The sequence below is a fragment of the Peromyscus californicus genome, unplaced genomic scaffold (genome assembly GCF_007827085.1).
Source record: "Peromyscus californicus insignis strain IS unplaced genomic scaffold, ASM782708v3 Scaffold_10__1_contigs__length_136768540, whole genome shotgun sequence".
In the NCBI taxonomy this organism is placed as follows: domain Eukaryota; kingdom Metazoa; phylum Chordata; class Mammalia; order Rodentia; family Cricetidae; genus Peromyscus; species Peromyscus californicus.
Window position 1 is genome coordinate 102,302,768 of NW_026294391.1, and position 66,104 is coordinate 102,368,871.

At 40.5% G+C, this 66,104-nt stretch overlaps 1 protein-coding gene, 1 long non-coding RNA gene and 1 pseudogene across 4 annotated transcripts; 1 reads left to right on the forward strand and 2 right to left on the reverse strand.

Moving 5' to 3' along the window:
- Positions 1-3,464: 3,464 nt before the first annotated feature.
- LOC128110656 (actin, cytoplasmic 1-like) lies at positions 3,465-20,044 on the reverse strand (annotated as a pseudogene).
- A 128-nt stretch (positions 20,045-20,172) lies between these two features.
- Cul4b (cullin 4B) lies at positions 20,173-53,742 on the reverse strand. 3 transcript variants are annotated; one of them, XM_052738284.1, is made up of 21 exons: positions 53,620-53,742; positions 52,359-52,898; positions 50,261-50,376; positions 40,288-40,391; positions 39,408-39,477; positions 37,919-37,992; positions 37,032-37,194; positions 36,780-36,869; positions 36,398-36,480; positions 35,628-35,695; positions 34,071-34,189; positions 33,294-33,486; positions 32,102-32,206; positions 31,019-31,129; positions 30,129-30,214; positions 28,788-28,895; positions 26,836-26,949; positions 25,890-25,995; positions 24,168-24,340; positions 23,016-23,168; positions 20,173-20,336 (listed from the first exon to the last, which is right to left on the reverse strand). In XM_052738284.1, the coding sequence occupies exons 1-21, from the start codon at positions 53,645-53,647 to the stop codon at positions 20,241-20,243; spliced, it is 2,700 nt and encodes an 899-aa protein (XP_052594244.1). In that variant the 5' UTR covers positions 53,648-53,742; the 3' UTR covers positions 20,173-20,240. The 3 variants fall into 3 exon arrangements, with proteins under 3 accessions (XP_052594244.1, XP_052594234.1, XP_052594249.1); XM_052738274.1 differs by having other exon boundaries at positions 30,123-30,214; XM_052738289.1 differs by lacking the exon at positions 53,620-53,742 and adding an exon at positions 53,116-53,262 and having other exon boundaries at positions 30,123-30,214.
- On the forward strand, positions 53,574-56,495 carry LOC128110673 (uncharacterized). The gene is made up of 2 exons (XR_008218278.1): positions 53,574-53,688; positions 55,689-56,495. It is a non-coding gene; the product is annotated as an uncharacterized LOC128110673 (long non-coding RNA).
- Positions 56,496-66,104: the final 9,609 nt, after the last annotated feature.

The following is a 66,104-nucleotide window of genomic DNA, read 5'->3' on the forward strand; positions in this document are numbered from 1 at the left end:
TATAAAATGTCTTTTTCTTAGCCAACAAACTAAGATTAAAAAGAAAAAAATGAAAAGTCTTAAATGTATGAGTAAAAAAGTCAACACAACAGTGTAGTGGCACGTGGTTGTACATAACATGTAAACAATGGTATATTATAATTATATACATACATATCATATGTGAGACCAAGTATCTAACAGTCAAAATGTCAACTTCATATAAGAGGAAATAATGTAGAAATAATTGCTTATTGAGCACACACATTAGGTATTTTATGTCCTCTATCTAACACAAACCTATAATATTGGCATCCTTAGAGTACTGTCCTCATTTTGCTAGTAAACTGAGGCTTATACTCAAAGATGGTTTGTTCAAGTTCCTACTAGTTCCATGTAGGAGAGACAGGCAAGACTCCGAAGGTCTCCCTCCCTCAGGAGCACTGAAGCGGTGTTTTCCTCTTCCCAGCTTCACAAAGCCCACCCCTGACACCCAGGCTCCCATCCACCTCTCCAGCTTTTCTCACTCAGTTCTGTGAACAGGCCGTTTTCCCTGCTTGTCTTTGACTGGCTTCTAGTCCTCCGGGAAGTCTCTGCTCTCCAAGCCTGGGTTGGGTGGATTTCCTTCAAGTGTCCATAGCTCCCCATCATTGTACCACACTGCCCATCTTCTCATCAGTGCCCTCTAAGCTGTGAGTTGGAGTGGAGCAGAGACCAGCTCAGGCTCGCTCCCGCTGTCCTCCCAGGTCCTGGCAATGTGACTGGCATAAATATTCATATCCTTTCTCCCAGCCCCAACCTTGTGCTTTAGCTCTGGGATATACTCCCAACCCACTTTGAGACATTTCTTTTTTAATGGTCTTTTTGAAAAGTTTACAAGAAGCCCCCATGGTCGGGCGTGTTCGCATATGCCTGGCGGACACGTCCGCCTAGCCAGTTCCAGGTCAGGATAGCCATTTCCAGGTCAGGGCATCTCGCGTGACCAGGATGCCCGGCGGACCTGGACACTTCCGCCTAGCCAGTTCCAGGTCAGGATAGCCATTTCCGGGTCAGGCCATCTCGCGTGACCAGGATGCCCGGCGGACCTGGACACTTCCGCCTAGCCAGTTCCAGGTCAGGATAGCCATTTCCGGGTCAGGGCATCTCGCGTGACCAGGACACCCGGCGGACCTGGACACTTCCGCCTAGCCAGTTCCAGGTCAGGATAGCCATTTCCGGGTCAGGCCATCTCGCGTGACCAGGACGCCCGGCGGACCTGGACACTTCCGCCTAGCCAGTTCCAGGTCAGGATAGCCATTTCCGGGTCAGGCCATCTCGCGTGACCAGGACGCCCGGCGGACCTGGACACTTCCGCCTAGCCAGTTCCAGGTCAGGATAGCCATTTCCGGGTCAGGCCATCTCGCGTGACCAGGATGCCCGGCGGACCTGGACACTTCCGCCTAGCCAGTTCCAGGTCAGGATAGCCATTTCCGGGTCAGGGCATCTCGCGTGACCAAGATCCGTGAAGTTCCATTGGCTACGGAGGTGCATAACGTGGCCATGTGATCTACGGCGCTTGCGTGTAGTAGTGACGCTGATCTGTCCACGCCCAGCCTTTAAAATCCGGAGCCAAAAACCAAAAAAAAAAAAAAAAAAAAAAAAAAAAAAAGCCGGGCGGTGGTGGCGCACGCCTTTAATCCCAGCACTCGGGAGGCAGAGCCAGGCGGATCTCTGTGAGTTCGAGGCCAGCCTGGTCTCCAAAGCGAGTTCCAGGAAAGGCGCAAAGCTACACAGAGAAACCCTGTCTCGAAAAACCAAAAAAAAAAAAAAAAAAAAAAAAAAAAAAAAAAAAATCCGGAGCCATGTTCCCGGTTCCTTCTTCTTCTCCACACACGTGCTTCCCGCAGGCCTGTTCACTCTCTGTCCCTTTACCTTTAATAAAACTCTTGTTAGCGGATTCTGTCGTGTTTCGTGACATTTCCTTGCAGGGTAAGAACACAGTGCAGCCAAAAAACTAACACTTTTTTGTTCTCTTGAGACAGGGTCTCACTATGTAGCTTTGGCTAGCCTGGAACTCTCTATGTAGACCAGGCTGGCCTCGAACTCTGTTCTGCCTCTGTTCTCAAGTTCTGCCATGCTTATGTCCCTGATGCTGGGATTAAAGGCATGTGCCACCCTACCCAGCCAGAAGTCTCTGCAATTATTTATTTATTTGTTTGTTTGTAAGGTGTGCACTTTTATTAAACTGGTCTCAAGTCAGTGTACAGGCAAGCCCTGGCTGCCTCAACACCTCAACCCACTCCCAGGGAGACCAAAGCCTTCATACATCAAGTTGGGGGGACAAGAAAAGGAGGACTACAGTGGCTAACCATTCAAAAATAAAAACAAAACAAAAAAAAAGTATTAAGGCAGAAGATTAAAAAAAAAATTTGCAGTACATAATTTACACAGAAGCAATGTTGTCACCTCCCCGGTGTGGACTCGGGGTGTGGACTCGGCCACCATCCTCCAGGGAATGGGGTGGCTTTTGGGAGAGTGAGGGACTTCCTGTATATAGCCATATATCTCATGGATACTTAGAATGACTATTAAAAAGGAAAAAACAAAACAAAACAAAAACAATGTACAATCAAAGTCTTCAGCCACATTGTACAACTTTGGGGGATGCTTGCTCCAACCGACTGCTGTCGCCTTCACGGTTCCAGTTTTTAAATCCTGAGTCAAAAGCGCCAAAAACAAAAAAAAAATTCTTTTAATTTTTATTTAAATTTTTTTTCATTTTATATACCAACCCCAGTTCCTCCTCTTGTGGGGCATACATGGGCGCAAAGAGGGTGCCCAGAGAAATTTAGACAAATAGAGCTTAAGCTTTAAGCTGTTTGCGAACAGAGTAGATACAAAGGATCATGTGGAGAGGAAGTTAGTTTAAACTGTTTATGCAGAGTAGATACAAAGGATGGCTGAGAGGAAGTTAGCTTGGGTTGTTTGTATGGAGATTAGATACAAATGGTGAGGAAGGAAGTTAGCTCAAGTTATTTAGATGATGTCAGGGCATAAACAACTTGTAAATAGCGTGACCTTTAAAATGATTGGTTGGTTCCTTCATCCCCCCCTCCTAGGGTTCTGAGGTTTTCTGGTATAAAAGAGGCTTACTGCTTATCAATAAATGAGTTCTTGCTTGACTTGACTCCCCGCTGCGTCTGATTGTCTGATTGTCTGGGGTAAGAGGAAGGCTGGGAAACAGGCCAGCGGCAAGCACTTACCTTTCCTTGGTTCCAGGCCACCTCTTCACAGATGACCTAATGTCCTGGTGGGGCAGGTCCCCACATCCTCTCTCCCCTTCTCCCACCCCCCCTCACCTCCCACCCCCATCCACTCCTCAGAGGGGGTAAGGCCTCCCTTGGGTAGTCAACAAAGCCTGGCACACTAAGTTGAGACAGAGCCTACCCCCTCTTCCCTTAACAACAACAACAACAAAACCCAAAAAAAAAAAAACAAAAAACAAAGCCATGCCAATGTTGTCTCATTTTTTTTTTTCTGTGCAAGTTAGGTTTTGTCCAAGAAAGGGTGTAAAACGCAGCGCTTAGTAACAGTCCACCCAGAAGCATTTGCAGAACATGATGGAGGGGCCAGACTCAGTATTCCTACTTGCTGACCCACATCCGCTGGAAGGTGCCAAGTGAGGCCAAGATGGAGCCACCGATCCACACAGAGTACTTGCGCTCAAGAGGAGCAATGATCTTGATCTTCCCGCTGCTGGGAGCCAGAGCAGTGATCTCCTTCTGCATTCGATTTGCAATGCCTGGATACATGGTGGTACCACCAGACAGCACTGTGTTGACATAGAGGTCTTTGTGGATGTCAATGTCACACTTCATGATGGAATTGAATGTAGTTTCTTGGATGCCACATGATTTCATACCTAGGAAGGAAGGCTGGAAAAGAGCCTCAGGGCAGCGGAACTGCTTGTTGCCAATAGTGATGCCCTGGCCATTGCAGCAGTGGCCATCTCTTGCTCGAAGTATAGGGCAACATAGCACAGCTTCTCTTTGATGTCATGTATGATTTCCCTCTTGGCTGTGGTGGTGAAGCTGTAGGAACGTTCACTTAGGATCTTCATGAGGTAGTCTGTCAGGTCCCGGCCAGCCAGGTCCAGACGCAGGCTGGCATGAGGGAGAGCGTAGCCCTCATAGATGGGCACAGTGTGGGTGACCCCATCTCTGGAGTCCATCACAATACCAGTGGTTCCAACAGAGGCATATAGGGACATCACGGCCTGAATGGCTACATACATGGCTGGGGTGTTGAAGGTCTCAAACATGATCTGGCTCATCTTTTCACAGTTGGCCTTGGAGTTTAAGGGGGCCTTGATGAACAGCACAGGGTGCTCCTCAGGGGCCACATGCAGCTGGTTGTAGAAGGTGTAGTGCCAGATCTTCTCCATATCGTCCCAGTTGGTGACAATGCTGTGTTCAATAGGATACTTCAGGGTCAGAATTGCCTCTCTTGCTCTGGGTCTCATTACCCACGTAGGAGTCCTTCTGGCCCATGCTCACCATCACGCCATGGTGCCTAGGGTGGCCCACGATGGAGGGGAAGATAGCCTGGGGGAGCATCAACACCTGCGAAGTCAGCCGGCTTTGCACTGCCGGAGCCGCTGTCAACAAAGAGTGCAGAGATATCGGCATCCATGGAGAACTGGTGGCGGGCGTGGAGAGGTGAAGAGCGAGCGGCAAGAGACCTGTGCTTGCGGGTGGATGCCAGCCCTCTGCAATTATTTATGATGCTACAGTCATCAGGGTCTCTGAAGACTGCTATTGTAATAGCTTGAATTTGAGAGGCAGGACAAATACTTTTTGAAGATCCACATCCAGAATACAGCAACAAACTCAGTGAATTCCTCCCACGATGTAGCCCTTGACCCTATTTACACAGTAGTTTACAAAAACAAGTCAGTTTTTTGTTTGTTTTCTGAAGCAGGGTTTCACGGAGCCCAGACTGGTCGCAAATACTGTGTAGCTGAAGATGACCTCATATTCCTGGTCCTCCTCCACCCCCCAAGTGCTACGATTACAGGTATATGCTATTATGCTATTCATGCTTGGTCTAAAACAAAAATTCTGATATATAACAATGGACAAGAACACACACGGGGGGGGGGTTAATCAATAAAAAATTGGGTGACTTAAATCAACTTACTTTGATATTTATACTATGTTGTAGAATATTGTTTTAAGGTATGTGACTTTTATGTTGTATTTGTTTAACTATGTGAAGCTGTGTTACTGTGCCTGTCTAAAATACCTGATGGTCTAATAAGGAACTGAACAGCCTAGGAGAAAGGACAGGTGGGGCTGGCAGACAGAGAGAATATATAGAAGAAGTCTGGAAAAAGAGGAAGAAGGAGCCAGAGAAGGAGGAGGACATCAGGGGCTAGCCACTCAGCTACAGAACAATGGAGAAATAAAGAAAGGTATACAGAAATAGAGAAGGTAAAAGCCCAGAGGCAAAAGACAGATGGGTTAATTTAAGAAAAGCTAGCAAGAAACAAGCCAAGTTAAGGCTATGGATTTATAATTAAGAATAAGCCTCTGTGTGTGATTTATTCGAGAGCTGGGTGGTGGGCCCCCCAAAAGAACAAAAACAACCAACAACAATATTACTTCCAACTTAAGAGTGCCTTGTTATGTTTTGGATTGATTAAGAAACATGAACTTCTTGTGACTAGAGAGTTGGCTCAGTAGTTAAAAGCACTGGTTGCTCTTCTGGAGGACCTGAGTTCAAGTCATAGCACCCACATGATGACTAACAACTGCGTATAACTCCAGTTCCAGGGAATTTGAAGCCCTCTTCTGGCCTCTGTGTACACCAGGCGTGCATGTGGTACACAGACGTACATGCCAGCCAAAACACCCACACCCACACCCACACCCACACACCCCTACCTCAAAAAAAAAAACATGAAACCAAATATGGTGGCTCATAACTGTAGTCTTATCACTCAAGAGGCTGAGGCAAGACTGCTGCAAGATAAGGGCATTCTAAGCTATAGAGAGCCTGTCTACACAACAACCAAAAAATAAGATAAAATTAAATTCAACTGTGAGAAAGGTTTTCTCTATATATTAGCAGGCACATAATGTCTTTATACATTATACATTTTACTAACACAGCCATTGTTGAACTAGCTGAACCATAGCCTGTAAGCCATTCTAATAAATCCCCTATATATATTAAATAAATATAAAATATTAGCATATATAATAAATAATATATTTATATTATTTTAAACATAATATAAATTGTAGTGGGTAGCTGTTCCAGCTTTGATCTTGAAACACTGCCCCTAAAGTGACAGCAGGTAACTGCCACACCTGCCTATGACCTGCCCCTGGGGCGTGGCTGAGAGGGAACCCCTTAGCCCCTTCTGGATACCTCGTGGTCCTGGAAGCTGGATGGGACACCAAGCCAGAGTTCTCTTCTGGATGGTACCTCATCTTTCCCTGATCCTGTAACCAACCCCTATTGGATGAATGTAAGTTATCCCAGAAATAAACCTCTCTTGATTACCAGATAAATTACGTGGAATTACCTCATTAATTACAGTAATAATAAATTATATTATAAATCATCTTTATATATTCTATATAGAGTGAATATGTATTATAATATATATATTCATTCTATTAGTTATGTTCCTCTAGAGAACCTTGACTAATACAGTCTCCTTTGATGCCATCTCCAAGACCTACAACTACTTGACCCCTGACCTCTGGAAAGAGACTATTCACTAAGTCTCCTTACCAGGAATTCACTGACCATCTTGTGAAAACCCACACCAGAGACTCAATTCAGAGGACTCAGGCTCCAGCTGTGGTTACCAAATGGGGTTTTTATACAAGAAAAATAAAGCGAATTAAATCTTGTTAAAAAAATAGATAACTAGAAGATACACAGGAACATAAATGAATCAAAATAAAATTCTAGAAAGAAAGCAAGTGACCAAGAAGGGAGGAGAAAGTGCCTCATCTTTCCCTAGGTATCTCCAGGTACGCAACAGACACACATACTATTACTTGGGTTTTTCCCTTGCAAATTGGCTGTTACAAGAATCCATCCAAATATGAACTATAAAGGGTAAGACAGACATGGGGGTACACTCCTGTATTCCTAGGCAGAGGGAGGAGGATCACAAGTTTCAGTCCAGCCTAATAGTGGACTAAGCAGGCTAAGCAGGACTGCATAGCAAGGCTCAGTCTATGAAGAGTAGAGAGAATACTATTTTTATTGCTCTATAGTTTTAGGTGTTGACAATGGCATCTCTAGGGCATCCTATTCACTCTGGAAGTTGCCAGAGTCCTGGGAATACTGGCAGGTGTTAAGGGGTCAAAATTAATATCAAACACTGCCCACTTAGATCTCTGCTTACTATGCTTGTTAAGAAGGCAAAACAGCCGGGCGGTGGTGGCGCACGCCTTTAATCCCAGCACTCGGGAGGCAGAGCCAGGCGGATCTCTGTGAGTTCGAGGCCAGCCTGGACTACCAAGTGAGTTCCAGGAAAGGCGCAAAGCTACACAGAGAAACCCTGTCTCAAAAAAAAAAACCAAAAAAAAAAAAAAAGGCAAAACAGACTATCATTAGGAATAATTTCATTGACTTTGTGTTGGGGTGGGGGGAGACAGCCATGTTTGGTTCTATCCTTGGTCTCTGGGCTATCCAGGCAGTTAGGTTTGGGCTCCCTCTGGTGGCCTCAAGTTGGACCAGTCATTGGTTGACCACTCCCACAAGTTCTGTGCCACCATTTCCCCAACACATCTTGCAGGGAGGACAATTTGCAGGTCAAAGGTTTTGTGGGTGGGTTGATGGGGTTCAGAGACTGAAGTGGCAATCATGGACCCTGTATGGGTCTGAACTAGGTCGTCTACATATACTTTATTGTAGAATATTATTTTAAGATGTGTTACATTTGTTTGTGCTGTGGGCATTTAATGATGCAAAGATGTGTTGCATTCTTTTATGTTGCATTTGTTTACCACTGTGAAGCTGTATTACTTTGCCTGTCTAAAACACCTGATGGTCTAATAAAGAGCTGATCAGTCAATAGCAAGGCAGAAGAAAGGACAGGCGGGGCTGGCAGGCAGAGAGAATAAATAGAAGAAGAAATCTGGGGGGAAAAGAAGAGAAAGTGCAAGAGAACAAGGAGAAGGACGCTAGGGGCCAGCCACACAGCCAGCCAGAATAAGAGTGAAAGTAAGATATACAGAAGAAAAGGAAAAAGCCCAGAGGCAAAAGGTAGATGGGATAAATTAAAGTTAAGGAAAGCTGGCAAGAAAGAAAAAAGCTAAGGCTGGGCATGCATAAGAATAAGCCTCCGTGTGTGATTTATTTGGGAGCTGGGTGTTGGGTCCCCCAAAAGAGCAAAACCAACCAACACCTTATGGTTGTATAGCTTGGTGTTCTTGTGGAACTCCCAACAGGGGAAGTGGGGGTATCTCTGACCGTTTTCCTCCTACCAGGTTGCCTCTTCCGGCCTTGATATGAGGGTTTGTGTCTAATCTTATTGTAACTTGTTATGCCGTGTTTGGTTGATATCCCTGGAGCTGCTCTTTTCTGAAAGGAAACGGAGGAGCAGTGGATGGAGGGGAAATTGCAGGGTCTGGATGTAATGTAAGTGAAAAGAATGAATGAATCAATGAATGGCCAAAACAGCTACTAAGCACTCAAGAAGGCAGAGGCAGGTGAATCTCTGAGTTTGAGGTTAGCCTGGTACAAATAGTGAGTTCCAGGACAGCCAGAGCCACAGTGAGACCATGTTTTTGTTTGTCTTAGGGATAGTAAAAACATATTGCTTCTTCCTTCCCAACTTTAGATTAGCAGGAGAATAAATTTGTAAAAGTTAATTCCTTGGTTTGGAAGAAAAAACCATTAAATTGTTCCCCACCCAGAAATAACCATCCCTTTTCTTTTTTTCTCATTTTGTGTCCTGAGAGTTTACGTGGCTTTGTGTCAGGGCACACAGGTTATCAGGCCTGTGTAAATACTGAAAGGTCAGTCAGAAATATGAGTCATAACCACTTTCAGCTAGCATCCTATTGACTATTGCGAGTCTCATTCCTTCTTTGGAAGTAGCTCAGGAAGTTTGGCAGGACTACATTTTTGTACCCTTTGTGGAGATTCCTCTTGCATTCTGAAATGCTGGTCGGTTTATCAGTCAGTTGACAGGTGTATCTAGTTTTCAACGAAATTCACTACTGTTAGAAATACTTCTGTTGTTGCTCTGACACAGGGTCTCACTCTGCAGCTTGGGTTGGCATCCACTCCTGAGTTTTTGCCTCATCTTCCAAGTACAGAGATTACAGCAACTTCGTGCTCGGAATGTCCCTCGCATGAGAACATTATCAATTAACTGAAACCTCCCTCCATACTGGGGATCAAACTCAGGAGTTCATACGTTCTACGTTAAGTACCAGTGAACTCCATACACCCCCGGCCCCCATACTCCTCTTGAACCACTAAACACTGTTCTGCCAACATTGCCACAATTTTGTGGGCACACTTATAATGTGATGTGAAACATTAGCAACTCCTTCAGGAAACTTGAGCTTTCTCCAAATTAATTCCCATGAGAGTTTTTCCTTCAGCCTGATTCCAATTCTCCTTTCTACACGTTTCAATCTTCAATTTTGTTCCCCTGGATCCCCATATACTCCCCTCTGAATCTCCAATACCTCCTCCATTCCTCTTGTCCACTCCTCCCCACTTCAACTCTCCAGTCACTTTAACTTTGGGCTCTGTGGCTTGCAAAGGACTTGGGCACCACTGAAACTACCTGAAGCTGTAAAGAAAAAAAAAATCAGAAATAGACAACACATGCTATCCACCTGACAGTATGTGGAGACATTCTGGCTGCTGCTAGAGCTCCTTGGTCACTCCTAAGAAATTTAGTCTAGATCCTTCCTAAGACTTACCAATAGTAATCCACAGACAGGGCCCCCAAACTCCCTGTAGGGGATAATACTCATCAGAAGGGCAAAACTTTTTTTTTTTGAAAACTGAGCAAGTAATTTTTTTTCTCACAAACGTAGGTAAAAAGCATTAGCCATATGAACTTCTGTGTGCTAGAAGCAATTTAAGATCCAGCTATTCTTCTCCTAACTACTGTGGCTTGTATTATAGCACCTAACACCTGCCTGAAAGTTTTAGATGAAGCCTGTTAGACCTCTGCATCTGCATGTGTTGTATTTTCTACCTGACTGGTAAATGAATCCTACTCAATTGTCTCAAAGGAAAACACACTATTTTCTCAGAAGTGCATGAAATAACCCAAATGCTTTCCAAGTTCACATGGCTTTGGCAATCCTCATTAAGTAAGAATACTGTTGGTTTGTTTATTCAGCCCGCGAACTGGAACACTGCAAGTTCAGCACACATGCCTTGCTTGCTAAATGGCTGTTGAGTTTGCTGCAGGGTTGTCAGCATCCAAAGTGATGCAGATCCCACAACTTCCCTTCTACCTGGGTTTACGGGTGTGAGTATAAGTTCTCTGAAGAAACAACATTAGTCCTGCAGATTACTTTGTGTGACTACAACACTAGGGCCATGGAGAGGTGTAATACTGCAGATTGAGAGCTAGTATCTGGGACCACCTTCAGTTCTCCTTTATTTGTACATGCACGTGGAAGACAGGTCAGGTCACCTCAGGTGTCTTTCCTCAGGTGTCACGAACCTTAATGAGACAGACTCTCACTGGACTGGAGTTTATCAAGTAGGTTAGGCTGATTGGCCACCACTTTACCTTCCCAGTGCTGGGAGTGCACCACCACTCCCAGCTTTCTAAAAGGGGTACTAGGGATCAAATTTGGGTTGTCACATTTGCAAGGCAAGCACTTTACTGAGCCATCTCCCCAGCCCTTTAGGTTCTTTAAATAGCCATTTACTACCAACCTCTACATCTGACTTAACAGCCTGGTGACTGCTAAGCAAAACTCTGGAATGTGCAATTAAGCACAGCGACCTCTCATTTCCACCAACCCTGAAGTTTAGAATGCTGTGGCATCTGAAACCTATTAAAGAGATGTCCCTGCTCAGTTGTAGTCCACCTACTAGATGCCCCCCACCAGAGGACCCAGTAAGCGGATTGATTTCTAACATTTCTTTTGTTCAGTGACTACAAAAGATCACACAACCTCTTCCACAGTGGAAGAAGTTCCTGGGATTAACGAATTCATATCCTTTGGCCATGGTTGTTTATATGCTGCTCAGAATAAACTATTTTCTTACCCCTAAAGAATAGTTATATATTGCTACCTCTAGATGTTTACGATTTAAACTATACATTCAACCTAAAACCAAATGTACAATGTAGAAGTTCAGTATCCATTTCTTTAGTACTTAAACAAAATCTATTTGGTACTACTAAAGGTGTTAATGGACAAAATAGACATTATAGAAAATGGAAAAATGAAAAAAAGTCCTCTTATCAGTAATTATTTTAAATGTAAAAGAATTAAACACTTTAATTTGGAAAGGGAGAAACTGGGGAACTGGATTTAAAAATATAATCTAACTATAGACTGTCCACAGACACAAACATCATGAAAAGAAAGGGTAGGTGCACAGACAACATATAAACTGTAAATCGATGAGAGCTAAGGTATCTCTACTAATTTCAGATAAAATATGTGAGTGAAAACTCTACACATTACATGACATAAGGAACGACATTATAAGGTGAGGGGTCGATCCATCAAAAGGATGGAATAATTATAAACATAGACACCTATCCCAAAATACACGAAGCAAGAATTGGTAGAACTGAAAGGAGAAATGGTGTGCAACTGCAGCTGAAGATTTCCAAAGACTCCAATGCCCTACAGATAGAAGACGAAGAGGGAAACAGTGAATGGAAATGATTCAAACCTATCTGCCTTCCCAGACATAACATAGAATACTCACTCCACTCAAAACAGCACAGACGCTCTCCTCAAGTCTCCACAGAACATTCTCTAGGCCAGATCATTTGTTAGGCCACACGAGTTTCACGTTTACAAAGAATGTAATGAAACACAGTACTTCTGTCACAAGGTGAAATTAGAAATCAAGGTGAGCAGGAGGGCTCAGAAGATGAATGGTTGCCTCCAAGACTGACAACCTGAAATGGATCCTCAAAATCCATTTGGTGGAGAAAACTGACTCCTGCAAGTTGTCTTCTGACCCCCCCACATGGGCCATCGCACATGCATGCCCACACATATACACATAACATCAAAAATAAATTAATAAAAATGTAATGTAAGGTGTTACCCATGCCTTCAATCCCAGCAACTGGGAAGCAGAGGCAGGCAGATCTCTGTGAGGTTTTGAGGCCAGCCTGGAAAAGATAATGAGTTCAGGTCAACCAAGGCTACACAGAGACACTTTCACCAAAAAAATGTAATTAAAGAATTTGAAATTAAATTTTAAAGAGTATGAACTAAAAATTTAAACTGCATTTGACAATAGGTGTCACTCATAAATTTAATTAAATAAATTTCCTTAAATATGAAAAAAAAGAATTTGAAATTAGAAATCAGCTAACAGGAAAACTAGAAAATTCATACTATATGGAAATTAAACAACATATTTTTTCCAAAAACCAATGAGCTAATCTAAAAATTATTTTAAAACAAAAACACAGCAAACTGATGGGATGCAGCAAAAAAGTATTGAGAGACATTTATTAACTGTAAATGCCTATACTACACAAGATTTCAAATCAACAAGGTAGTTTTATATAAGAACCAAAACAATGGGGGTGAGGTAGAGAGATGATTCCGTCAGTAAAGCGCTTACTGTCCAAGCGTGAGGACCTGAGTTTGAATTCCCTGAACTCATGTAAAAAGCTAGACATGGCAGAGAATGCATATAGTCCCAGAGCTGGACAGGCATAGCCAGAAGCTCTGAAGCTTGCCGGCCAGCCAGTGTTGCTGAATTGGTGAGCTCCAGGTGCAGTGAAAGCCTGTCTGAGAAACTAAGAGCACTAGAGAAAGATATCCAACACTAACTGCTGTTCTCCACTTGTACACACACACACACTTCTGCTGCTGGCACACACAAGAACACATACATGACACACACAAAAACAGAAGGAAAATAATTAAACTCAAAGACAAAGATATGAGAGGTAATATATGAAAAATGAATACAATAGAAAATGCAAAGGCTCTAGCCACTAAACCTGGCAAAATGAGTGTGAGCCCCAGAATCCACATGGTGGAGAACCAACATCCACAAGTTGTCCTCTGATCTCCACATACAATGTTGTACGTACATACACAATGTGCATACACACACACACACACACAATGAAAAAATAAAATAGTGTTAAAAGCTTTTTTTTTTCGAGACAGCATTTTAATAGAAACATATCAGCAAGCATCTGAAGCAAAACCACAAGTGACTCATTTATGTAACCTCACCACTCAGGAGAGAGATGGAGGCTAGACTGCCTCAAGTTTGAGGTTAGTCTGGGCTACAGAGTTCCAGGCTAGCCCTGTGAAACTATACTAACAAACAAACAATGCCCCCAATAGAAAAGAAAAAGAGAAATCCAATCAATAACCAAAAGCCTTCACCAAAAGAAAGGTCCAGAATCATACTGCTTCTCAATATAAAAATTCTATTAATATTTAAAGGAGGGTATTAGTATTTAACAGCCAACTCTTCTCTATGTCTTCCAAATATTAGAAGAATAAACAGTAGCTCCTATTATGAAGCCAGTATTACCTGGTATCAAAGATACAGTAAGCATACTACGGGCTGCTGAGATGGCTCAGCAGACAAAGGTACAAAACTGGTGGAGGTCAACCCCTGGGACCCACATATTGGAAGAAAGGAGACTCCTGCAAGTTGTCATCTAAGGTCCATATAAGCATCTTGGCACGTACACAACCCCCACCAAATATCATAAAATACTTTTAGAAAGAATACCACAGACAAGTATTTCTTATGAACACTTATGCAAAAATTCTCAAGACTATAGGCAAATCCACATCAAAAAAGGTGGTGTTTTACTAAGTAAGAGTAGAAGAATTGTTGCACATATGAAAAGGAATTCAATGTAGTACACATTAACACAATGAAAGAAAATACCACAATTATCTCAACTAGTACAGAAAGCTAGTTGATAAAGTTCCACATGGTTTAATGATTAAAAATCAAACTCCGGGCCGGGTGGTGGTGGCGCACGCCTTTAATCCCAGCACTTGGGAGGCAGAGCCAGGCGGATCGCTGTGAGTTCGAGGCCAGCCTGGGCTACCAAGCGAGTCCCAGGAAAGGCTCAAAGCTACACAGAGAAACCCTGTCTCGAAAAAAAAAAAAAATCAAACTCCGGGGTTTGGAGAAATGGTTTGGTGGTTAAAAGCACTGGCTGCTCTTGCAGAGGACCTTGGGTTCAATTCCCAGAACCCACATGGTGGCTCACAATTGTCTGTAATTCCAGTTCCAGGAGATCCAATGTCCTCCTCTAGCCTCTGCAGGTAACATGAATGTACATGTGGCACATGTACACATGCCAGCAAACACTCATACATATAAATATGAATAAATTATTTATAAAAATAAAACTCCAAAAACTAGGACTGAAAAGAAACTTCCTATTCTCATAATGGGTATTTATGAAATTCCTACAAAGCTATTGACTTGACACGACTCTATTCAAAGTTGTATTAGAAGCTCCAGTTACACACTAGGCTTACATACCAGGCAAGAGGAAGAAAGCACCCAAACTAGAAAGAAACTCTTTGTAGATGGTTAAGATGCTATGAATAAAAACCACCAAAATATATTAGCACCAACAAGTCAATGAAAAAAATGGAAGATACAAAACTATTATATAAAATATCAGTTATAGATGGTTATATAGACTGGCAATGCATGTGTAAGTTCAGAAAATAATCTCATTCATAAGAGCATTAGAGTAAAATATTTGGGTATGTTTAGGGAGTAACATAAAACTTTACATGGGAAGTACAAATCTAACTGAAATTTTAAAGACCTAAATATACATCTTATAGTCATTAGGAGACTTAAAAATACTAAGATGGCAATACTCTTCAAAGACATTCCTATCAAAACCTCCAAAAGCCTTTCTACAGAAATAGAAACATTCCTGCTAAAGTTCACATAGAATTGCAAGTGACCCAAGTAGATAAAATCATCTCACAAAGGAAGAGCAAAGATGGAATTCACACCTCCTGACTAAATCTATTACAGAGCTACAGTAATCAAAATAGTGTAGTACTAGCATAATGACTCAACACATAGACTCTGACGGGTGTAGTGGTGCACACCTTTAATCCCAGTACTTGAGAGGTAGAGGCAGGCCAGACAGGGTTACATAGTAAGACTCAAAAAACCTAAACAAACAAAAACCAAGCCAACCAAACCAAACAAAACCAAAACCTGAACACTAAAAAGAAAAAAAATAAGCCAGGTGGTGATGGCACACTCCTTTAATCCCAGAACTCAGGAAATAGAGGCAGGCAGATCTCTAAGTTCAAGTCTAGCCTGGCCTATAGAGCAAGTTCCAGGACAGCCAGAGACACACAGAGAAACTCTGTTTCAAAACAAAACAGAACAAAATCCTGAATGAACAAGAATCTGCCAATCATTTCTTCAATATACCAAAAGCAACAAAAGAAAAAAAAGTTAAAATTTATTACTCTAAAAGTAGTAGAGTAATAAATTTAACTTCACTACAATTAAATACTCTTGGACTGGTGAGACAGCTCAGCAGGTTAAAGGCACTAGGCAAGCCTGACAACCTGAGTTCAATCCCTGCTATCTACAAGGTAGAAGGAAAGAACAAACTCTTTTTTGTTGTTGTTGCTTTGGAGACAATTTCACTATGTAGTCCTGGCTGTCCTCGAACTTGCTCTGTAGACCAGGCTGTTCTCAAATTCAGAGATCCACCTTCCTCTGCCTTGCAAGTGCTGGGATTAAAGGTGTGCAGGTATGCACCACCACCATCTGGTGAGAATGAGCTCTTACAAGTGTCCTCTGACTTCCATATGTGCCATGGCACAATGTGCGTACACACACACACACACACACACACACACACACACACACACAAATGTAATAAAAATTAAATACTTTGTGCAAAGGATAGAGAAGACAACTTTTAACTGGATAAAATATTAGCAAACTACTCTATTTGATAAGAATCTAGTATCTGAATATATGAACAAGTCTTATAATTTAGTAACAAAAGAGAGACACCCTATTTGAAAATGGCCAGTGTGGAGACATTTAAGAGAAAAGCTACAAATGGCAAATAGATGATATGTCAAATTTTTAGTTATTAAATAAAATTTTCAAATGTCATGAACCCACTTCACATCATCTAGGATGGCCATAAGAAGACAATAGAAAACACCATACATTGATAAGGCTGCAGAGAAATTGGAACTCAGATGCTACTAGCAGCAGTGTAGTTTGAAGATTTCTTAAGTTCAGAACAGAATCACCATGTATCTCAGCAGTTTCATTCTGTGTATATTCTCAAAAGATTGTGAAATAAGGAATTAAACAAGTGTTTATACAATCCCTAAAAAGTGGAAACAACCCAGATGCTTAACTACTTTCAATAGAGTATAGTATATATAACATATATGTATATGTAGATACATATATATGTAATTCAGTTATAAAAGGGAATGAATGCTTGACATGAATGAACCTTGAAAAACATGCTAAATGAAAGAAATCCAACATAAGTCACAGTTCCAGTGATGTAAGATATCTAAAGGAGGCAAATCCAGATGAAGAGGGGTTAGTGGTTTCTCGGGGCTGGGTAGAGAAGAAATGGAAAATAATTGCTCAATAACGGGTGCTGAGCTTCCTTCTGAGGTGATGAAAATGTTCCGAAACTGCAGGGTGATGATAACTGCACAACACTGAACACACTAAATGTCTCAACTGGATATTTTAAAATGGTTAGCCTGGTAAATTTTATGTTTATTTTACAATAGAAAATTAAAAACAAAGTTGAGAGATGTTATTATAGGAATTCGAGGGTGAAAAGATGGTTTTGTAGCTTGCAAAACTATTAAGTTCTAATGTGTCTAATAGTATACATTCTTATATTCTATAGCGAATAAAAAAGTTGTATAAAATAATTTTTTTACTGTGCTAGACATTATTTCTAAATTTTAACTATAAGTGGATAATTTGTCCACTCAAAAGGAAAAATACACTTTATTCTAATAGCAGGAAGAAAAAAATAATTGAACAAAGTATGTGATTTGAACCAGATAATTCCAATGTAAAACGACAGTTGGGTTTTTTTTTTCCGTTTTTCAGACAACTTGCACTATGCAGCCCTAGCTGGCCTGGAACTGACAAAGAGATCAATCTGCCTCTGCCTTCCAAGTGCTGGGATTAGTGGTGTGAGCCACCTACACTTGACCTAAAGCAAGGTTTTTGTAGGCAACTGGCAAAAATTCTTTAGTGAAGCTTTAGGAAAGGACATTTTATAAAGTGTAATTACACAAGGTCCCATAAACCCTTGGGTCCTTCCTCTTAAACTGGTTTGGCAATTTTATGTGAATGAGAGAATGAAATATGCAACATTTTCTATGTGCAACATTAAACAGTGTGGTTTTGAAAAAGACAAAAAGCATACAAATAATGATGTGTGGAACAAGACAGGGTAGCACACAGCTATAATTCCATCACTTAGAGCCCAAGGCAGGAAGATCACAAATTCAAGGCCAGCCTAGGAAACACAGCAAGACTCTTGTCTCAAAAAAAACATCGAGTAACATCTATGATGGTATGCTGTCCAGAACAGAAACGATTAACAGAATATCAGGCACTCTAACAAAATAAGCACCATCTCTTCTTCCAACTTCAACCTAAACTACTTCTATATTGACATTATGAAACTGCTGACTTTGAAAGTTTGACCAAAAAAATGTTTATACTTGAGCTTGATTTTTCTAAAGTGGCAATAATTGTCTACTTTGAGAATGCCGGGAATTTTACTATCTTTTTACTATAGCCTCCTCCACAGTGTCTCAAAACTACCAACAAAATAACGAAGAGAATGTATAAAAATAAGCGAATGTGAACTGTCAAATGTGAATTAAGGAAGTCATCAGGAAGATTTTGTTTTCTAGCTTTATGATTTTCTCACAATATTTGGAGTTTAAAGATCTTCCCCAAGAAACCTTTTTAAAATAAAAGTTTTATTGGAGAAAAATAGAACCACCACATACACAGGGGAATAAAAGCATAAAAATTCAACCGATACAGAACAACTGAAACTCACAATTATGCAATGTAGTTTGCCATTACTTTTCAGTTTCTTAACCAGCTTCCCTTAATAGTCTGGCTAGTTTTTCAGCTGAAACAGCATCAAATTTTCAAAGAATTAAGAACCCCAGAAAAGGGACCCATTCTCAAGATAAAGAATGTGGGATCAAGAACCTCCTAGTAGGAACAAGTCTACCTAAATATTCCTTAGATTAACTAGTGAGTGGTGTAATAGTCTCCATATCCCAGAGACCAACAAGGATTAATCAGAACACTGATGTTGACGGTCCAGTAAACATAACAGTCACATTTCCTTGTCAGAAGAGCTCCTGTAAGGAAATCGGAGAGGAGCTGGACAAAAATATACGAAATAGCTGCTCGAAAAGAATTGGGAAGCTAATTCTAAATATTAATATATAGTCAAACAGTGTGCAAGTTGATGCATTAGAGAAATGGGCAACTTAAAAAAATACAGAGAGCTGGCCACAGGTCTTTGAGAATTCAAGAGAACCATCAATAGTAGACATAGAGCCCCAAATCTCCTAAGCTGAAGGTTAAGGTCTAAGCAGTGCCCCTAACTGGCTCCAGAAAGACAAGGAAATATGCTGCTGGATAAAGCACTGAAGAAGTTCTAATTCAAAAGCAAACACTAAAACTGTCTGCTTCTTTCCCATAATCAATTCCCTTCATAGAAAAAAGAAACCAGGAAGCAAAGCAAAACCTCACATTTTGAATTTGAAGAACAATACTTTTGTTATTCTGTGTGTGTGTGAACAATTTGGGGACATTTCCCTGAAAAGCAGGTGTCCAGTGGCTATGAGAACTCTTAAATTCAAGCAATTAAAAAAAAAAAAAAAGAATACAGAACTTGACATTTTCAAATAAGGAGTGTGTAAGTGAGACAAGGGAGAACCATATGTAGAGTTTCTCCAAGTCAGGAGGTGGATGAAAGTAAAAGCTTTGTTTACCAACAAAGAGAAGAGATGCTTCAAAAAAAATAAAAAACCACTTCAGTAGAAAACACTGGAATGCAAATTGCAAATCCTAGGAAGCCTCTAACAGTTGACAATTGGCCCAAGTTAAAGACAAAATGATGCAAACAACATTTAAAGACTGAAGCATGATGAAATGTCGCTGGTGATTTTTGCTGAAATTTATAAAACAGGTTGATTTTGGTCTGTGATTTTCATACTGTATTCATTTTTAATAAAAAGAACTGGATTTCCCCCTCTTACTATGTCCTTCTAGTATGAGATGATCAGCAATTTTTCTATTTTATCTATTTTAATAAGTACCTGTTAATCAGCACAGTAAATTTGGGGCTAAGTCTTATGTACACATCCCATACTCATAAATGGAAAACTTTAGGATGTGAATATATAAGGTATTATGGAAGTAACTGTCACCCTACTTGAAAAACTTGTTTCCAAATAAGGTTTCTTAACCAATCCCTTCAGTGTAACAGAATGCCAACAGCAAAAACAACCTATTTTTCTTTTCAAGGGAAACCATAAAATGGGTGAACAACCAAGTCCAGGGTGGTTTTTCTATATGATAAATACATCCAGAACTCTGTACAGTAAATAAAGTTTGCATGCAGTTTAAGTATCTTTAAGTGACTTTTAAGCAAATAAACCTTTTGCTTCATTGATGATGTATAAGAATCCCCCTCCCCTCTTTAATGGCCATAGGGTTCTCTTCCCCTGTTCCAAAAGGAATCATGAAGACCGAGTACTTTCTTAAAGAGTTTTCTGCATATCATACTAAATAACATGCAAAGAGTTCAACAACATTCTTCTTAAAGGTTAAGTATTACTCTTTAAAATGGGCATGTTAACCACTGAGAAAAGTCCACGCAACTATTTCCATTACACTGCTTCATTTGGTCATTGGAAGTATAAAAGAAGTCAAATAATATGAGATTCAACAAGTTAGTTTATCCATTGGCTACAGCATATGACAACAAATGTTCCAAGGCTAACATTCTATGCAATATAGTTGTACTGATTTGGGTTTTCTTTATCTCTTTCCATGTAGTCCCGGTCAATTAGGGATTCTATTCTCTTCTTTAAATCTGCAGGCTGTAAAAGAAAACATATTTTCAATGCAAAGCTCATAATCAACATAAGCCCATCTGCCAACAACCCATCAAAAAAGAGAACAAAAGGCCCTAGGAGTCAGGCAGATCTCTGTGAGTTTGAGGCCAGCCTGGTCTATACATAGCAAGTTTCAGGACAGCCAGAGCTACACAGTGAAACACTGTGTTTAAAAAAAAAAAAGAGGAGGGAGCGTGAACAAAAGCAGGTGTGGTGGCACCTGACTATTACCCTAGTTCAGGAGGCTGAGATAGGAGGACCACAAGTTTGAGGGTAGACTGGACCTTGTCAGTCAGATCCTGTCTTAATCCCCCATCAAGATATTTGTTTACACACTACATATATATTATACTACCATACTCCTATCATATCATTATATAATATTTCCTACTAATTTATTTTTACTACATTTTTTGATTTATTTTTATGTATATGGGTGTTTGGCTTGCATGTTTGTCTGTGTACCACATGTTACCAGTATCCATGGAAGCCAGAAGAGGGTGTCAGATCCCCTGGAACTGGAGTTAAAGATGCATTAGCCATCATGGATACTAGGAATCAAACCCAGGTCCTCTATAAGTGAAGTCATTGCTCCTCTCCTTCCCTTCCCTCCCTCCCTCCCTCCCTCCTTCCTTCCTTCTTTTTGGTTTTTGAGACTGGGTTTCTCCAGCACCCACATCAGGTGGTTTGCAACTGCCCGTAACTCAAGCTCCATGTGGAGCTGACACATCTGTACACAAGTAAACACCCACATAGAGATACATAATTAAAAATAAAATCTTTTAAAAAATTATAGCCTTGCATGGATAATTAATTATACTGATCTCTTGAATGATAAAAAGCTACTATATTGTGTATATGGCCCATAAAAGTAATAAAAGCATTCTTTGGTATGAACAGGTAACTGGTTCTAGAACCCTGACATACCAAAATCTGCCAATGTTCAGTATTTGCATATAAATTCCTGCTATCTTCTAGTACAGTTTAAAATGATCTTGGCCAGGTGTATTGATACATGCTTACAATCCCAGCAATGGAGAATTTGAGGTAAGAGGATGACTTTTGAGGCCAGCCTGAGCTACACAGTCAGACCCTGATATAAAAAAATCAAATATTTCCACATCACTTACAATACTCAAAATTCTTATGCTGTTATTTATAGTTCAAATACAAACAAAACCAAAAGCCAAACAAATGAATTAGCTGGTTTTGTTTGTTTTTTGAGACAGGGTCTCTCTTTGTAGTCCTTGGTGTCCTAGAACTTACTACATAGACCAGGCTGGCCTCGAACTCAAGAGATCCACCTGCCTTTGCCTCCCCAGTGCCAGGATTAAAGGCGTTCAAAACTACACCCAGCCAGGTAATGCATTTTTTGTTTGTTTGGTTTAGTTTTGGTTTGTCAAGAGAGGGTTTCTCTGTATAACAGCCCTGGCTGTCCTGGAACCAGCTGGCCTTGAACTCACAGAGATCCACCTGCTTCTGCCTCCCAAGGGCTGGGATTAAGGGCATGCCCCACCACTGCCTGGGCTAGCTAATGCATTCTCAAAAGATGTTTTCAACCTTTGGTTTATTGAAGTCACAGATATGGAATCGATGGCTATGAAGGGCTGATTTCAAAGTCAGCCGTGGAACACAGTAAGACCCTAACGCAAAAACAAAAGATAAAACAAAGAAGAAAAATAGACAGGGAAGTAAAATTCCATTTAATAACTCCAAATGGCTTTGGCTTAGTAATGATCAAAGTATAGTGAGTGATCTCCATTCTAGCATTAGTAAGCACTCTTGCTGGAGGTGAAATGATTAGTTGAGCATGTGTGCAAGTGTGGTAATGAGGAGGCAGTTTGAGGTTTGAAGAAGCAACCTACCTTATTAAAAGTAATAGCTACTACATACTTACATACCAAACTTATTACTAAGTGTTTTATACTTCCCATCTCATTTAAGCCTCAAAATAATAGTACGAGCTAAGTATAATTATCAATTCCAAACAAGCTCAGCAAGATTAAATGACTTATTAAAGTCCAAAGCTGCTAGGAATCCTAACAGCCGGAGTCTATGCAACCTCTACCAAATGTTTCTTATTACAAAAGTTTAGAAATCATTTTAAAATTTGGAAAATAGTCCAGTACACTACCTTCTTGTCTAAACACCTTTATTACTGGACATTTGTATTGGAACAAGCCAATGTATTGACCAAGTTCAGTTTACTAGAACATATTGTTAAGACATTTTCAAAAGACACTAAAAGTCCTTTAGCACTAAGACCCACCCAGCAGCCTCTGTAACAGATTTGAGAAGACATTTATATAATGTAACTAAACAAGATATAAGTCAATTTAATAACGAAATATGTCAATTGTCAAGGTATCTACAGAAAAGTAAGACTCAAAAGATAGAGTGAATTCAAAAATTTCAAAGCCATATTTACTCAGTAAACTTTCAAGTACAGGGAGGAGCTTTTGTAAATTGTTTCCCCAATTTATCACAGTTGTATACATATACCAACAATATTCTTTTGTGAATCACATGTATGACTATAGGAAATAAATCTTGTTCCAAATGGCTTTATGCCTTTAATCTATATTTGCAAGATTAGTGTCTAAAATCTAATGTATTCTCTTTCATTTATAACAAGTCCCAGTATGGAGACACAGAAACACCTACTTTTACTGGAAATTTTAGCTGATTGTAGACCTCTGAAACAAGAAGATTGTGGCTAAGTGTTTTTCTCATCTTCATAATTCGGACAATCGCAGCATCAATTTGGTATTGTCTATCTTGAAATACTCTTTCTGTAGTGCTTGCTTGTTCTTCAACCTAAAAAAAGTTTTCAAACAAAGTCAATTATTAAGACAAACTGTACATCATGGACATAACAGTGTTGCTGTTCTAAAGGCACTGACTCATCTAAATGGGACCTTATAAATACAGACACAAGAAGAGGAAAAAACTTCACAAATATAGCTCCTTTCTGTTCTAATCATACTGCCCTGTACCAATAAAGCAATGCCTATAGAGGTTGACAGAAAAATACCACCTTTGAGGACACAGGAGATAGACTCAGTTGGTCAAGTGTCTGCCCTGCAAGTATGAGGACCTGGTTTTTAAATTTAATTTTCATGAACTCATGTAAAAACAGATAAACAGATTCCAGGAACTCAAAACCTAGCCGGCCAAGCCTATTAGTGAGTTCCAGGCAAGTATGAGACCACGGCAAGAAACAAGGTGGATAGCTCCAAAGGAATGACACTCGAGATTGTCCTCTGGCCTTCCCTAAAATTTAAAACGCTCACACTCATTGATCCAAATTTACTTCCATGAATTCATCTTAAGGAAAAGATTAGAGATTATGATTTAGGTACAGATTTTTTTAAATGGCCACATACAAGAATATTATGTAGCTATTTAGCATTGTGTTGATTTTTAAAATATGTGTGGGGGTATGTACATTGAGTGAGTGTGGTTGGGGATGTAAGAGGACAACCTTGGGCATCAGGTGCCTTTCACAAACAAATCAAAACACAACCAAACAACTTTAAATCATCTCTAGACTGACTATAATAAATAATACATCACAAATAGTTTATAGTTTTTTTTCAAGACAGGGTTTCTCTGTGTACTTTTGGACCTGTCCTGGAACTTGCTTTATAGACCAGGCTGGCCTTGAACTCACAGAGATCTGCCTGGCTCTGCCTCCCGAGTGCTGCGATTAAAGGCGTGCGCCACCACTACCCAGCTACAATTTTTTAATCTGTAAATTTCTACTATAAACACACATAAACCTAATACAGTAGGACAAGAGAGCAAAAGGTTTACCGTTTCTTTCATTTGGATTTGATTGATCTTTATCCTGAATAGTTTGTGTTTGAAGTCGTCATTACAAATGAATTTGTCACCATCTTCAATATCTTTGCCCTTTGGATTTTTAGCCAGAACTCTAGCTTTGCCACAGGCTAGTGACTGCAGTGTTCTCCTTAATTCTCCATCCTCTGAAGAAGTAATGGTTAGTCATTTGTTAGTAGCATGCAGAACACTACATCCAACATCAATTTGATTTCTACACATTCTCTATTAAACTGTGTCTTTTTTCCCAAGGTCATCAACACCTGCTCTTGGTGCTATCCAATAACAGTTTTTTTTCTAGTTGTCTTCTAAAAGCATTGTCACCCCATGCAGACAACTACTAAAACTTCTGATGCAACATTTCACTTCTCTCAAGTCAATCACTAAAAGGACACTCCACATTGTAGATGGAAGTTTCTGTCCCACCTGGTCCTGCAGCTGTTCAGTCTCAAATAAACACACAAAGGCTTATACTAATTAGAAACCGTTTGGACTATTGCTCAGGCTTATAACTAACTAGCTCTTATGCTTAAATTAACCCATAATTCTTGCCTATGTTTAGATATGTGGTTTGGTATCTTTTCTCAGTTCAGCATTCTTATCTTACTTCCTCTCCATCTGGCTGGAGACCCCGTTTCTCCTTTTCTCTTCCCAGCCTTCAACTAGTCTGGTCACCCCACTTAACACCTCCTGCCTGGCTACTGGCCAATCATCATTTTTATTAAACCCATAGGAGTGACAAATCTTTACAGCATACAAGAGCATTATCCCACACCAACACTTGGCTGTTTTATTATCATTCCAGTATGTTTTATTCTCCATTAACCCTCACTTCATTGTTAATGATGATAATACTACTAACCTAATCCAATGAACACCCTAGAATTATCTTTTAAGTTTTCCTTCTCCTTCATTCCACTATGGCTGTAGTAACTCCATTGCTGTTGGAATCATTTTACCAGAAGCCCATTCGGACTTTATGTCAGAATTATCTCTATAGTTTCTAGACTAGAATGTTTTGCTGTTCCAGGTGGCTGGCCCTATCAATGCCAGGAGTTGTTCAAATAGGTTATTTCCTTTAAGTCATATGTTTTGAGTCACTATAGCAGAGGCTTCAGCTGTATCCATCAGTCTATCTATATATCTTACCTATTGGATTCTATAGCTCACCATTCTAAGCTACCAACTTTTTATACTTCCTACCCACACCACCCAAGCCTTTCTCACACTATTTCCTTTATTTCATATGCCTTCTCTCCAACCAAAATTTGAAGGCCCAACTCAAGTCCCACTCCTTCCACAATGATCTCTTGCTTAACATACTTCTTGTTAGAACTATATACTGGTACTTACTGGTTTTGAAATTGCTAAGAATACAGAGGAAGGGGCTGGAGAGACATCTCACCATTGAAGAGTACTTTCTGGTCTTTCAGAGGACCAGATAGATACCAGTTTCCAGCACCTACATGGTGATACACAACTCAAGTTCCAGGGGATACAATGCCCCCTTCTGGCCTCAACAGGTTCCTACCCATGCAGGCTCATAACATAAACATAAATAAATGAATGAATCTTTAAAAAAAAAAAGAGTACAGAGGAAAGGATTACTTCCTTGTATCACCCAGAGCTCTGAACACAGTGACTGCACAGAGTAGAGAACTACAATTGCTTGATATTGACAGATGCAATACAAACCTATCCCAGTAGCTTGCTTAATCTCTTCTAAACTGAATTCCTCCCCTTCATTAAACATTAGCAGCACCAGGGTTTGAAAAAGAGAGACCTGAAGTTCTTTTTTGCCCTGTTAAGAGAAAAAGCAGAGGTTAGCCTAGTTTAAAAAAAATGAAAAATTAATAAAAAAAATCTCTTCTAGGAAAAGCATTTTTAATTAGTTAGTTAAGAAGCACAGATTAACATTATCCAAAACTCTGCTTCAGGTGGCAATAAAATGTACAGTTTGAGGTTGGTTTAGATATGATTCCACAAAAAATGAGGTGAAGGATTAGTTAGCCTATTAATAGCTTTTTTAAAATAATCCTTATTAAAACAGAATAAAGTAATGGAAATAACTCAGTCCCTGTGTATCAATATAAATATTCATCATTAAGCAGCAAGAAATTACTACTCTGAGTGCATTTTTTCAGACAGGGTTTCATGTAGTCCAGACTAGACTTACTTGCTATTTAGCCAAGTATGTCCTTGAACTCTCAATCTTCCTGCCTCTATCTTCCAAGGATTACAACCCTGTGCCACTATGCCTCACTTTCAAATGTATTTTGACTTTGTTAAGATCAGTAATGAAGAGCTGTAGGAATTTTTTTAAAATTGCCTTATCTCTCACTCTGTTCTCTAGCTTCCAGTAACATGATTTCTGACAAGACAGTGTGAACTCTGCATCCACAAGTAGAGAAAGACTATTGTTTTCAATTTTAGAGAAGGCCAACTCAATTGTTGAAAAGGTGACCATCTTAAAAAACACAAAGCTAAAAAAAAAAAAAAACACAAAGCTGTAACAAGCTACCACTGTTGCCAAGTGGTGTCAAGGCCACACTTAGAAAACAGCAGCTTGAACCTTCAAAATAAGCGTCTTGACTTCCATAAAAGATGAAGGCAGAAATTAAGTTTTGGGAATATCACTTACCTCTTTAAATTCAGCTTTTAGCACACAGTGTCCCAAAGTTGACTGCCACTGGAGTTTCCTGCCACTGTGTTTGCCTAAGTAAAATGTCTTGAAAATTTCCTGAAGCTTTACCATCTACAGCAAATAAAAGAAGTGTTTCTTTAAGCTGCATATGCAAGAGCACCTTCAGAGGTTTTTTACTCATTTATTGGATCATGAGGTGGAGTGTACACGCCACAGGATGCTCAGGAAGGTCAGAGGACAACTTTCAGGAGTTAGTTCCCTCCTCCCGCTTTGTGGGCCCTGGGGATTGAACTTCAGAGTTCAAGCTCTGGGTGTTAGGTGCCTTCACCCCTAGGCAACCTCCATGACCTCCCTCTCACCACTCATATTTAAGAAATTTTTCCCCTGTGAGCGCCTTTCACAGGCCCCTGTCTGTCCCTTAAGGTTTGGATTCTCTTTGTGTGTTGCTGTGTGAAGACATTTGGAACTTCTGTCGACCAGGAATTACTCATCTGGTGAACTCAAATGTGCAGCACTATTCTGGATTGAGTGGCAAGTGCTACTAAATTTGAGTTTCCCCTGTGAGCACCATTCACAGGCCCCTGTCTGTCCCTTAATTAAGGTTTGAACTCTCCTTCTATAGTGTTCACTTACTATCAATATATTAGATGGGAGGGGGTACTAATATATGCAAACTCTAGGTACAGTGGGAACTCCAGGCTTAGAGAACTAAGTGGTCAATTTCAGCTTTATAGACTTACTAAAATTTAAACTTTTTTTTTTTTCCCGAGACAGGGTGGTTTCTCTGTGTAGCTTTACGCCTTTCCTGGGACTCACTTGATAGCCCAGGCTGGCCTCGAACTCACAGAGATCCGCCTGGCTCTGCCTCCCGAGTGCTAAAATTTAAACTTTTATGTGTCTGCAGCACGAGCATGAATCCAGATGAAGGCATCAGATCCCCTGGATGTGGGTGATTTTTAATTCTAATGTTGGCAATTTTGGGTTTCCACATTTTAACTCAGTAAAGATCAATAAAATCTGGTTCTTTTGGCAAAAAAAAAAATTTATTCATGTATTTTTTTAGGTATGAGTACTCTGTCTGCATGATAGAGAGAGCTTCAGATCCCATTATAGATGGTTGTGAGCCACCATGTGGTTGCTGGGAATTGAACTCAGGAACTTGGGAAGAACTGCCAGTGCTCTTAACTGCTTAGTCATCTCTCCAGCCCCCTCTCACCATTCTTAACCCCATCTAAAGTAACTTCTGATAGCTTTCATGATTATCCAGTAGGTATCAATCTCTTTAATATAAGGTCAAAATCTCCCCAATGTAACAGCGCTTGGTGATCTTTACACTCTTTTTAGCTCTTCTGCACTATTTAATCATTCCTTCACCTCTGGTGACTTGGGCTTCTATATTCTACTGACTCCTTTCTCTTACTGCTGCTTCTGCCCAAGTTTCTTTAGTAGGTTCCTCTTCTTACCATCTGCTAAATGTGAGCCTTTCTAAAGTTTGAGCTCCACCCTTTCCCTTCAACTTCACCATATTCTTTCCTTAGGACACTTTCCATAGAGGACTCTCAGTATCTTTCTTTATTCAACCTTCTAGGTTTTGGTCCTGAGTGGAATTGTTTCCAGCGCATTAAGGGATACTCATGTATCATATTTACCAGTCCTGCCTTCAGGTGAAATATGTACAATATTTTTTTTGACAGCTAAGATTATTATTAAGAGGTTCTAAGTTAGAAATAGAAGAATAATTGGGGAAAATAGGACTAAATTTAGAGACCTACCTTCATTAATATGTTCAAGTGGACTTGAAAGTTGAAGTAAAAGAATAAAATATTAACACTCATTTTGTTGGTATGTTTGCTGACATAAGCCTTTAAAAGGCATATATTTTCAAATGAAAAGCAGAAAAAAGTGTGATTTCTATGCCTATAGCTTAGGTCTGAAACAGTTAATCTTACCTCTGGTGGCAAATGGACTTCCATAGGCACATATGTTGGCCAGTAACCCATTGTCAGGATATTCACAGTTAATTCAATATTGCCAGGTACATTCTGGTTCTGCATATACTATAAAAAGATCAATATACACACTGAGATTACAAAAGTATATACATCATACCATAATTAATTGACTCATTTAAGAATTTCCTTATTCTAAAAATATATGTGAATACTAACCATCCTGAAAATAAAGGCAACTAACTATTGAGACTTGAAATGAAGGTTACACAAAATGCAGTAGACAAATACACAAGTGGCTATTTTGATACAGTGGCATACAAAAATGCCATTAAAACATCCTAGGCATCTTCTCACAAAAGCTGGGGCTGTTATAGCATCTCTTCTCCATTCTTTTCCCCCAATGCTACCTGTAGTCCCCACCTTTGGAGGCCCCTACATGGATTGAACACCTTGCAGCAACTCCCATTCCTCACCCCACCAGCCAGCCCAAGTCTCTGGTTTTTCAACTGCTCCATTCCCTGTTTGAAGGTGGTAACCTGAAGTGGGAAAGGAAGAAGGGGAAAGGGCAAGGCAGGCAATTCCTACTCTGCAGCTACTGTAAGATCCATGATCCTACTGACTCTGAACTTTCTCGATCAAGTCCTTCAGTTCCGTTTACCACCTTCAATACAGTGGTCAAAAAGTCATTACTGAAACTCTCAGAGTGTAAAATCTAATTTGCCATCACTATTGTCTAGTTCTTACTACTACTGCTGTCTGAGACAGGGTCTCACTCTACTGCCCATATATCATTATTTCAGCATCCAAAGTAGCTGAGACTGCAGTTATAAAAACTACATCTGGTTATATTCTTAAAATATTTTAAAACAAAAAAAATATTTTACAACAACCTGCTATCCATGTCTTCAAAACTACAGTTCCAGCTTCTCATCTCAAATGTCCCCACAGATATTATATACCACTCTCCACCTTTTATCACCTCACCTCTCTCCCATTACAAGCTCTGAACATGCAAATCCTCCAACCTTGATTAGATGTCAAAAAAAGCCCTGATCATACTGTCTAACTATAATTCTTCTTACACTAACTTTAGTCTAATACATTTTACTTATATTTCTGTCTTATTCTAGGTGTTTATTAAGACTAAATCCTCAAGTAGGTCAAATGTATTTACATTTCATTGATGACATTTTTCTTCTACTGTACCCTTTAAGTTGCTATGAAGTTATTTGTAACAAATATGTTTCTATTTATCCTCTTCAATATGGACCGCCACAAAGGCATAACTTAAATATCCTTAAGTTCAAGGAATTAAGTAAGAGTTTAACTCACTTTTACCTGTTTGAAGTGAATCATGATGTCTTTGGAAAGCTCCATGTCTTTAAACATCCCTTCAAGCTTGCTGGTGAATGCAGCTCCACATTCTATTGAAGATGTTTGTATATTTATAATATTTCAAGATAGTACAAAGTATTTAAAAATCAGAAAATAAAATGCAAATCTTACTTGGGCATAAAATATGATCTGTAACTACTGGTAAGAACGAAAATAAATTCTTACCTCCCAGTATGTGCCCTACTAATTCAGAGGCAAACTCTTTAATCCTATAGCAACCTTATCTACTTTCAAGTATATTTGGGAACTTTTTATACAAATAAACAGAAGAATAATTCTTTATCTTTAAAAAAAAGCCAACAATTGTGGACATCAACAAGAGGCTAGGACCTTCATAAACTCACTTAACTTATGTGTGTGTGTGTGTGTGTGTGTGTGTGTGTGTGTGTGTGTGTGTGTGTTAGAGGGTCAGGGAATGTGTGTATAGGTGTGTGCACCCATTCATGCATATAGAAGCCAGAGGACATTGGCTATACTGCTCTACCACACTCTACCTTATTCTTTTTGAAACAGGATCTCTTACTGAACCTAGCTAGGCTGGCATCCTGGAAGCCCCAAAGATCCTCCTCTCACCCAACCTCTAGTCACTGGGGTTATACATACACATGAGTGTATGGAGATTTCAACTCTGGTCCTCATGCTTGTGCAGCAAGAGCTGAGCCCATCCTCCCCATCCCCTCAGTTTATGTTTTTATGCATATCATCATGTATACATGAAATGATTGACAAAAAAGCAATCAATGAAAATAGTACAATTAACCCAACATTTCTCTCAAATACTAAAGAAAGGCAAAATTGAAATAATAAAAGAGAAAAGAGAACGGCAAACATACCATGTTTCAGTTTGGACAGCATTGATTTTTCAGCATCTACAGATGCACTCTTGCCAACTAATAGGCGTTTGGCTAAATCTTTCTTATAGAAGGCCTCAAAAACATCTTTGCCTATATTAAATAAAAATATAACACTCATGATATGCCAAGTAAAGTTGTAACAAAATGGCTTCAAAAAGCTTAATCATAGCACCTCAAGTTATTTTACTTTATACATTTTATCCAAGTTTATTAAACTCAAGACACTGGAGGTCTACGTCTGTGCCAGACATTTCAAAAGTTCAAAAAATTAAGACTGTATTATTAACTTTTCTTCAGAAAAAAAATTTAGTACACTGGTCCTGTTAGCACCAAAACCCAAGAGATTAAAACAAGCAGCAAAATCCCAGGTTCTTAATAGTGGAAAGGTCAAAGCACAAGGCAATTTAGTTACATTCCTCAACTATTTTTCCCCCCTTCGGTTTTTTTTTTTTTTTTTTTTTGGTTTTTCGAGACAGGGTTTCTCTGTGTAGCTTTGCGCCTTTCCTGGAACTCACTTGGTAGCCCAGACTGGCCTCGAACTCACAGAGATCCGCCTGGCTCTGCCTCCCGAGTGCTGGGATTAAAGGCGTGCGCCACCACCGCCCGGCCCCCCTTCGGTTTTTTGAGACAGAATTTCTCTGTTTAACAGCCTTTGCTGTCCTGGATCTTGCTCTGCAGACCAGGCTGTCCTTGAACTCACAGAGATCCACCTGCTCTGCCTCCTGAGAGCTGGGAATAAAGGCGTGCACCACCACCATCCAGCTTATGCAACTATTCTTAAGGAATTAAAAATATACAATGACTAAAATGTAACCTCTAGTTCTCTAACAGTCTCTCCAGGTTATTATACAAACGTCTCAAATTCCTCTAGGAGCGCTTTATTTGTCTTGACACAAGTCCTTGCTACGTTGACTTAGTTGGCCCGAGATACTCACTATGTAATCTATACAGCAATGCTGCCTCGGTCTCCTGAATTCTAGACTTCAGGTATCTCTACCACTATGCCTAGCTCAGAGTGCTTTGTCTTAAAAGAAAAACATGAAAGCAGTAATCAACACTTACCATAGATAAATCTAAATATAATCATTATTTTATCCAACATTTTCTCAAGCTCTTCATCTGTAGCTTCTTTGTTGCCTGCACGAAGTTTTGAATCCACATACTTCGCTAAAATAAAGAAAAAGCATTATTGTTTAGTGACCATGGGTGTCTAAAAGGTACTAACTACACATACCCAAACAAGACTATAAAATATTCTTTAGTATTTCTGCTATATGTACATGCATTTTATAAGTCTTCAATACAAGGAAGATCACGTTAACTTGTCAATGTCACGGGGCTAATAAATACCACAACCTGAAAGCATTAAGTCTGACTCCAGAGTATACTTGCTGGTATAATGATATCAAAATGGGGTATTGAAGGGCTACATAATGTAGCTCTATGGTAGAGTACTTGCCTAGCATGTACAGGGCTGTGGGTTCAAACCCTAGTATTTCATAGTTAAAAAAAAAAGAAATAAAGAAAAATATAAAACGAGGTACAGACAAGCTCATGGTAGAGGTTCCAAGTAGCTCTGTGTAGGGTTAAACAAAGTCATTAGAAACATGGGTATCCTCTCAAGTTTCTAATTTACATAGAGCATTCTTAAACATTACTTTTCTATTTGAATAGACCAGAAACTATAGAGCAAAAGGCACAATTTATAAACTGTTTCAATGCAAACAAAATTAGACTTCAACCAAACCCGACTTCATCCTTTTGGCAGAGGACCTAGTTTCGTACGGTACTAGTGCATGTGTAAGGAATCGTGAGAAGCAGTGCAACACACCTGTATATTCACTGAGCCTATATTATTAGATTTATTTTCATCCTGGACTTTTTATTCGTTGTCATTGGAAATTTCATGCTGTCCTTTTCCTGTAGCTGTAACTGGAGACCTTTAGAAAATAGTACTCTGTACCAGTTCTAAATCACTACAGGCTTAGAAAGCACAGAATCAAGCTTGCTCATTTAGAGGGCCAATATCCTAGTTCACAAAGAATTTATATCATGTTTAACATGAAGGCTTTGTGAAGTTGTTTAGCTTGAAGGAATTTACAACTTACATCTACTACATCCTTAGAGACACTTTCAGACTTGGTATTACTAGCTAAGCAACATCAAACAAACAAGACAGAGGTATAATAGGGTTTTGCCTCAGAGTTTATCAATAAATGAACATTATAAAACCAAAAAAGAATATGAAACATACCTATCAGCTCAGCTGGTTTATTTGGTCTTTTATTAATGAATGTTTCAAATGCTTCTTTCATAGCATTGATAAATTTTTCATTTTTCATAAAGCAGGTATCAATTATATGGTCAACTTTATCTTTAAAGTCCAACAATTCTTGAACCATGGTTTTATCTTTTTCAGGATTAATAACAATAGTACTTCCAAAAGCCTGAAAATGAAAACGTTATAATGAAAATAATCATCAAATCATATTCTAAAGTTGGCACATATATTTAACAATCATAAAAAGGTATAGCTGTTTCTGAAGGAAAAATGGAAAAAACAAAACAGATAATATTCCCTCCTAAACACAAAAATGAATGACCATTGGGTACACAATATCCTAATGGGGTGTTATTAGAAGACTCTAGAAGCTTTTTCTTATTGTTAAGGAAGTAGGGTCTGTACTTTTAAAAACAGGAATGTGGTGAGGAAAGGAGGGAGGGAAAGAAGCATTTGTACTTCAAACTTGGAAGAATAGACTCTAGATTTTATCTTAACTAAATGGCAGCAGAATGCTAACAATCCTTTAATTTCCCATATTCACTGAAGTCTTAGAGCTAGAAATCCCATCAAACATCACTCAAGTTTTATTGCTGACATGCCACACAGCTACATCTCAGGCTGATATTTCAAATTTTTTATTTTTTAAAATTCCTTCCTTAAAAAATGCATCTATAAGAAATGCTGATGTTCTTGACATGTAGATTACAAAACATTCAGGAGTAAAATCAAAAGGTAAACTGTTAATACCTTGATATACTCAATCCATTGTTGTAAGAGAACCTGAACTCCACCTCGAACTCTACTGAAGAGCTGATACAGGAGAGACAAATCTTCAATTCTGTTTTCATCAAGGAGGTTATTTAAACCTGGTTTAAAATATTTTGGCATTAAAATAGGAGAATCAAAAAGTGAATAAAATGGCCATGCATTTTAATAAAACAAATGTAAGTAGAAATTACTATTGTGATACGCTGGTCTAAACTAAAACTAAAATTTATGTGAATGTATCCTGTAAGAACACTAAGGTTTTAGAAGTTCTTGGCTCTACATGCTAAGAAAACACACACACACACACACACACACACACACACACACACACACACACACACAAAGGAATACTTTCCGTTACTGTTTTCTTACATGTCCAAATTCCCATTGTTTCTATTTTGGGTCTGTAGTACTAAGGATGAACCTAGGGCAACTCACATACACTAAAATGTTCTATGGCTGACCCACTCCACCCAGTCCAATTTCTTGACTGGTATTAGTCAGCAGAACTCTCTTCTTAGTTTTACTTTCAGTCAAGAAACTGGCAACTACAGAAAATTTAGGACAATGAACAGGGGAAAGAGTTGTCAGTCTTCAGAAATGAACTACATGCTTATCAAGTTTTAGTTTTTCTTCATTAAACTTTTTTTGAATGGGTCTCAATATTCTTTGACAAACTTTTGGTCAAGCTGTTTTCATAAAATGATTTTAAAGCACTAAAAACTTAAAACTACACACTAAACAAGCCACAAAACATCCTCCTTTGCCGGGCGGTGGTGGCGCACGCCTTTAATCCCAGCACTCGGGAGGCAGAGCCAGGCGGATCTCTGTGAGTTCGAGGCCAGCCTGGACTACAGAGTGAGTTCCAGGAAAGGCGCAACACTACACAGAGAAACCCTGTCTCGAAAAACCAAAAAAAAAAAAACAAAAAAACAAACAAAAAAAAAAAACATCCTCCTTTACTTCTGATGCTTTTATGATGCTTAGCTATCAATAAGCAGTTTTCGCTACTAATCTTAAATGGCCAACTGAGACAAACAGTTCTGAGACCATTCTTCCACCACTGATTAAGACTAGGGAAATAGAGGCAGGTGAACCTGTGTGAGTTTGAGGCCAGCCTGGTCTACAAATTAAGTTCCAGGACAGCCAGGGCTACACAGAGAAACCCTGTCTTGAAAAACAAAAAAACAAAACACACATACAAAAAAACCTAAGACAGCACATGTTAGGGATAATATTCATTTAAACTTGAACTTTGAGCAGACTTGATGGTGACCTATCTAGTTTTTTTCATTTTGATTTTATTTTTTATGTGTTCGAGTGTTTTTCCTGCATGTATGTGCAATGGGAATGCCTGGTGACCAGGGAGGATAGCAGAGAGTATTTGATCCCCTGAAACTGGAATTTTGGATGGTTTTGAGTCACCATGTGGGTGCTGGGAATTGCCCTTGGGTCCTCTGCAAGAGCAACAAGTGCCCTTATCCACTGAGCCATCTCTGCAGCCCTAGTAATCTTTTATTTACAAATTGCCATTACCTTTCTGAAGAATTGCTGTTAAGTGTTCACCTAGAAGTTGTTTCTCAACAGAAGCAATTAGTGACTTCCTAAAAGGGGAGAAGAGAAAATTATTGATACAACCTTTCTGAAAATTTAAAGCTTCTAGAGAAAACAAACCAAATATTTCATTTTACATTGTTTGCCATTTCCATCCTATGTGTCAATTTAATAGTGTTCAAGATTTATTCTACATTATGACTAAAGGAAAAAAACTAGTGTGTATTTCAGAATTTACTCAAAGTAATGATCTCCAAGGTCTTGCTCTGCCTCGCTTTTTCTACGTTCCTCTGCTTTTTACTAAGAAGGTAAAACAGTTATCTATGCTGCTTAAAGGAACTACTTAGTTAGTGAGATTTAAAAAGTACAGAAGTAGCTTCTCTCTGAACACCCACTTACTAAGTTTTAATCAATATAAAGATTTTAAAAGCTGGGCATGGTGGTGCATGCCTATAATCCTAGAACTTGGGAGGCTGGCATTGGAGGATCGTGAGTTCCAGGGCAGCCTGGGTTTTAGTGAAACTCTGCATCAAAACACCAAAATAATTTTAAAGATCAATCTCTAGTACTATTTTAAAATTATATACTAAACACACACCCAACCAATAATCAAATCCTTGATTAAATCTAATTAGCTGGGGAAGATAATAACTTGAAGTTCACATTATGAAAACAACTGTTAAAGACTAAATCAGACTTGAATATTGTTACCAACAGTTTTAAGACTATTAGGCTGCGCATGTAATACTTACTGGGTGGTCTGATCTAAGTAAGTAATAAGTCTGTCTGCTTCTTCTTCTAGGCGTTTATTAACATGATGAAGATACTCAGGAACCTACAAAGATAGTTTTTTATATTATTGTTTTCCTCCCCTTAAATAACTCAGAAAATGTCAAGTCCAAAAGATCCGGGGAGCAGCCCCGTCAAATGTGACAGGGTAGAATCATATGTAAAATTAGAGGTAGAGTTTATGATCCAGAATTCTGGCCTTTAAGAAGAGAGAAAAGAAAGTAGCACCTAAGTGAGAGAAGAGCATTACAATGTTGGGAATATAAATACAAAGGGAAGTTTGTGTTCTACAGGTAATGTGTATTGTAAGAGATAGTAGATTTATTAATCATGATTTTTAAATACCTCTCTTTCTTGCATTAACTTTTGACCTTCAGCTGCATAAAGTCGGTTAGTTTCCTCCAAAAATCGTTGTTCAAAAGAGTCTTGGTAAATCTAGGAGGAGGGAAAAAACCAAAAGTATTTGTTAAATATTTATTGACTATCCTCCATCTGAACTCTATATGAACAGCACTCTGACTGGATTTCAAACATCAAACTAGGAACAGTATTCACATTTGTAGGCAGTACAGTGAGTGAGTGTTAAGTGAAACTTACTTGCAAATCAGACAGCATACTTAAAAGGCTTCGAAGTAAACTTCTATCAATTGCTTCGCCATTCCGCTCTCTCTCAATCAAGAGAAGGATGCCATCGATTGTTTTCGTCTGGACTTTCTGATCACTTATAATATGAGCCCTAAATAACTCTAGTCCCATGTCCCTAAAATTAAAAACAAGTAAGTATCATCTAAACTGGCAATACCACATCTGAACAGGCTTAGTTAACTTATCACATATTAACTAGAGCCCCAGACTTTGAAGTAGTGATTATAAAAGGATAAAAATCCACATTTAATTTTGAATAACATTATTAAAGCATACAGGAAACTCATTTTCTCTTTAATGAGAACTGAAACTGAATTCCTAGCTTCCTCCATAACTTGGTTTTAGTCTCTTATTTCCTCTGGTGGCTATCTTTTCTTAGTTCAAAGACATAAAATAATTTTCACTATACTGACATTGAGTAGTTTACTTGGTCATTTATTAACTGGCTTCAGAACTCCAAAATCAATGAATTTCAATCATTACTGAAGGTATATGCTAAGCACCTGGTGAGGGACCAATTCATCATATTTTATTTTCAAGAACAAACAGACATTTCAGTATATAGTTACATGAAAAAAGAACGAAACCTTAATGATCAGCACCAACAAGATTCAGGCACAGAAATTCTACAGTAAACTTTAATCCTCATACATAACATAGAAAATTCTTCATACACTATGAGGGAAAGTTAGCTTTCTGCTATATTAGTTAGGGAAAAAATCTAGAACCCAAATGTGAATTTTTAGAATATTCTGAGTACATCTCATTCTCTTTCATTATAATAATTAAGACTATGATATATAACAAAAACTTTCATAATACTTTTCTGGCATCCTTACCAAATGGAGGGTAGCATTGAATTCTGAAGAACGTAAGTTCTATCCAGAAACAAAAAAATGCTCCTGATCATTATCTGTCAAAAAAAAAAATCAAGCAATTTTTGTAATTTTGAAACTGTAATATTAGCTCTTAATGAGAATTTGAAAGATTTTACACTAAATAAACTACTAGGATCCAACATGCAAATAAATACATCTAGCTGAGAATATGTCCCATATATTTATCTTTAAACTATTGTATTAATCCTTCTTGTGGTTTCTAGAAAACAGAAATTTAAGATGGTCCTCTGATGTCTTTGCTACTTATGAAGTAACTGAGAAGGGAAACAGGAGGCAGTCATGGGGTGCATGCCTGCAAATCCAGCACTCAAGAGGCTAAGGCAGGACGATCTTGAGTTTCAGGCCAGTCTGTGCTTCACAGCGAGATCCTATCTCAGAAAAAAAAAAAAGGAATCCTAGGTACACTTACTTCTTCCTCAGTAGCAATGCTAGGGGGTAAAGCTGTCTTAAACTGCACTCATGGCATTTAGTTGGTGGGAAGTGGATTTAAAGGTTTCTATTTGCATTAGAATAAACTAATACCAGACTAGGGAGGATAAAGAAATGCACCATCTAAATAAACTAAAATACCAGCAACCAAATAATATATGGGGATATTACCAATAAGACTAATAGAGGAAGATGCAACTTTAATGAGAAATAATTTGGGGTCAATAGTTCAGAAAAAAAAAGAAAAAGAAAGGAAGTCAAGTATGATGGCTGATGCATGTAATCCCCAACTCTCAGGAGGTTGAGGCAGTGGGATTGCTATGAATCTGAGATTGGCATGAGCTGTATAGTAAGCTCAAGCTAGTCGAGATAGAGAGTAAGACCCAATCTCAACACAAAAACTGCCATCAACTACAACAAAGACTCTAGAATGGAAATCATTCTGAAATGCTGGTTTACTTATAATTTTCAGTTTTAAAGTAAAAATCCAACCAAAATTAGTTTCCAATTTAGAAAAAGAACAATTATAGAGAGCTTCCCTATTACAAAACTTGTTTTTAATTATTGTGTATTACTTTTATTATGTATTACATAAAGCAATGAGTTTCATTATACCACTTTCATATATGTATATCAATTATATTATTTCATATTATTTATTTCATTGTATCATTTTCATATATAAATATTACAAAGCTTTTATTTTATTCACCTATATCTTCTGTGACAAGGTCTTGATATATAGCCCAGGCTGGCCTACAGTGTATAATGCTTCTGTCTCAGCCTCCCAAGTGTTGGAACTCCAATTGTGTGCTGCCACATCTGGCTATAAAGTTTTGTTGCTATTACTATATAGTGCTCAGGATATACCCAAGGTATCACTCAGGCTAAGCTAGTGCTTTACTACTCTGCTACACAGTAATTCCCAAAAAAAGCTGTCAAAACATTCTAGTGACTGAACTTGTTTGAAATGAAGTATGTAGTGCTATTTCTAACTTACCATTTGCCTACAATGATTTTGCCAGCATTTATCAATCTTTTTTAGAAAAAGAACACTATCCAATGAATCCCTGAGATAGATGTTAAGGATATTTTAAAGTGTTTCATACATGTAATATCTTTTGTCTTATTATTTGTGTTAAATACAGAATACTCATATAATAAATGAAATTAAATGACATTATAAGACATAATTCGATTTCTTAAACTACAGAAACAAATTAGATTCCCCCTTAACCTGCCTTTAAATCTAGTCTTTTTTTTTTTTTTTTTTTTTTTGGTTTTTCGAGACAGGGTTTCTCTGTGTTGCTTTGCGCCTTTCCTGGAACTCGCTTTGGAGACCAGGCTGGCCTCGAACTCACAGAGATCCGCCTGGCTCTGCCTCCCGAGTGCTGGGATTAAAGGCGTGCGCCACCACCGCCCGGCTAAATCTAGCCTTAAACACAACTGAACATGGTGTTTTCTGTTTAAGATTATCTTCAAATGGAAATCCGCCAGAACAGAAGGTTAACAACAAGAAATTTTTACTTAATACCACACTTGTAGATGTTGACCCTAATTAAAACTGAAAAATTGGCCGGGCGGTGGTGGTGCACACCTTTAATCTCAGCACTTGGGAGGCAGAGCCAGGCAGATCTCTGTGAGTTCGAGGCAAGCCTGGTCTACGGAGCGAGATCCAGGACAGGCACCAAAAGTACACAGAGAAACCCTGTTTCGAAAAACCAAAAAAAAAAAAAAAAAAAAAACTGAAAAATTTCAAAACTTTGTTTTTTCCTTTAGAAATAACAGAACAAAAATAATCTACCAAACATAGGCATTTAACTTCCAATAGAGCTAAGCAAGAAAAAACAAAAATGAAGATATTGTTTTGAAAAGGATATTCTCTGAATTGATGAATCTGTGCTTTAATGTGATCTTCACAGATCTGTCTCAGCTGCTTATACAAATTTGCAGAAATTTTGTAAGAACAAAGGTTTTCTACAGCCTGCAAGATAGAACACATAAATTCATTAGGACAGGATAGAGTAGGAGAAGGGGTCTCAATAAGCACATGAAGTCATTATTTTGTTATATGATATATCAGCTCATTGAAAATGAGTTATTTGTCCATTTAAAAAAAATGAAAGCATGGCATTAACCTAAGGGGCCGAGGCAGGAGAAACAGACGTTTGAAGCCAGCCTGAAAAACCTTAGTGTCTCTCTCTCTCTCTCTCTCTCTCTCTCTCTCTCTCACACACACACACACACACACACACACACACACACACACACACACACACACACACACCCCTTCCAAAATAGATACAAAGTAAAACAAGAAAATATACCAATGTGGGTGAAAATTTTTTTAATACCAATGTACTATACAAAAAAGTCCACATTTGTATGTTTATGATGGCTATACTAAAAGTTAAGGATAAAGGGAATCAAGTCAAATTCTACCCTGTGAGGATATCCAATTCAGAACTACTACGTACAAAAGCTTACTTATTACAAATGATAATAATTTTCATAAGGAGAATATAATTAAAGTTTAAAAGTAATTTCACCTGTTGTTTATGTATGAGATGTGCCAGAAATGACTACTATAACTCAATTAAAAATTATAGTTCCTTGGATTTTCCTGAATACAATAAAGTGGAAATTATTTCTAGCAGGATTAAAATTAGTATGATAAAAACACCATGAAATTTTCTTCAGTGTCTCAATTTACAAATAGTTTGAATATAGGGGCTCCAAACTGGGCTTAATAGTAAAACACCTGCCTACCCTGTTTGAGGCCCAAGAGTCCATACTCCGAATGACAACAAAAAGAATACATTTTCCCTTCATTAGAGTATTTGAATTTATCCTCAAATCTTAAGAGGACAAGTTCAGATTCTGTGTGTTTCTTATTATGTGTATAAAAACCCTTTAAAGTTTAAAACAACAGGTATGGTAGTAACTCTGATGTTAATCCACAATTGGTAATGGGTTAAGTGTAACACCAAGATTCCTTTCTCACTATAACAGAAGACAAAAATCCCATTAAAAGGATATGGGGGGGGCGATCCAAGTTCTGTTGGTCTGAGTAGAATTGTGTAAATATGTAGCTAGAAGTCACATTGCTAGAATTTAAGTCCAGTAATCAAAAAACAAAAAACAAAAACAAAACAAAAAACAAAAACAAAAAAACCCAAAACTGTCAGGCAGTGTTGGTGCACATCTTTAAATTCCAGTCCTTGGGAAGCAGAGGCAGGCAGATCTCTTGAGTTCGAGGCCAGCCTGGTCTACAAAGAGAATTCCAGGACAGTTAGACCTACACAGAGAAATCCTGTCTTCAAAAAAACCACAAAAAAAGCTTAAAAAGGAACCTACTTATTTCACTGGAGGGAAATCATTAAGCCTCAAGAGGAGGAGGTAGACCCATCAGATTTAACAGCTACAGAGAAACAGGAAAGTTGAGTCTCCCCTGAAAAAGACTAAGTTACAATCCATGTAAACCTAGGGTAAGGTCACAAATGCCTAAGGAGTACTTGTTTATTTCATGTGCTCCTCTAATCACACTGGTCCTAGATGGTGTGGGTGTCCTCCTTCTTCCTTTATAGTACTTCTTTTTACTGTATCTATGTCCTTTTTGAATGACTGACTCATTTTCTCAAGCATTTCTCATTTTCTGCTTAGGTTGTCAATATGACAATATATACTTCATCTTTTCTACTTTTCCTACTTCTGATACTTCAATAAATCCTATTTATTCCACTTCCTTCTGTGTTCTCCTTTATCTCATAAAACAGTTCTTGACACATCTATTTATCTTCTCACACAAGATACCACATTTTCTATTACTATTGAACTGGATACTGCTTCTTCCAAATAAGGTTTAAGTCCTTTCACTGCCACAGATTTGCCTAATGCGTCCACCCATCACACTACACTGACTTGACACTAAATCAATATACTTTCTTTTTATGTGTAAAACCTGTCTCCTTGACTTTGCTTAATGACAGAGTGATCACACAGACATGTTATTTAATACTTTGAGTCTCAAAGTGTGTGTGTGTGTGTGTGTGTAGGAGAAAGAGAGAGATTACAACAATACATCCTGCATATTAGAAAGGACGTCTATTAGAATGAAAAACATGATCAGAAAACTACAGTGTGAGCTAAGTGCTATTACAGTAATAATCAGAGATAAGACTCCCTATCACGGCCTTTAGGAGAGGGAAGTTAAGAAAAGTCTCCAGGGCAGAATCCCTGCGACCCAGAGAGAAATGGATAGAGTGCTACTGAGAATAATGAGAAACAGAAAAATGAAGCTGAGCTTTCCATACGGTCTCATCTGTAATTAGCTGAAAGGTGGTAGCGGAACTTTCAAGTAGGCTAGGGCTAGTATAGCTCAGTGGTAGGCTGTTTGCTTAGCTTTTGTGAGGTTCCAGATTCACAACCTAGCAACCTAACAGATGGGGGTGTAAACACAGGGTCTTAAAGCCTCTGAAGGTAGTCAGGCATAAAATACATTTAGCAAGCTTTTAACCCTTATTCCTCCAAATCCCAGCCCCTATCCTCCAAAACCCATATATCACATTAAAAGCACAAAACAACCCACTCCAACCACTTGCTTGAAAATATACGTACAGAAAATGAAATGTAAGTGTTTCATAACAAAGATAGTCAGAAAGATAAAAGAATTTCCACCAAGGTACTGAACTCTTGTCTATTAGGTTAGCTACTATTTTTCAAACTTTTATATTTAAAGAGAGAAAAAACAATTGGCTGGTGACGTGGCTCAGGAAGTAAAAGGCACTTGCCAAGCCTGAGGCCATGACTTCCACTGATGAACTGACAAAGTTGTCCTCTAACCTCTACAAGCGTTCTGGGACATGTACCTGCTCCTCCCCCATCACACACAGAGACACAAACAAACTAAAAATCAAGTAAGTAAAATAAATAAAAGGTTTTTTTAAAGGACACCTGGTTGTGATGGCACACACCACATGGCTAAATTCAATAAAACAAGTGACAGCTCATGCTGGTGAAGACATGGAGTAAGGGGAGCAAGCATGAGGCAGAGGCAGGTGGAACTCTAGGAGCTCAAGGAGAACCTGATCTATATAGTAAGTTCCAGGCCACCTAAGGCTATATATAGTGTGACCCTGTCTCAGAAAATTTTTAGAAAAGAATAGAAACCAGGTATGGTAATATGCTTATAAGCCCAGCACTCAAGAGCCTGAGGCAAATAAAATCTCGACTGAGTACAGCCTGGGCTATACAGAGTAAGATCTTGCCTTAAAAAAAGAAAATAGCCGGGCGGTGGTGGCGCACGCCTTTAATCCCAGCACTCGGGAGGCAGAGCCAGGCGGATCTCTGTGAGTTCGAGGCCAGCCTGGTCTCCAAAGCGAGTTCCAGGAAAGGCGCAAAGCTACACAGAGAAACCCTGTCTCGAAAAACCAAAAAAAAAAAAAAAGAAAAAAAAAAGAAAATATATTGCAGAAATTCAGTAACGTATAGCAATAAAATGCAAATTATCTTTTACATCTGGTAAAAAAAGGGTAAGACAATATATTACACATAGAAGAAAGTACTAAGAATTTGCAGGAAGGAAATCAACCATAAAAATAAAATTTAAATTGTTTGTTTTATCCTTTTTGTATTGTTGTGTAAGTTCCCCCATTCCGCGCTGCAGGAAGCTCCTTAAGCAGGAAGGTAAACAACTCAAAATAGCTTCAGGAAGTCCCTGAAACTCACTGATTTATTAGGCCCCTCCCTGACAAAGTGTGTAATAAAAGCTGAGTCTAAGACAGGAGGAAGCTGGGCTGCAAAGAAAACTCTGAGACCAGACCAGTTGCCTGGAAGGGGTTTAGACCAACGGAGGTATCTGGTAAGGACACTGTCCAACCAGCTGAGCTGCTTGAAGGCTGTGAAGTGTGCTTTAGGCTCCCAGCTTTGTGAGCTGTCTTTCACCCATGCTGGGGTGGGCTTTGGTGATGCAGCGGTCTTTGAGACATTTCTGCTCCTGTAAGTAATCCCTCACCCATACTTCCGTAAGTAAACTCAGTAAAACTCATTGGTTCACCAAGCAGGACTTTGGTGGTATCCATACTTTGTTCTATCATGAGTTCCCTATCTGGGGTGAGTAGACCTTATGTACTGTGGCTTTCTGGGAAAAGTTTTGTCACACAACATCATGTAGCAAACAGTGCTTCAATGAGATCAAAGATTATCAAGGACCTTCATTTTGTGACTGAACATTTTAAAAATGATCAGTGACAGTACTAACGATTCATTAAAAGAAGGAGAAATAAGCTAGGCAGTGGTGACACATGCTTTTGATCCCAGCAAGAGAGGCAGGAAGATCTCTGCCAGTTGAGGCCAACCTAGTCTACAGAGTGAGCTCCAGGACATCCAAGGCTACAAAGGGAAACCCTGTCCTGAAAAACAAACAAAAAAGCCCTCAGAGAAATATGTAACAGAGTTATAATCTTGTAAGTCAGGTGTGGTGCTCATGCTGGTAATCATACACTGAAGCAAGAAGACAGTCATGAGTTCAAGATCATAGTGGGCTACAGTGTTCTATGTCAATCTGGGTTAGAGGGAGTCCCTATCTCAAAAAAATCCAAACAGGGCTGGAGAGATGGCTCAGTGGTTAAGAGCACTTGTTGCTCTTGCAGAGAATCCAGATTCCATTCTTAGCACTCACAAGGCAGCTCACAACTATCTGTAACTCCAGTTGCAAGGGGAACTAATGCCTGCTTCTGGCCTCCAAGGACACTGTAGACATGTGGTATACAGACAAACATGCAGGCAAAATACCCACATATATTAAATTAAAATAAACCTTAAAACACAACAAAATAAACGTGAACAGGTGACAGCAGTTAAACCTTGAGAAACCAATAGCTAGTTATCAAAACTGTAAGGAATTTTAACTTTTCTCCTATAACCATCGACTGCTTAAGTAACCACATTTTACAATTGATGAAAATCTATACTGAGAGAGATGCATAATTTGCCTCCGGTCTTGTGGTCATCCATCTACACAATGGAAAGGAACATTATTTAAGATATATTTAACAAAAAGTTCACTAGAATTCTCATTATTTTCAGATAAAATAACCTTCATCAGAGATGAAATATAGTCAAACAGTAAGACCCTAAACTAAGAGTGGAATTCTGTCTCAAACAACAACCAATCTTTATTCAAAGACAGACTGATCAACCCAAATTAGTGCATTTAAACATAGTCCTATTTATAATCAACCAAGATAAAACAAGCAAACAAAAATCCCACTCAAAGTATGAAGCACAGCTTCACTCTCAATGGATTTCAAGATTGTTAAGAAAGGTAATTTTAAAATTCAGGAGCAATTATCATTTAAAGTATCATTTTAAAAGACAATAGGCCAGGCACATGTTAATCCTAGTATTTGGAAGGCAGAGGCAGGTGGATTTCAGTGAGGCCAGCCTGGTCTACATAATGAGTACCAGGACAGCTACGTGTTTTTCCATAGTGAGGTCCTGTCTCAAAAATTAAAAAAGTAAAAAGCTGGGTGTGGTGGTGCACACCTTAATCCCAATCAGCTAACTCTACATTAGTGAGTTGAGTTCTAGGGACCCTTTCTTAAAAAGAAAAATAAGCCGGGCGGTGGTGGTGCATGCCTTTAATCCCAGCACTTGGGAGGCAGAGACAGGCGGATCTGTGAGTTTGAGACCAGCCTGGTCTACAAAGGTTCCAGGACAGGCTCCAAAGCTAGAGAAACCCTCAAGAAACCAAAACTAAATAAATAAATAAATTAGAAAAAAATAAGTAAAAATATAAAGACAGTATGTGCTTATTGAAATGCAATGGGAACAATGTGTTCTTTTCTAAAATTAAACTATCTCAAAATAATCTCAAAGGAACATTTACAAAACAAAAACTTAAAAATTTTGTTTTGAGACAAGGTCTTCCTATATAAACCAGTCTTCCTTGAACTCAAAATCCTTCTGTCTTAGGCTCTCAAGTACTGAGATTACAGGCATGTCCTAATATAACTAGGCACTTGTGACTTTAGGACAAAGAAATACAACAGCAAGTAAAACTAAACACAAAAAAGCAAAAGTAAACACAATAAAACTTATGCATGTTCTTTAAACATGCAAGAATTAACAAAAATCAACGTATCAAGAGAGATACTGACAAATCAAAAACTTAAGAGAAAATATTTAAGGTGAATAGGGCTCTTTAATAGCTACAATCAATATGTTATAAATTACACTGGCTGTGCACCAGCATACTCAAATAAAGACTACATACACAAATGGAAACACAGAGCAGCTGTTCCAATAGTGGTGTGTTTTTGTTTGTTTTTGCTAAAACTGCTTTGAACACTGCTGTACAGTATATAACACTGTGGTGTTATTAGTGAAACAGCACAGTAACAGAAGATCATCTTGCAGGCAGTAGTGAGTGGCATATGCCTTTAACCCCAGCATTCGGGAGGCGGAGCCAGGCGGATCTCTGTGAGTTCCAAGGCCAGCCTGGTCTACAGAGCGAGATCCAGGACAGGCACCAAAACAACAGAGAAACCCTGTCTCAAAAATAAAAACCAAAACCAAAAAAAAAAAAAAAAAAAAAGAATTAAACATCTTAGTTCGACTTCCCCTGTTCAGCCAATAAGTAACTTTGGGTGGGTTATTTAAATTCTCCCCCTGCCTCCCGCTCCGATTTTTAAACTTTTTCTAGACAGGGTTTCTTTGTATAACAGCCATGGCTGTCCTAGAACTCAATCTGTAGACCAGGCTGGCCTCAAACTCACAAAGATCCGCCTGCCTTAAAGGTGTGGGCCCTCGCCACCATCACCACCACCTGGTGGGTTACTTAAAATTCTGAGACTCAGTTTCCTTGTTGATATAGTGGGGATAAGAATACTTTATATATTTAATAGTTTCTGTAATGCTTTAAATGAACTATTAGAAAGTGGATCTGCTTTGCAGGTTTATCATACACAGTAGGTGGACATCATAGACTCTTAATTCTACTTTTGTTATTTATAATTCAGGAGGCATGTCTATCTATAATGTGCCAAAAGAACCAAATGAGGTGGACTTATCCTTTAGTAACAGCTTAGGATTCCCACCAGCTGACATTTCTATAGCATCACTACCTGCTGATTACTGTTCTGTGTTGTGCATGTACTGACTCATTTCATTTTCATAGCAACAGAAACCAGTGATCTCAATTTAACTTATTACAGTAAAAAAAAAAAAAAGGTATACTGTAATTTGGAAAAAAATGTGATTATTACTAACATCAGCTCAATTTATATATCGTAGTGCTTCATTAAGGTGTTGTTTTGTTTTGTTTTACAAACATCTTGTTTGATTATTAGCAACCCAGAAAGGAAGACAAGGCAGGTAGTAGTTTGCCTGTTTTATAGAGGAGGAAACAAAAGTTGAGGGTGTTTATTGTTTTGCCCAAGATTAGAAAGGCAGAAGTAGTCAAAATTAAGTCCCAAATGTGTCCTCTAACTCCTAACCCAGAGTTTAGTCATCAACATACTCACTCTATAACTAAAATACAAAAACTACAAATGCTGACATATTGAACCAACATAATTTCTTACAAGGTTTACTAAACACAAACACTCTAAAATAGTCCATGTAATCAGAAGTATTTTTAAATGCCAAATGGCTGATGCTGTAAGGAAAAACAGCTTCCTGAATTAGTTGTGTCAAAATTGCAGTGAGGAAAACTCTCTTGGCAAATCAGGAAAAACAAACATGAACCTCAGGTTAAGGTATTGAGCTATTATAGCTGCTGCTCATTTCTGGAGTAGACAGGGAGATGAAACAAGCTCAAGAAAAAAAGTACAAAATGCTACTATTAAGAAAGAATGGCCGGGCGGTGGTGGCGTAGCCGGGCGGTGGTGGCGTAGCCGGGCGGTGGTGGCGCACGCCTTTAATCCCAGCACTCGGGAGGCAGAGCCAGGCGGATCTCTGTGAGTTCGAGGCCAGCCTGGGCTACCAAGTGAGTTCCAGGAAAGGCGCAAAGCTACACAGAGAAACCCTGTCTCGAAAAACCAAAAAAAAAAAAAAAAAAGAAAGAATGAAGCCGGGCGGTGGTGGAGCACGCCTTTAATCCCAGCACTCGGGAGGCAGAGGCAGGCGGACTTTTGTGAGTTCAAGGCCAGCCTGGTCTACAGAGGGAGATACAGGAAAGGCACAAAGCTACACAGAGAAACCCTGTCTCGAAAAACCAAAAAAAAAAAAAAAAAGAAAAAAAAAGAAAGAAAGAATGAAGCCGGGCGGTGGTGGCGCACGCCTTTAATCCCAGCACTCGGGAGGCAGAGGCAGGCAGATCTTTGTGAGTTCGAGGCCAGCATGGTCTACAGAGCGAGATCCAGGAGCAAAGCTACACAGAGAAACCCTGTCTCGAAAAATAAAAAAAAAAATTAAAAAGAAAGAAAGAATGAATGAATGAGGGGCTGGAGAAATGGCTCAGCGGTTAAGAGCATTGACTGCTCTTCCAGAGGTCCTGAATTCAATTCCCAGAAACCACATGGTGGCTCCCAACCATCTATAATGAGATCTGGTGCCCTCTTCTGGCCTGCAGTCATACATGCAGGCAGAACACAGGGAAGGAAGGAAGGAGGGAGGGAGGGAGGGAGGGAGGGAGGGAGGAAGGAAGGAAGGGAAGGAAGGGAAGGGAAGGAAGGGAAGGAAGGAAGGAAGGAAGGAAGGAAGGAAGAAAAAGAAAAAAAGGAAGAAAGAAAGAGTCCCAGGCAGTGGTAGCACACACCTTTAATCCCAGCACTTGGGAGGCAGAGGCAGGAAGAGTTCCAGGCCAGCCTGGTCTACAGAGCAAGATCCAGGAAAGGCACAAAGCTACACAGAGAAACCCTGTCTCGAGGAAAAAAAAAAGATAAAACAAATCGGGCAGGGCCAAGGAGATGGATAGCTCATCAGGTAAAGGTGCTTGCCACCAAACCTGACAACCTGAGTCTGATACCTAGGACACACATGGAGGAAGATATCCTCTGATTTCTACGTGGTTTGTGTGACGAAAATATGAACTAACACCCACACTAATCTCTCTCATACACCCAGGCAGAATGGCAAGATGGCTCAGCAGGTACAAGGCACTTAAGCATCAAGCCTAATGACTTGCATTCAATCCCTGGGACAAACAGGGTGGAAGGAAAGAACTGACTCTTATAAGTTGTCCTCTGACCTCCACACATGGCTTGCCTACACACATATACACACAGAACAAATGCAACTTTTTAAGAAAGAATAAGGCAGAACAAAGGATTGTGAGAATGTGAAGAGGTGCATGTCTTGAGGCCTTTCCTATAGGTGGGTAACAGAACTAAGCAAGAATGGCACAACAGAAATGACATCCCACGGGAAAAAAAAACGTTCTAGGATCCATGCTATAGCATTCTACTCTAGCTCCTATCTTTATTATATCAAAATATAACTGCGTCCTTATCAGAACTGTTCAATTATGTATTCCCAGTTTAAGTAAGACTTATGCTGTGATCATAAAATAGAAGGCACCAATAAACTAGTAGGGAACAAAAAAGTCTACTAAGGAACAAATTTCAGAAAGTTCAAACACAAGGAACTGGAGAAATGGATCAGCAGTTAAGAGCACTCTTCCATGACTCAAGTTCGATTCCTAGCACCCATGTCAGGCGGCTCACAACCATTTATAATTCCAGCTCTAGAGGCATCCTAAGCCTTTGGCCTCCCACATGCTCGCTCATGTGCATACTCACACACTCATGTGCATACACACATACACACACACAAATCTTTAAAGAAGAAAATACAAATGCATCCCATCTTGACTTCTGTTAGTCAAATCTGGTTTTCCACACTAATACATACCTGGTAGAGTTCTTCTAAATTGTACTTAATTGAAGTACTATTCTGAATAGCTTCCACTGCTTCTTTTAGCTTCTGCCATGTCTCATCTGTATAGTTTTCTGGTAATTTAGGCTTATCTAAATAATATGCAAAAAAACATTAGAAAAATATTCAGGATACAGGAACTAAAGAACCATAAAATAGAACAGTATTGCTATTTTAGGATCTTTATTATACCTTAATATTAAAGGTAACATGGTATTTAAAAGTCCAGTATAAACAAAATTTAAGATGCCAAAATACTATTAAGTCATTTTGACTCACCTATGAAAATTGAAGGTAAAGGTTTTTTCTCCTATTGATTGTATTGCTTCAAAAATAAAAATTCAAGAATGACAGATAAAAATAGCAGTCCTGATCTTGTTTTTAGCATGTGTAAACCGAAGTTGACATGAATCTTGTAGAGAAGATTTAAAACACCGAGTATGTACTATGTGAAAAGTATCTTAGAAACTTCTTAGAAATCATCCCCACAATAAAATACCCACAGTGACTATTAACACCTCTATTTTACAACTGAAGAAACTGAACCTGGAACTTATTTGGTAAGCTTGCCCAAGGTCACCATAGCTAGTCAATGGCAAAGCTGGGATTCCAATCCAGGTCTGTGACTCCCTAATGTATGCAGCAATCACAGAAATGGAGAACATTTCTTAGTTTTAAAGGAACAGAATGAAAATTTAAAAACAAACTAACACCCAAATGACTCCAGAATCTATGCAGCATTTTCAAACTGGAAAGAAATCTTAATCTAGACTTTAAACTTCATTCACCAGCACTTAAGTGAAACAAATTAAAGATTTCAAATGCCTTAATGCCTTCAGGAGAAAGAAAAATAAAGTTTCTGAAATCAATTTTCAAATGCAATTAGGATCACAGCTCATTTCTTGAAAACTCCTTCCCTATTCAATAAATCATTCATCTGTAAGTGAAGTAATGAATGAATTTGTAAATACGGTTCATATTCACTTTAGAAAGCTCTACTAGTAAATCAGAAAGAATGTTAACTCTCGAGAGTCTGGGGATGGAAAGAGGGTCATATAAAAAAAGAAAGGGTTAAAAACAGACAAAACTATAAGGACCCTTGTGAGACAAATAGCACATTCCCAACACAAGCACAGAGTAACCAGTTCTCCTCACTTTCTGGTACAAGCTGTCCTAAGTTCATTCATTTACTTCCCCACCTTTAATAAACATTCTAGCATCTATTACCTGCTAACCAAGGATGGTGAAAAAAATAAGAACAACAGAAACACATTCAACAGACAAGAACTTAGCTCAGATACATTTTATATGCTGAGTTTCTATTTTCATTGGTGCATACATCACACTCCCAATCAGTAATCTCAAACACAGTATGCGTAAATTTTCTAATAGCTGCAGGTCAGTACTTTAAATGCCCATTTTAGTGAGGAAAAAAATGTAGTCAACTGTTTCTATCTTTAGACTACTGATAGAGTCACTAGTTCTGTGTATACACAGCAGTTTTCATTTTCAGACTTTACATTTGGGAAGAAATGTAGAAAAAAACAACCAAAAAATTTTTCACCAAATACTCCTTCCACAGAGAGTTTCACAAATACAGTACTCTACACTAAGAGCCTAACTATAAATCTCATTTAAACATAAAACTATCAACCTCAGTATCCACATTTTTAGGGACTGGAGTATGTGTGGAGTATAAAAATTAAAATCTCAGTAGTGCCAAGACTCGCTATGCACCTGAAATGTACCTCTTTAGAAGACAAGTTTCTCACCTGTAAAATCCGGATCAATCATACCGTCAATGTTTTAAGGAACAACAGATTTGATCTAATAAGTTGAGACAGACCTCAAAAACATTGCACGGAAACACTAAAGAGAGTGCTTCAGAGCAAGGACACAAACACCCCCCAGGAAAAGAACCCTCCACCAAAAATTGGACCTCTCTTGCACTCATTGATTATGCATAAATCGTTAGGCGATCTCTATACTGTTTAATATATTAACATAAACAGCGCACGTGACCGCTCAAGTGTTAAATTCTTAGTAGGTGATTATGGATTTTGGCCTTGGTTACCTTTAAAGTTCTTGATCACTAACTTCTTAGCAGAACCAGGCTTGCTGTTAGCAAAGCTAGAGACCGTGGTAGATGATTTAGCCAGGCCGTTTGCATGGTGCACTGAAGCCACAGAAGAAATTAATATACTCTTATTTTTAAGTTGCTGCTGCTGTGAGGTTGCAGCAGTTGGCGAAGATGAGGAGGATGAGGAGGAAGATTCCTCAGCCATTTTCGCATCAAACCCTACAAACTCCAGGGTGTCTTCAAAACGCAGCTTCTTCTGTATCGGTACGTGGCTGGAAGTGGCCACAGGCACCCCGAGGCAAAAGGACGAGGTTGATGGGGACGCCGAATCTCTAGGTTGTGGAGGGGTGGAAGAGGAAGAGGTGGAATCAAAGTCTTCTCTCTCGTTACTACTGCTACTGCTGCTACTGCTGCTGCTGTTTAACTTTCTCTTCTTGGCAGAGGTGGGCGGAGTGGTGCTGGTATTACCATCAGTGGCAGATCTGACCTCCTGAGCAGCAGCAGAAGCAGCAGAGGGATTGGGGGAAGAAAAACCTGTTGGAAACATGAAAATAGCGGGGTCAACGGGCAGAGGAGCATCAAAAACCTACGTTTATGTGCCTGCGTGCGTGTAGGAGAGGTGGCAATGCTGGAGGGGGAAGGGAAGAAAGAGAGGAGAAACACAGAGGACGAGAAGGAAAGTGGGGGGGGCACACCGGGGGGGAACGGGAGGGCTTGGGAAGGCAGATAGGCTGACACCCGCAGTGAGAACCTGGCGGGGGGGAAGCAAAGGAGGCAGACAGGTAAACGGCCCGTGCCGTTCCCCCCTCCCCTGCTTTTCGTCCTCTCTCCCCCACTTTCTGCTGGAGAGACTCAGGGAGCCAGTGAAGCTTGCAGCTCCTCCTCCTTTTCTCCCTCTCTCAGGGAGGGGAGACGCAGGACTGGAGGGGGGAGGGGGAGCGAGCCGAGGCTTGTTATTGTCAATAGCACAAGAGGCTAAAGATGGCGCCACTTCCGGTCACGCGGCGCCCGCGGAGAGGCGGCGTCACCCTCGCGGAGTGGGGGGTGGAGAGGAGGACCCGAGCGGCCCGGGAGGCGGGGGCGCCGGCTCTCCGCGGGGCGACTGAAGCGCCGGGGACGCTCGCTCCGGGCAGCTCGCTGGAGCTCCCGCTCCCGCACCCCTTCCCTGCCAGCACCCTCCTCACCGGGCTCCCTCAGCGCCAGTCACCCCTTCCTTCTCCGTCCCGCGGGGAGCTTCGCGCCACAGCGTCCTTACCGGAAGTGCCTGGGCAGACACTTTTCATAGCTCCCAGATCCTGAAGACCCCGGGTCCGACGGACTTGAGGTGGGGGGGGTGGGGGAGGGAACACGGGGGGTAAAAGAGGTGGATAGGGAGGACGGGGCGGGCCGTGGCGACGCCTTCGGCGCTCTTGATTGGAGGTTTCTGAACCTGAGGAGGGCGGGGAGACAGGGTTGGGGGGGCGGGAGAAGAAGCGGGAAGCCTCCCGTGAGGCAGAGGAGGTGGTGCGTGCTAGGGGCGGGGTGAGCTAGCTGGGAAAAGAAGAGGGTGGGAAGAAAAAAGTAAGTGGAAGGGAAACTTTGAAAGAGGAACAGGGCGAGCGGAGGAGTTGCGAGGCCACGGGAGTAACCCGAAGTAAGAGCAAAACCTAAGCATACCTACTGAGAAAGAGGCGGATCACTATGCCCAGAGAATGGAGAAAGCTTAGCTGGGAGGAAAGTTTTTGACTCGGTGCAGCAACACATTTTTGTCCCTGACACGACATCCCCCAGGCCCGCATTCTGATTGTCTCAATGATAACAGCTGTAATTCCTGTTACCTTCTACCATGAGCATTTTCTAAGATGGCTGGCGAGAGCAGGGGTACATTCTAAGGCCACGTAACAGGTCCACCTAGCACGATTTCAGGGTCCGCCCGACCTCTCACCCTATCAGTCAGTAACTCCGGTAATTTGTTGACCAAACAAAGCTAAGACCTACTTCCTCCATTTACCAACTCGCAGTTTAGACGCAGTATTGGCAAAAATCTGTTTCCTTCCCAGTGTGGTCCACGAGACCCAAGTTTTACATGTGATTATTGGCAAGAAAAAAACCCTCGAAATTTGGTTAAATTACCAACAATAAACCTTGTAAAGTCTCTCTTGGGACTTTTTACTTAATCTAGGGGGCATTTTTAGCCAGTGCACTGGTAAATACCTGTCATTCCAGCACTCTGGAGGCCGAGGCTGGAGTAGAGCTAGTTTGAGGCCAGGCTGGGCTGCACAGACTGAAAAATAAAAAAAAAAGTTAATCTTCAGGTATTCTCAGCAGGAGAGACAAACTCAAAGAAAACTACAATTGCCAGCATATTATTTCTGCATCATAACTACAAAAACAGTAAACAGCTTATATGGAAAGAGTTCACATGCCAGATACTACCCCAGAAACCTACCTTTGAAAAAGCCTCAAAACAAATTTCCCTAATATTATTGGTTTTTTTTTTCTAGAGGTCTAGAAATTACTGTGGGGAAAAGCACCAATGTGGAATAGTCAGGACAAGATAAACAATGTTTATTTATGCTGGGTCTCAAAATGGGAGTTGGCAAGAGGAGAGAGAGAGAAATATTTCTCAGCTGTGAAAGGTTTTTGTTTATCTAGTGTAGTTTGCAATCAGACTAGAAGGTAGGATGTCAGGTTGAAATATGGAAAATGAAGATTGAAAAGTACCCAGGACCACCGTGTGGTTCTACTTGTTTGTAATCTCAGTATTTTGGAAGAAGAGGCAAAAGGCTTGCCAGTTTGAGTAGCCTAGGCTACATAACAAGACCCTATGCAAAAAAAAAATGTCTGGTACACCAAACATTTGGTCTACCATCTAGGAAATGGTAGACAGCAAGGCTAAGCAAGCTAGGCTTTCATATGTAGAGAACTGACAGGCTTGTGGTTAGAGTAAAAGCAGCTTTGAATGGTAAGAACGCTGAAGATAAATCACCTTTCTAACAATAAGGCCACACTCCTTTGTGTCCGGAAAAGCCCTTAACATGCAAATTCTCCAGGAAAGTTGCCCTCTTAAACTGAGTATGAGAGCTCACATTTGTATTCCCAGCACTAGAGAGGCTGAGGCAGGAGGATTGCCTTGAGTTCAAGCCCAGACTGGACTGAAGAGACCCTAGCTCAATAAAAGGGTTTGCCCCTTTGTGCTAGTGGTTGTCAGCGGAAAAGCTCTAATGGAATTTAGGCCCCAGGGCCAGGAGAGAAGAAAAACAGCTGGCCTGCGGTGGGACTGGGGCAAAGGATCTGGGTTTCATATAGCAGCCTCCAGTGCTTTAATTGCCACTCTTTCCCCAGCAACCAGTAACAGCCAGCAGGACCTCAGGGAGGAGAGACGTCTCCAGAATCTCCAGAGCCCCACCCAGCAGCTGTGGACACAGGCTGTCTCTCAGGCCAGACATGAACATATTTGGTAGCTCAGGTAAACTGTATTTCAGTTCTCCTGCCTCAGGCTCCCAGGCAGCTTATATGTTGAATGACATACTTGTGGAAAGTCTCCAAGAAACGTCCCTGAGTTTTATGGGAAAAAATAATAACTTTTTCCTTAAGTAACTAATAATTATCTTTCTTTCGGCATCTTATAATCTAATGTTGTGTCAGGCCAACCCTCCCTCCCATATTTAGCATATCTTAATAAGGATATGGAATTTTAATAATTTTTTTCTTAAGTGTACATTTTGTTACACAAATCAAGTTAAATAGCACCGTGTCATGAGAGGACTGGGTTTTAGTCTTAGACCCTCAGACCAATTTTTGTTGTTGTTGTTTTGAGACAGGGTTTCTCTGTGTAGTCCTGGCTGTCCTGGAATTTGCTCTGTATACCAGGCTGGCCTTGAACTCTCAGAGATCTGCCTGCCTCTGACTTCCGAGTGCTGAGTTTAAAGGCATGCCTGCCCTCCCCCCGTTTTTGGCTCAGACCAATTTTAAGAAGAGAAAAAAATATGTTATATGAAATGTCTTTTTTTAGCCGGGCAGTGGTGGCACACGCTTTTAATCCCAGCACTCGGGAGGCAGAGGCAGGTGAAGTTACACAGCGAAACCCTGTCTCGAAAAAACCAAAAAACAAAAAAAAGTAGAAAAAAAAAAGAAATGTCTTTTTTTTTTTTAATCAAAACTCAGCTAGCTGGGGCTAGCTAACGTATTTTATATACACTCAAACATTTGCCAAACAGAATTAAAACACACTTTCAACATTAAAGTACATTTTCTTTCTTTAAAAAAAAAAATGATCCAGTGTATTTTTTTAAGATTTATTTTATGTGCATGTGTTTTGCCTGCATGTATGTCTGTCTGTGTTAGGGTGACAGACCCCCCCCTAGAAATGGAGTTACAGACAGTTGTGAGCTGCCATGGGGGTGCTGGGAATTGAACCTTGGTCCTCTGGAAGACCAGCCAGTGCCCTTAACCACTGAGCCATCTCTCCAGCCCCTAAAGTTTATTTTTCTTAGGGTACATGCCTCTAATCAAAGCACTTGGGAGGCAGAGGCAGGTGGATCTCTGTGTGTTCAAGGACAGCCTGGTCTACACAGTGAGTTCTAGGCTACCCAGGCATTAATGTGAAATACTCCATCTTGCTTTGGGTTATGGGGAGACCAGGGAGATCTGCTTTGCCATGGACATCAGATCATGTGGACCTCCTCAGCCCCTCTCCATTCTCAGGCCTCTGAATAAAATGGTTTGATACCGCCAAATGTTTTTAATAAATATTTATCAGTATGTATGTGCACCTGAGTATGTGCATGTGTACCACATGTGTGCAAGAGCCTGCTGATGTCAGAATATGGCATCAAATCCCCCGTGACTGCAGTTACAGATGGTTGTGAGCCTCCACGTAGGTGCTAGGGATCAAACTTAGGTATTCTTAACTCACTAAGCCATCTCTCCAGCTCCCCAAAATACATTTTAAGGTTGAATTCACTAAACCCACAATAATCAAGATGTGTACATTGGAAAAACATACAAATATGGCCACTATCAGACAAAATCAGATTGGGCACTTAAAAATGTGTTCCACATATAGAAGAATCTTTTATCTTGTAAGTTCAACTCATTACCTCAAAAACATTCATTATACTGTGCAGTGTGCACTTATTATAGTGAGGTGCAGTTATTATTGATATTCTTTTAAGCAACCTTTATAAAAGTAACTATATGCATATAGGAAAAATATAAACAAAGACTATTTTTCTACTGTTCATTCCCTTATTTCTGTAATATGTACACACACACACACAATTTTGTTGGTTTTTCGTTTGGTTGATTTGTTTTTGTGAGATGAGATGGTTTCACATTGGAACCTAGACTAGTCTTGAACTCAGCCCTTTGCCAACCTCAGCCTCCTAGAGGCTGGGTTTATAGATGTGAACCACCTCACCTGGCTGTTTCCCTTTTTTGATCATGGAGATTCCCCAGGGTACTTGGTTTTAGGCCCTCTCAGATAAATCATACTTGCTATCAGACAGACACTTGTGGTAGTTGTATTTATTATACACTGTGTGGGATTTTCCTTCAAAATAAAAGATTGCTTGTTCAGGAGATGTTGAATGTCCCTAAAGCAAACATTATGAATATGTGAGACACAGGAAACTGTTTAGGGCTATGATGATTTGTATTGCTGTCTTATCCTATACTCCCACAGTTTCAGAGTTAAGAATTCAAGAGTCAAGCTGGATGCTAGTGATTATAACTAAGGTCTCATGCCAAATGTTTGTGCGCTGTACCACTCACTGAGTTACCCAGCCTGAAAGATACCTCATTATCCTGCAAAGTTCAAGGGCTTGCATGGCAACTGTATGAAGCTCTGTGGGATAGAAGAGTAAGCATCATAAAATTGATGTTTTGTGGTTATAAACATTAAAATATAAATTTCTACCCCAAAAAAGATCTGTGAGTCAGGAGGATCGTGTGATTGAGGCCAGTCTAGGCTATACAGGCCTCTGTCTCAAAAGACACAGGTGTAGAGGTCAACACTTGGAGTTCCATCATTTGGAAACCAGAGGCAGAAGAATGAGGAGTCCAAAGCCAACCTCAGCAATATAGCAAATTCCAAGTCATCTTGGGCTATGTGATATACCCTGTCCTAAAACAAGAACCATGAAAATAAAAAGGACAGATAATTAAGGACCATAATCCACTATTTAGGTAAAGCCCTTTAGAAGATAAATGTAATGCATATATACAATAAAACCAAGACTGAGCACTTAAACATTTGAACCTTTAGCCTCTCAACATCAGTCAAGGCTGTGGCCGGTTGGAAAGGCAGATTTATAAACTGAAAGAACCAGGCCATTCTCCCTGAGAAGTTGATGGTGGGGAACTAGACCAGCCACAGATTAATTCTCCCTATGGTGATGCCAAGCATTCACTTAGTATGGAGTTGCTGGGCCCCATTTATACTTCTCCTCACTTCATCAATGAGTCTCACAATTCCCCACCCCCTGCTTTAATGTTTGCTATTATAATGGGTTCAGGGTTTTTGTCTCACAAGCAAGGCCAGTTTAAATTTAAATCAGCTATTCCCTCTGACTTCACAATAGAATCACCTAGGGAGGTTTGGGTGGGTGGGGGGGGGGGCGGCTTCTATTGTTTTTTAAATCTTGGGCTGGTAGAGCACTTGCCTGGCATGTCTGAAGCCCTAGGTTTCATTCCCAGTAGCACAAAAGAAATGTTCTGTCATGATGGACTCTGAACCAGAACAAACCCTCCTTCCTTCCTTAAGCTGCTTTTGTTGGTTTTTGTTTTGTGTGTGTGTGTGTGTGTGTGTGTGTGTGTGTGTGTGTGTGTGTGTGTGTGTGTTGTCACAGCAATAAGAGCAGTAACTAATATGAAGATCAAGCTTGCATGTAGTTCAAGCCCCTATGAAGAAGGAACATAGCAAGAAATACACATATCAGCCAAGAGTGGTATTTTGTTCTAGACAATCAGTTCATTCCCTGGCTAGACCTTCAGCCAGTGGGAGGGGGAAATCAGCTCCTCCTCCTCCTCCTCCTCCTCCTCCTCCTCCTCCTCCTCCTCCTCCTCCTCCTCCTCCTCCTCCTCTTCCTCCTCCTCCTCCCCCTCCTGGCAAAATCTAGGTAAATGCTGAACAAACAAACCTTGCCTGAGAACCTAATAGAATCTGGTCACAGAGTACACAAAAACAACCCTTGCTCTCAAAAGGTTTTCTGCTAGCCTAGTGGGAGAGGGAGCCAATTACTACCAGGCAGTCATGAAAGGTGCTGACTATGCCTGAGACAGTAAGGGAGACTGGTGGGATGAAGTGGAGAAGAGTCAAAAATGAGCATCAGCATCCAAGAAAGAAATTCAACTGAAAGCATCGGAGCTGGACAGGTAGGAATGAAAGGGAGCCGAGAGCATCAAGGAAGAATATAGGGGACACATTTAAATCCTAGAGGAGAGAGAACACAGCACGAACAAAATATCAGGAGACAGTTATAGGGCAGAACTTTCCATCCTAACTAGATTCTAGAGTACTAAAGAGGGGAAGCAAGGCAACATCTCTGTCACCAATCTGCTAGCAATTCCTAGGCCCTTTAGCACTAATGCTTAGTCATAAACCCTACTTTCTGTTGAAGCTGCGGCCTTACATGAGTTGCAGTGGTTTAGGACTCAAGCTGAGAACTTCAAAGGAGGGAGAGGATAAAACATGCAAAATAGGAGCAAGGGTGGACCTGATAAAACCAGAATACTGTGCTATTAATGTATGAGGAATTCAGGTAAACAAAACCATCCTTTAGAAAACTATGACCAGTGGGCCAACTCCAGCTTTTTGCTGTCTGTGTAAAGTTTTTTGCATCGTGGCCATACTCATTCCTTTGCATATTCTCTGTGGCTGCATTTGTGCTAAAACAGAGTTCAGAGTTTTACTTTGTTGTTTTTGAGACAGGGTTTCTCTGTGTAGCCCTGGCTGCCCTGGAACTCACTCTGTGGATCAGGATGGCCTCTAACTCACAGATCTGAAAAAGAAGGTGATTTAAAGCATGCTAAGGATTTTTTTTTTTATTAGGAATGAACCATTTTAAGGGTTCTATATTTCCATAATATATTACTAACATATCAGTGTGACACATACTTGTAAACACAGTATTTGAGAAGCAGAGGCAGGAGGATATCGTGTGAAGACAGCCTGACATATAGAGTAAGCTCCTGTCTCAAAACAATCAAACACATGTTATATTTAATGTGGAGAAGATCAGAGCTTATTTAAGCACACTGTATTTTCAACAGTTTACAACAACCAAAACACTCTATAATGGATATTCCACAGGATATATTTGAAGTTGAATTTGGTCAAGTGAAAGGTATATTTGAATTTGTGAGAGAGTATCATATAACCCCCTCAGAAATATGTTGGTATATGATTCCATCCTCTGATGACTGCTGATTGGGCCACACAATAGCCAACGCAAAATTTTATTAAACTTAAGTTACAAAATGTCACATGAGTTAATTCTCAGTATAATAACAAAGGCAGAAGTGTCCTCTAGACTGTCCTCCCCTGATCCCAAGTCCCTCTGGGGAAATGCATCCCCACCTTGTTCTCTTGCCATTTTAATCATGCACTCACTGCTTAGACACCTGGTAACAGTCATGTGGCTGTAACTAGGTTTTACTAGTTCACTCACTGTTATCTCCTGAGTTGGAGTCATTGTCTCTTCTTTCTCTAGATCTAGTTGAACGTGATGACATCTTCTCCTTGGGAGCTGTGAGAAAACAGAACTCACTTGTAAGGCAGTTTTAAGAACATCCTCAAATTTGGATAGACTAATCATACTCTCCCCTTTACTGCCTTCCATTACTTGGACTTTTCTTAAGTGCTGGGGATGAACCCCAGGGCCTCCTACATTACTTTTCATATATTTAATTTTCCTCTTGCATTTAAAGCTAATTTGAAGAGTAAAACGTGTTTTATTTTTAATATCTGACATTGGACTTCCAACTCTAGCATGCTGTTTTATTTGGTTGGTTTTTTTGTTTGGGTTTTTTGTTGTTGTTGTTTTTCGAGACAGGGTTTCTCTGTGTAGTTTTGGTGCCTGTTCTGGATCTTGCTCTGCAGTAGACACAGGCTGGCCTCAAAATCACAGAAATCCACCTGGCTCTGCCTCCTGAGTGCTGGGATTAAAGGCGTGCGCCGCCGCTGCCGACCGCATGCTATTTTAAATTCCAATGCCTAGCCATGCGTGGTGTGGTATAGCATACCTTTAATCCCAGCACTCAAGAGGCAGAAGCAGGCAGATCTCTTGAGTTCGAGGTTTACAGAGGGAGTCGGGCTATTATACAGAGAATCCCTGTATCATCATCCGCATCATCCTCCTCCTCCTCCTCCTCCTCATCGTCGTCATCATCATCATCATCCTCATCATCCTCATCATCATCATCATCATCCTCATCATCATCATCATAGCACCTACTGACTGGAATGACGAAAATAAATAAACTAACTTAAAAATAAAATGATACCCCTCAAATGATTCATCTGTATCAGGAGGCTCTTCATACCTGACATTGTGTTTCCTTGGGAGGGTGTGAGGAACAGGATAGGAAGATGCAGTGAGAGGGGAAAGGAGACTATATGAGAGTGGAGTGAGTAGGAAGAACATGGGACCACTGGGGAGGCAGGGAAGGAGGAGTGGAGGGTAGAAGAAGAAAGGGGAGTAAGGAAGGGGAAGGGGATGAGGGGGGAGGGAAGGCTGGGAGGAAGGAAGGAGGGAGGTGGGTGAGGGAAGATGCTGGGGGGGGTGAATGGGAGGAGAGGAGTGAAGGAGGGGAAGAAGGATGGAGGAGAGGGGGCACACTGGGATAGGGAGGAGGAGGAGGAGGAAGAGAGCAGGAGTTAGGATTGGGTGGTGAAAGGAGAGTCAAGGGGAAGGGGGAGGATGGGAGAAGGGAGAGGGAGGAGGGGGGAATGAGGAAGGAGGCAGGAGGGTAAGCAAGGAGAGGAATGGGGAGGGGGACAGGGAGGAGAGGAGGACGGAGGGAAGGACAGGAAGTGAGGGGGGAATTGAGGAAGCTGAGGGAGGAGGGAGATACAGAGGATAGGGAATGGGGGTGGAGGAGGGTGATTAGTGAAGGAGGGTGAGGGAGGAAGATTAAGGAGAAGCAAAGGGAGGAGGGGGATTGAGGGAGAAGGAAAAGGAGGAGGGGTTTGAGAGAGGAGGGAAGGGAAGAGGGGATTGATGGAGGAGTGTGAGAGGAAGGGGATTGAGGAGGAGGGTGAGGGAGGAAAGAGATGGGGAGGAGGGTTAGGGAGGAGAATGATCAAGGGAGGGAGGAGGGGGTTGGTGGAGGAGAGGGGTTCGGGAGGGAAGGGATTGAGGAAGGAGGGGCAGGGAGGAAGAGGATGGTTAGGGAGGTGAAGATGAGGGAGGGGCAGGGAGGGGGGGTATGGGAATGAGAGGGAGGTGGAGGGTTGAGGGGGTAGAGAGGACAGGGATGGGGAGGAGGACTGGAGGAAGGGGATGGGCAGTAGTAAGGGAAAGGGGAAGGAGAGGAAGGAGGGAGGGCAATGATAGGGAGGAGGGAGATAAGGCAATGGGCAGGGAGAGGGAGGGGCAGGAGCAGGGAGGAGAGTGACTAGGTAAGACACAGAAGTGGGAGGGGAGGGGAATGTGAAGAAAGAAGGGGAGGAGTGGATCAGAAGGGGGTGTAGTGTGAGGTAAAGGGGGCAAAGAGAGGAGGAGGGAGCCGGGCGGTGGTGGTGCGCTCCTTTAATCCCAGCACTCGGGAGGCAGAGGCAGGCGGATCTCTGTGAGTTCAAGGCCAGCTTGGTCTACAGAGTGAGAGGACAGAGGACAGACACCAAAACGATGTGGAGAAATTCTATCTCAAAAAACAGAAAGAAAGAAAGAAAGAAAGAGAGAGAGAGAGAGAGAGAGAGAGAGAGAGAGAGAGAGAGAGAGAGAGAAAGAAAGAAAGAGAGAGAAAGAAAGAAAGAGGGAGGGAGGGAGGAAGGAAGGAAAGAAAGAAAAAAAGGAAGGAAGAAAGAAAGAAAGGAGGGAAACGGTTGAGGTGGAAGGGTAGGGGCACTAGGGATGGTGAGAGATGGGAGGGAGGGGGAGGAGGCTGTGGAAACGGGGTGGGGGTGGGGTGAGGAGGAGTTCAGGGGAGGTCCAGTGTGTTCTTCCTTACTGTTCTGAGACAGGTCGCTCATCGCTCATCGACATGGAGCTCACTGATTAGACTACTAGCTGGCCTAGGGATCCTCCTGTCTCCACCTCCCCAATGGAAGAGTTTGGGGAAAGGGACAATCCAAACTCAGGCTCTCCCATTTGGGTTTACCGACTGTGCTCTCTCCCCAGTCCCCTAAGCTTCTTTTGACCTGCCCTCCGGTCCTCCTGTCCTCAGTACCAAGATACTGCTGTAACCTGGGGTCTCTCTGTGCCAGAGCCTTGGCTACGGACTTTCGCTCTCACTTAATGGACTCTAAGGAGTTCCGCCCTAACTTCCTCACATCACCAATAAGGCTATGACATACACCTTTTAAACATTTGATAATCACAGTACAACAGTGAGAGTAAAAAGTTACCACAAAGTCAGGCTCCACTTAGAGGTCCTAAATCTGGCCCACCTTCTACATTTCTAAAGGAAACAGTTTTCACTCTTAAAGAAGGCTTGTTTAACTTACAGTCACTGGAGGATGTACAAAAATTGTTTTGTTCTGTCATTCATGTGATCGAGCTCTCAGACCTTGAGGACCAGAGACCTTCGCAAAGACATCCGTCATCGACCATAACCACGGCAAAGTGGCACGGAGAACACCAGACTGACTTTATTTCAAACCGCACCCACCCACACGGAATAGATAACGGCTCTCTGATAACTGACAGCAGATCTGACCAATCCATACAGGGACACATTTCTGAACAACAAAGGGCTCGGGTGATGTCATAGCCAATCAAAATGGAGCCTTGCCGGCATGCTTCAGGTAATGACAGCGTTCACCCTGAAGCTGAAGCAGGAGGTTGTTGAGTTCGAGGCCAGCCTAGACTACATCAGGTACATACAGCCCTTGTCTCAAAAACCAGACCAAAGCCAGGCGGCGGTGGCGCATGCCTTTAATTCCAGCACTCTGGAGGCAGAGGCAGGCGGATCTCTTGAGTTCAAGGCCTGCCTGGTCTACAGAGTGAGTTCCAAGACAGCCGAGGATTTATTTTTTTATTTTTTGACACAGGGTTTCTCTGTGTAGCCCCGGCTGTCCAGGAACTAGTTCTGTAAACCAGGCCAGCCTTGAGCTCACAGAGATCCGCCTGCCTCTGCCTCTCTGAGTGCTGGGATTGAAGGCGTGTGCCACCAAGAGACTTTTTTGGTAGACACAACAGGGTTTCTAGCAGCCTTACTTTACAGGTTGGCAGTGGAAGAAAAAAGCCGGTGTGATGGTGCATGTCAGAATGTGGGAAGCAGACACAGGAGGATCTGCAGTTCAAGGTCAGCCTTGGCTACACAGCTGGGCTACAGAACACCCTGTCTGGATACAAAGAAAAGAAATTCAAATCCAAGAGAAAAAGGCTTCTCTGTTCTGAAGTAGAAAAATGCAAAGTTGTATCTCTAGTCTGGGTCTCATCTCTACCCCCTTGAAGTTGCTACAGGGCTTAGCAGCATTTAATACCGTGGCTAGTTCATTCTGGGGTAGCCGCTTTGCTGTGAGGTGTAGGGTGAGGAAATTGCCTGTCTGAGCAGATTTTCAAAGGAAGTTTGAAAGCAGAAATGTTAGGCAAATCTAAACAATAGACACCCCCTCTGGAGTCCAGCCTTAATAGGAGGGGAGGTGCCTGGTCTTACTGCAACTTGATATGCCATGTTTGGTTGATATCCATGGGAGGCCTGCCCTTTTCTGTAGAGAAACTGAGGAGTGGATGGGGGAAGGGAGCAGAAAGGAGGAGGTGAGAGGGACTCAGAGGAGAGGAGGGAGGGGAAACTGCGTCCGGATGTGAAAAAAATTTAAATTGAACTTCTTAGATTTTGAATCCATATAATCATATCACTGCAAATAAATACATTTTTCTTCTTCATTCTTTTATTCATTATTACTGTTGTTTATTTATTTTAAGACAGGATAGTTTCATGTAGCTCTGGCTGTCCTGGAACTCGATTTGTAAACTAGGCTGGTCTCAAACTCCCAGAGATTCACTTGCCTCTGCCTCCTGAGTGTTGGCATTAAAGGTGTGCACCGCCAGGCCTGGCTTCTTCATTCCTTTAGACGTGTATAGTTTATTTCATTTTCTTTTCTTTTTTTTAAATTTATTTATTTTTATTTTATGTGCATCGGTATTTTGTCATGGATGTCAGTCCCCTGGAACTGGAGTTACAGACAGTTGTGAGCTGCCATGTGGGTGCTGGGAATTGAACCCAGGTCCTCTAGAAGAGCAGCCAGTGCTCTTAACTGCTGAGCCATCTCTCCAGCTCCTCATTTTCTTTTCTTAATGCATTTCAGGGTCTTCAAAACACATATCTATCTGGGTCACTTCTATCTGGGTCACTCTTCTTCCCAAGTTTTAGGGGAAACAGCTTTCTCTCCCCTGACCCTGCCTTTTCCTGAGAGGGTTTTGCTATGTAGCTTAGGCTATCCTCGACCTTGAGATATTCATGCCTCAACCTCCCGACTGGAATTATAGGCATGCCTCACCACTCCTAATTAGGGGAAACAATTTGACTATAATTCTTACTGATGCCTTTTCTCCTACACCACTCATCCCTTCCACATCACCCATACACGCT

Bases quoted from the DNA above. Each gene is read 5' to 3' on its own strand.
- Cul4b (XM_052738274.1), bottom strand. From the start codon at position 53,647: ATGAAAAGTGTCTGCCCAGGCACTTCCG. The intron at 35,696-36,397 runs GTAAGTATTACA...CTCCCCTTTTAG, and splicing joins TACTTAGATCAGACCACCCA to GAAGTCACTAATTGCTTCTG. The intron at 24,341-25,889 runs GTTTGTATTGCA...TTACTTCTTCAG, and splicing joins TAAGCAAGCTACTGGGATAG to AGGATGGAGAATTAAGGAGA.